The sequence below is a fragment of the Heterocephalus glaber genome, unplaced genomic scaffold, assembly GCF_053883595.1.
Source record: "Heterocephalus glaber isolate CG9 unplaced genomic scaffold, H.glaber_assembly_v1.0 deba00000281, whole genome shotgun sequence".
NCBI classification, from domain to species: domain Eukaryota; kingdom Metazoa; phylum Chordata; class Mammalia; order Rodentia; family Bathyergidae; genus Heterocephalus; species Heterocephalus glaber.
In genome coordinates, this window is record NW_028258139.1 from 21,883,082 (window position 1) to 21,944,029 (window position 60,948).

General features: G+C 45.7%; 1 pseudogene; it reads right to left on the reverse strand.

Moving 5' to 3' along the window:
• Nucleotides 1–52,899: 52,899 nt before the first annotated feature.
• On the reverse strand, nt 52,900–60,578 carry LOC147830246 (histone-binding protein RBBP4 pseudogene; annotated as a pseudogene).
• Nucleotides 60,579–60,948: the final 370 nt, after the last annotated feature.

Consider the following 60,948-nt stretch of genomic DNA (forward strand, 5'->3'; position numbering starts at 1 on the left):
CATCTATTCTTTTGCAATAAACAATTTACAGTGGAGCAGGGGGAACAGCTGTTGAGCCCAGGAGTTGAATGTGTACCATGTGGCTGTTGCTGTGCTGATGATTCCAGCGGTCACATGTTAGTGACAAATGAAGACACGAGGGCACGAGGACTGGAAGACAACCTGCAGTGTCCTTGGGTTGACCTGGACCCAAGTCTTCCAACTGACATTCAAGGTGGGCTTTGTGCACTTGGCTAAAGCTGTAATTGTGTAGAACCCGGTGGCCATGCTCAGGGTGGGTTCTCCTACTACTGCTTTGGGTCTCATGTTTTCATATAAGGATGGGAAAAACCTAAAATATTTTTCAATGATATAAACAAAGAAATAATTTTACAAAACTCTTTTGGTACTAGTAAACACTGACTTTGACCAGCATATTACTGAGCCTGGTTAAAATAATAGTTGAAACTTACTGTGTCCCTATACACAATGCTCCATGTTAAATGCCTCATAGGTGCTACCTACATGCATTATTCTTATTACATTATACAGACAAGGAAAACTGAAGGGTATAGAGTTTAAGAAACTTAACTGCAGCAATATTGGTAGCCAGCAGAATCACCCTAAGTATAAGCCTTGCATAGGGCATTTAAGCTGGGCATCTGTGTACTGTGGTTAGGGTCAATGTGATTGGCTTTGGGACCCACCTGGGACTCTGGTGGAGAGTTCCAGATGTGTCTGAATTTGTTTTAGAGGCATGACCTTGGGGTCTGTATCTGGTCTTCGTCCCTTCCTCTCTAGCACTCTCCCCTTGCTCTGCTTCCCAGCTGCCATGAGCTGAGTAGCTCTACCGCACCACACTGTCCACCATGATGTTTTAGTCTTGGAGTCAGGCAACCCTAGCTCGAATCCCCTTAACTACAAGCCAAATTAAACTTCTCCTCCTTTAAGCTATGTGTCTCAGTGATGACAAAGCTGATTAATAAACCATGGAAAGTGTATGTGTGTAACTTTTCTTTATGTAGAAGAAAAATTTGAAGCAGAGAGAGATTGTGTTACTGTTCCCCCAAAACATAGCAACTGATTTACCATTAAATCCAGGCTCTCCGAATCTTCCCTCCAGCAGAATTCTAATGTATTACACACATGACTTCAGCAGAAAGGGGAACTTAATTCCTGTCCTCCAGATTGGGGGCTAGGCTTAATGACTTGCTCCCAAAGAACGTGGAGTGAAAGCAGAAAACAGCCACTTTATGTTGGATACACCAGACAGAAGGCACCTTGACCAAGCGATCAACTTATGCTGCTTTCATGAAGCTCTAGAATCACGCAAGCAAAAGGACACCTCCCTCATCTGTGACATTTGCCTTAAAAATCCCTAACCAAAATCTAATCAGGCAAGTCCAAATGGAGGGACAGTCTACAAATACCTAATAGTCTTCAAAACTGTAGAGCATCAAAAAGAGAATTAAGGCAGACCCAGACCAGAAGAAAAGAAAGAAACACAACAAATTCTGTGCTGTGAGCTTCGGGATTGGTCCATGAACAGGAGAAAAAAATAAGTGGAAAGGCAGGTGGTGTCCACATGCAGCCTGTTAGCGAAGAGCACTACCCCAGCATTTGTTTGTTAGTCCCGCTACCTGCACCTTGCTTATTACAAGAGATGTCAACTGTAGGGAAAGCTGGATAAAGCCTCTAAAAGAGCTCACTATAGAATCTTTGCAACTTGTGTGTAAATCTAAATATATCCCATACAGAATAAAAATATTCCATTAAAAATCTTAAAGTAATATAAAAATAAAGACAAGCACATCCCTTAAACTCAAACTGCCTGTGTTATTCATTCTATTATAGCTTATAGCCCCCCCACAAAAAAGAAGGTTCCAAAGGAATATCTAGGAGCCACTAAACAACTCATGGCAATTATTCTTAGAGTGTTTTTTCCCTCCCAAGTATCAGTCCCCTACACACACACACACACACACACACACACACACACACACACACACATATGCACACACACTGAGAGCTGCTGACACTGGCTCCAAACACACCCATGTTGCACGTTGTCCTCTCTTCAGACAGACAGCTGTGTTTTCATGTGTCCACTTGTTAGAGGACAACTGTCCCATGTTATTTTAATTATTTAATAAATAATTTATTCATTTATTTATTTACCATTGGAATAGTGAGGCTGAAGTTGAGCTTTGGTGGAAAGAATGAGATTACTTCCATTTAAAAAAAAAAAGCAAGTTAAAAATCTGCATTGTTGTCTACTGCAATTTGGAATAAGTACAGGGATGGTGTCACCAGCTGAGGGAGTGCCACAGCTGCCTGCTAACTGCGAGACACCCTCAGCACCCCGCAGAGGTCCGGATGCAGACTGCTCATTTAGTCTGTCTGATGTCAGCATGGAATCCACAAGGCAGGCGGGGGGCTGCTTCCCTTCCAGCCCAGAGTTGCTGTGCCCTCAGCCAGCCCTCAGCTGGAAGTGGGGACTGTTGTAAGGGCATCACTGTTTCATTCTCCACTGGACATGAGCCTTATATCCACTCAGATGGTCCCACAAAAAGTGGCTCAAAGAAAACCAGTAATAAGCTGATGCTCAAAGAGACCCCAACATAAATGGAAATCTGCATTGGTGGTATAGTGGTTAGCATAGCTGCCTTCCATAAATGGAAATCTAACCATGTGCCAGACAGGAGCAACAAGCACTGGACTTTGTCTTTGATCCTCCAACCTAGCTGTGGGCAGCAGTACAGCCCCCCACAGACAGGACACAGGGCTGTGACACAAAGCCCAAGTTTCACTAGGGAAGCAGCAAGCCTGGACTCTGCTCTCCTGCCTGCCCTGTCACTGCTCCAGAGCCCTGGCACTCTGCTGATATGAGGGTTCACTCATTTACTAATTCATCCCCATCATGCCAAAGAGGAATTATGATGCCTTCTGGAGACTCAATATAACTGGATAGAAATTCAGACACTCTCACTCAAAGAATCAGGTGTGGAGGTGGCTGCTGAAGGCAAATTGCAAGATCCATATGCCCACAAGGAAAACCAAGTAGGAGAGGGGGCGGTGGAAGGTCCCTCCTTAGAGTCTGTTTTATACTTCCATTTTTGAGCCTTCCAATGGGTTATGTTTCCTTTGAGAGCAGTAACCATCTGTTCAGTGGTTTTCTCCATTCTCCGCAGTGTCCCGGACACACTGAATCCCAGGTGGCTCGACCTGCTCACCCAGGAGGGATAATGTCCACTGTAAAGAGTGCTGTGAACTTGGTCAGGCCACGCATATTAGAGGCTGGGCACCTGCCTCTTGCCTCTGAGGGCTGGCAGCGTAGCCAGGGCCTTGATGCGCACTTAACGAAAGCTTATTAACCCCTGCCAAATTGCTAAAGGTGACACAATTAGCAAATGTTATGTGGAAATGAGGCAACAGATTTTAATGCTTCTCACCTGTAGGAGTGGGAGAAGAAGAGAGAAAATGATGTAGGAAGGAGGGAAGGGGAGAGAGAGCAAAGAAAGGAATAAGAGAGAGGAAAGGCGAAGGAGGGGTGGAAAACAGAGGAGAGGGAGAGGAAGAAGAAGAGAAGGTAGAGGGGTGAGCAAGGGCAGGAGAAGGAAGAAAGGGAAATGAGAGGCAGGGGAGGGCAGGGAAGGAAAGGCCAAAGGCAAAGAGATCATTGACCTGGACAGACAAAACCACAGCACCAGAAGATCCAGGAGCAGAGTGGAAGGAGAGAGTTCTGTGTCTTCCATGGCTGCCTCCCTGATACAGCACTCACTCCTCTGTCAGCTGCTCTATCTTCCCATCAAACCTTCCTGAAGACTGGCTGAGCTCCTCTGTGCTGCAGTACATGGTCCCTGGCAGTGGGGAGGGCCAATCCCCAGCTCTTCACTCATTCATGGGCTCAAAACATGTTCATGGGTGTCAAGGTAGGCAAACATATGGGCCCTGTCCTAGTGGGGCTGGGGTCCCTGTGGGGAGCTCAGGCTAATGACTGGACAGTAAGATATGGTGCACAAAGTCTGAGACAAGGAAGCCCAGGCTGGGGGCGGGGGCAGGGGAGTCCCAGAGACAGCAAGGTGTGAAGAGGGCCTGGGGCTCCCTGGGGTTAACCAACAAAGAGCACTGAAAGCAGAACAGGTGAGGGACCAGAATGTCCACATCTCAGAGTCCACAGGACACAGCATGCTCTAGAAACTGAGGCAATGCCCGAAATCCAAGGGCAGGCTGTGCCAGGTGGGTGGGAGGATGTTCAGGAGGGAGGTGAGAGGCTTCGTGGAGAAGTTACAGTCTCCCAAGAGCAACTGCAACTCACTGAGGTCTCCCACATGGGAAAAGGAGGTCCTCTTGTCTTTGTGCTGGCGGGCTGGAGAGGGACTAGGCTGGAACATAGGAAATACTGAGAAGGCTGTGGCAGAGAACAGAGGAGATATGATGGAGTCAGGAACTGTGGAGGAATCTGTGGAATGGGGCCCGGAATGGCATGTTGCCTTCAGAAGAGAAGCAGGGAAAGTCAAAGGTGACTCGAGTTTCTGGTCTGGACAAAAGGAGGTGCTGTCCCTGAGACAGAGGCTCCCAAGTGAGTAGAGAGAAGCCAGGTGGGCCTAGGTGGTTCTGGGTTCCCATGGGAAGGTCAAATAAATATCTTAGAGAAGTCAAATATTTTAGTACAGGGCAGAAGTTGGCAAACCATTTCTGGAAGTGGCCAGAAAGTTAGTATTTTCAGCTTTTTGTGCCACACAGTTTGCGACCACCACTCCCTCTGCTGCTGTAGCTGGAAACAGTTGCAGATAGCACGGAGACCCTTGACATGGTTACACCCAGTGAACTTACCTACAAGGGAGTTGGACTTGACTCCAAAGGCACCGTGTGCTTAACCCTGGTTGAGAACAGCAGCTAAAGAGAATTTGAAATTGTAAATATAGAGGAAAACAAGAAGATCAACCCAGGAGGGTGAGGGAGAAGCCTGTGACAGATAAGGAAAATATAGAGATACATATGTCTATATGGAGATACAGATAGATATAAATTTTAGGACATATATCTATACTTGCCTATATGTAGATGTTACGGTTTAGATATAAAATGTTCTCAAAAAGCCTCAGATGTTCACAAGTGGGCCCTGATTGGAAGTTGGTCACTGGGAGAGACTTGTAAGGGTGTATTCTTATCCCCAGCTCTTCCCCTCTCTCTGCTTCCTGGATGGCATGAAGTGAGCAGCTTTCCTCCATCAGGTGCTTCCATTATACCATTCTGTCTTGGAGCCAACCAACCATGGACTGAACCCACTGAAATTGTAAGCCAAAAGAATCCTCTCCTCCTTTAAATTGTGGCTGTCAGATATTTTGTTGCAGTGATGGGAAAGAAACTAATTTAGTAGATATACATATAAAAACTAATTATTTTAAGGGTTCATGTGTCTCAAAGCTCCTGTAATTGTGGGACCATCTATTCTAAAATCTTCAGGGCAGGTGCAGGTGCAAACTGAGGTAGGAGTGGATGCTGTAGTCTGGAGGCATCATTTCATCCTCCCTTAGAAACCTCAGAGTTTGCTCTTTCAGCTTTCAAGTCATTGGATGAGGCTTACAGTACAAGGGAAATTTGGTTTATTTAAAGTCAGCTAATTGCAGACTTAACCACATTGGTGAAATGCCTGCCCAGGAACAGCTAGATTAGGATTGGATTAAACAAGGGGCAGCTATAACTTTTCCAGCCAGGTTAACACACAGAAGTAACCATCAGGAGGTCACCCTGGAATCCTGCCTTCTCCACCTGTGTCAGCAGCTATATCATGTCAATCACCTACGTGCATCTCTGGTCTACCAAGACTAAAATGTGCCGTTACAGTTGTGGCCTGAAGCCGGGTGCCTCAAGTGCACATGCCAGCATCAATATGAAAAGTTTCATGGGTCTACCCAAGAGAAAAAAAACCCTCCCTGCTCTTTCTCTCCCTGGAGTGGCCTCATTAAATGCTTCCCAGGGGGACAGTCAATCAGGGCATTCCCTTCACTGAGGGCAGGGGTTTGGAGGTTATGAGGAGGACAGCAGGCTATGGCCCTGTCCACATGTGGACCCCAGGCCTGAGCCCTGTGCATCATTAGGCAATTCTTCAGGAAGAGAAAGACACTTCCATAGCTTAGCAATGGGACCATACATATGCATGCATTTTACACAAAGCGTAGTCATCCTAAAAAAAAGTTGTCTCCCACAGATGCCACATTATGAAAAGAAACACACCTCCAAACCCAAACATGCCCCTGTCAGTAGTAACACTCCACACATGTGTCTGAAAGGCTGAGACACATTACATGGGAAAGCATGTGCATGTAAGGGCATCTGGTCATTCTGGGCAAGAGCAGTAGGTACATCACTGAGAAGATCTTCTACTTGGGTCTACCATTCAGATTGTGAGGATCCAGACCATAGCCAGCAGGGCTGTTCAGGAAGGAGGTGATTCTGAGCCCAGGTCAAACAGGAGAAGTTTGGCCTGAACTAACTGAACTACAGGAAAATACTGGGAAAACTGCACCTGAAGAGTCAGTGTGTGTGATGGTTCCACTTGATAGTGTCAACTTGGTGGGCTTTTGGGGATTTTTTGGTTTTTTTCTTAAATTCTTTTATCGGTACATTTTAGTTATACAGTACGTTACATTTATCATTGGGTGCTTGTACCTGTACATGATGTATCTTGGTTCTTATTTTTTCCCCATTCCCTGTCCTCCCTTCAACTCCCCCATGGGCTTTTGGATCCACCCAAGAGAATGGTGGAGCACACTTCTAGGTGTGTCTGGGTGGGTCAAGAAAGCATGGCATTGGGGGTCTCTCTCTGGTCCATGGCCTCTTCCTCTCTGGCACTGTTCCCTGCTCTGATTCCCAGCCACCATGAACTGAGCAACTTTGCTCCACCATATACTTCCTCCATGATGTTCCTGCCTTGGAATGAAGAACCATGGACTGAATCCCCTGAAACCTGTTCTCCTTACATTGTAGGTGTTGGATATGGTGTCAAGCAATAGGAAGGCTCACTAATACAGTATGTTAGTCAGCTTTCCATTACTATAACAAATAGCTGAAATGATCAAATTATAAAGAGAAGAGGTTTATTTGGGATCACAGTCCATGATCAATTGGCACCATTGTTTGGGGCTATTGTGAGACAGCACATTATGGTTGGAATGTGTGACAGAGTAAAACCACTCACCTCATATGCAGGAAGCAAGAGAAAAAGAGGAAGGAGCTGGGTTTGGTCTATCCTCTTCAAAAGCCCTCAGGGACCTAAATATCTCGTATTGGTGCCACCTTCTGAAGGCTCCCTTACCTCTCAGTAGTGCCACCCTGGAACCAAGCTATTAACACCCAAGCCTGTGGGGGACATCTAAACTGTAGCACGTGGCTACACAGCCTGTGTTTCCTCAGTCACAGAAAACATCAGGACCTGTTGGTTCCTGCATGGAAAGCAGTGCACGGTGGACTTGTTGCCTTCTGCAGTTACTCTCACCCACATCTGTGACAGGACATCAGTCAACCTCCTTGTCCAGGAAGACTGTGGTATAGAGAAATTCTGGACACACTTTTTCTGTGGTACTTGAGATTGAACAAAGGGCCTTGCCCTGAACTACATACCCAGTCCTTTAAAAACTTTTGTTTTGGACAGGGCTATGCTAAGTTGCTAAGTTACCCAGGCTGGTTGGACTTTCCATCCACCGCCTCACCCTCCCAGAGTGCTGAGATTACTCCCAGTGCCACCACACCTGGCCACCCTGGGTTTTTTATTGTAAATCACATAGTAGTATTGAATTAGATGCAACAACATGGTAACTTCCATTCTGAGCCTCCCCTTAGATTACAGCTGCCTCTGGAGTGGACATTTTCCAGGAGCTTTGCCTCATTTGGTGCAGGCAGAATCCTACCTGAGGTCTGCATGGCATGTCCAGCTTCCTTCCCCTTGGGTGAGAACCACTCCTGGCTTCTCATGCAAGCCACAAACACACTCTGGGGTACCCTCAGGGAAGGAGGGAGGTGAGAGCCGAAGGCCTCCTGTCTTTCCTTGTCAGCAGTTCCAAGAGTATCCAGTGTGTTTGTCAGATCACCGTGAAGTGAAGGACGAGGACTAGATGCCCACAGCAGGAACCTCAGTAACACACCCTCCCACTCATTGCTCCTTCTCGCCTGTTTCTTCACTCTGGCTGCTTGAGGTCACCTGCTAAATACAAGATCAAGATCAAAGTGCTCAATCTGATCTCTGCCTTCGGGGGCTCCAGCTGAGATACTATCACTGCAACCAAAGGTGCCGTCTCACTCCAGGTTCCCAGTGTTGGCTCAACACTTATTGACCTGTTGGTGCTCCCTATGCCTCTGACAACCAGGGAATGTGGGAAAACTGCATTAACAGACTTGATTCTGGAAAGGCAACAGATGCCTGGGAAATTCACATTGCCAGGAAACAAAGAAACTGTAATAAGACCTTTACAAACTCAAGCTCTCATAGGAGAAATTATACTACATTCACCTTCCCTTCTCACTGGAGGGGAGGGAGATTGGAAAACATAAATTGAACAAACATATGGTAATGAGCCAGCCATGTCAAGTTCAGTGTCCATAAAACAGCATAACAGTACAGTGTATCAGTCAGAACACACTCAGTTATGCTGTAACACTTTACATGCAAAATCTTAGTGGGTGAGGTTCTCCTTCTCTTTACACTGGATGTCCTTGGAGTGCGGACTGGGAACTTGGCTCTGTGCTATCTTCACTCCAGGGCCAGACTCAGGAAGCAGCCACTAACTGACCCATGACCATGACTGGCAAGGCAGAAATTTGTCAAATTGCTCCCTGGACCTTGAAGTTTCTGCTCAGAAATAACATCTGTCACCTTAGCTTACTTTGATCAAAACCAGTCCCTTGGTCACACCTAAAGAACTCAAGAAGTATAATCTTTCCAGAGGGTGGAAAGCTGGGAATTCTTGGTGAAGAGCAATGCTAATTACTCAAAGCATTATTTACAAACATCTCCAGGTATTGGATGAGGGAACTATTAAGGGATTTCCAGAGCACAAAGAATGCTAAATGGGTGTCTCAGTCACTTTCTCGTTGCTACAACAAAATATCCAACACTCACAAGTTAAAGGAAGAAAGTTGGTAGAGGTTTCAGCCCATAGTTGGCTGTCTCCGAGGCAGGACAGCATGGCACAGGAAAAACAGCTCATGGGGTGGCAGGCAAGAGGCAGCAAAACAGCAATCTTTCCTTTCCCTTTTTATTGCATTTAGGCTGCAAGCCTATTGGTTGGTGCCACCCACACCCAGTGAGGGCCTTCTGCTTTCAATAAATCCATTCAGTCACACCCAGATCTATGCTAAACCAATCAGTAGACTAATCCAGCATCACACCCATGATCCACTTACTCCCAAAAAACCTATGGGTACCTGACACTTTTGGGGGTGACCTCTAGATATAAACTGTAACAGTAAGCATCAACTGTATAACTGATTTTTTGTTACTTTCAGTAACATCTCAGGTACTTTCAGTCCATCTTTATCATCTTAATAATATTTTATGAATATATACATGTATGTTTTTAAATGCCTAACAATATTTTAGTGATATGAATGGGTGTATGCTTTAAATTTATTTCTATTATTGAAGTATTTAAGTTAGATTAGATTAGATATAGCAAAACATTCATCTTTTGATTCAAGAATTTCAGTCACCCTCCAGAACTCTGTGTCTGAAATCACACTTTCACCTCTTCTGAGTGACTTTAGGCCCCTTCTTCGGTGTTGGAAAGGAGCACTGTGTCAGCTATCACAGAAAGCCAGTTCCACAGTTCCACATGGAGTGCCACATCTAAAGAGGAAAAATCAGATTGGAAGGGGGAGGGAAGAAAATAAAATTACACAGGTGAGAAGGTCAGAGTCAAGACAGAGCTGGGGGGTGTGGCAGCCAGTGGTGAGGGGTCCATCCGTCCTAACACCCCTTGTGCTATGAGATCGTGGACCACCAAGGTAACCTTGCCAGGTGCAGCTGCTGCATCAAAGTGCCAGGGACAGGCCAAGCAGCCTTGCCACAGGGCCCTGGGCTGCTTGCATCTTGACTTCCAGATGGCAGGCCAGCTTAGGGCTCAGGGCTGCCTTCTGCACACAGTGATACCAAGGCCATAGAGGAGGTAGGCTGGTAGCCAGAGGGCAATGAGCCATTGACCTGGTGACAGGGAGGCTCTCTGTCCAGGACACCTGTAAAACACCCAGAGATACCTCCTCATCCAGGCCAAGCAGCATCATGGCATCCCTGAGCATCTTTCCTGGGATACTTGACCCAGGGACACCCATTCCCCTATGCCATCTACTGTGATTCAGGGCCCGATCCAAGGACTGGAGCAGTGAGGATCTTCGTGGAAGAAGAGCCTTTTTGTTTGTCTGTCTCTTGTTTAATACTTGGATCCACCTCACTAATAACCCAGAACAAGGGGAATCAGGAAAATGGGTTTGTTGATGGGTTCCACCCAGCAAGACACAGCTGTCTCTCTGAATCCAGAATCGGAGGGGAAAGAGCTTTCTAATCCTCCAAACTCTGTGTACTCTGAGAGTGGAGGGGCCCAGGACCCCTCCACACTCTGGTGCTGGGTCTCTGCATGGGCACTTGGCCCCTGTGAGCCATGCTGTGGAAATCAGAGGAGAGGAGGAGCAGAGGGTGGCCAGGAGCCCTCTCTGACACTATTAAGTGGCATGCTGTGCCACGATGGGACCCTAATTCATTCCAGTCCTAGGTACTTTCCAAAATCTAATGCCTTACATCTGCTAGAATCTCCCAAATCTGCTCTCAGGCAGAGGAAGAGTCCTTAAAGTCAGACGCCACATCTTCCCTCTGACCTCTTGCTGTGACTTCCAGGAGCTGGTGGGACAAACCATGACAGGTGCAAGTGCTCTTAACTCTTGTCGACTTCACAGAAGCACAGTGACTCTGGGACAGCTATGTGTGTCCAGCACTGGCTACACGCCAGGCATTGTTTGAAATGGATCACATTTCCTGCACTCCCCTTTATTCAGTCCTCGGAAGCACACAGGGAGCCAAGTGAATCATCATCCCCTGGGACTCAGACTCATGCACTTTACAGCAAGTCCACTGAGGCGCAGCCAGGCGAGTCCTTCCCCTGAGCCCACACCCTCAGGAGGTATGGAAAGGACTTCAAGCTGGTGCCCTGGCTCACAGCCTGACAGGAGCCCCTCACTTCCTCAGCCCTCTGTGCAGTTACCCATCTGGCCTCACGGTTCTAGGTGATTCCTTCTGTGCCTCCTTCTTCTGTGTTCCTATGGCAAATGCTGGTTTCTCTCCTTGGGATTATACAGGTCTATTTCAAGTCAGCTGCTCGCTGAGTGAGAGTAGTCTTTCATTTCCCTCCAAACAGAAGCCTGAGGCTAGGAATGGTAAATGCATCACCTTTTCGGGGGTGGGGGCCAGGTGAGCTCTGAGGCCCAGAAAGGCCAAGGGCTGTGCTGTAGCACAGGTGTGGAGCTGGGTCTCCGTTTTGCCCAGGCAGTAGGACTGCTCCATCACGGAAGCCCCTGCCACTCCGCTTTCTCATCTAGCCTTCTTAGAATTTTCATTTCAGCAAGAAATCTTCTTAAATGTCTCTTGCTCCAAGGGAATTTTCAAAGAAAGAAACGAAAACCATGATCACCAGGGTAGGTGAACAAATGCGTTTCATTTGATTATAGAGATGAGGAAACCCAAGTCACCCTCACCTAAAAAGTGTGCTCCTGTTTCCTCCTGATGCAGCCTTCTGTGTGCCTGAAATCTGGATCAAGGGCAGCAGAAGGTCCCCCAACAATTCCTGGCTGCACTCACCCTATGCCTCATCTCTGCCCCCTTCTCCCCAGAGAAGCCTGGCTCTTGTGGAAAGAGCTCTCTCCACGGCAGCTCCAGTTCCTTATCTGTCAGATGGTGAGGTGGACATCTGATCTGAGGGCGGTCATGACCATGAATCCCTCGTGGTGTTCCAGTGTACCAAAATCCTTGAGCCTGTAGGGCGCCTATGACTGAGAGGTGAATTAAAATAAAAATGGATCTTGAGAACACATATGTTCTCTAAGCCAAGATTGAGTAAATTTTTGCTATCGTGTGGTTTAGATGCTGCCCAGAAAAGGAATCCTTTTCTTCACTGAAAATCTGTACAAATATAAAAAGGCAGACATGCATTTAGCCGGAACTGACACAGACCCAGGGAGGCTTGCCTGGTCACTTCTGACACAGCCAGAGAACTCTTGGTGAGGCTGTTGGATGCCTTGCCTGTAGATAAAGGCTCACGCCAATGGCAAAACACAACAACGTAATCACAGCTCCTATCAACAGAGGGACTCCCATATGCCAGGTACCATACACAACTTACCACTACTCCTCCCGAGAAATATTTTGTGCTTCCCACTGCAGAGAGGTGAGGAAATTGAGCCCATTTGCCCAACAACTGGACAAGTGGTTAAATCCAGTGTCCCACAGGAGCTGAAATGGCTTGTCTGCAGTCTCATGCAACCGGGTGAGCCACAGAACCTGGCCTCCCTGTCAGGTCTTGCTGCCTCCAGAACCCTCTGCACCGGTTCCCTCTCACCAGCAACCACAGCCCATGATGTAGCACTGGGATCCTAACACACAGTGCAGGTGGACCTCCCACCACCCAGCAGCTGAGCGGGGGAAATGTGCCTCCAGAGGTCTGCAGAATGCTGGTGTCCATTCTGAAGCCCTCTCTCCAAGGCTGTAGTGTGGTTTCCTGGTGTTGCTGAAAGAAGAGGGCCCAGCGACAGCCACAGAAGCTGCCCAGGGCAGAGGAGGAGCCAGGCCTGTGAGGTCATGGAGAGGCACAGAGAAAAAATTATAGTGACTTTGAAGCTCCCCACCGTGGCAAGGCCTAGCATAATTTAAAAGTGGGTCCCTGGGGACACTATGGCAGTAGCATAGCAACGTAGCAATTGGGAGAGAGAGACCATGTGGGCAAATGAAGCCTCCATTAGTGAAGATAAATTATGAGCCTCCAAGCTAGCAGTGAAAGTAAGGACAAGAATCTTCTACAGACTCCAAGGTTAATGTTATTGAGATCCCACTGCACACATGGAAACAGTGAGCCTTTCCTAATATTATACAAGGAGTTGATTGCATGCATGAGACTAGTTCATTTTGTCCCATCTCATGCAATGTGATCTGAGTACCTGGTGTATTCCAGGCACAGTTTGTTCCCAGGAATGAGCACAGATATGAGGACTATGAGGCCCCTGGCCCACAGAGATTGGGCATTTCCCAGGCCGCAGGGCCCATTCTGCTGTGAACACATTGAACTGCACAGCTCCCAGCCTCCCCAGGGGAGTAGTTTCCCCAGGCTCCTACACTGGTCTTAGGTCTTCCTCAGGTGTGGATAATTGGAAGCCCCACCCTGGCTGTGGTAGACACCAACCAATAGGCTTGTAGCCTGAATGGAATAAAAGGGAAAGGGAGGCCAGTTGCTTTGCTGCTTCCTGCTTTTTTCTGTACATCTTGCCATGGGCTGTTTCTCCTCTGCTATGCCCCTCTGCCATGCCACCCTGCTTTGGAGCCAGCTGACTCGTGACCTCTATGAAATGTGAGTTAAAATAAATATGCTCACTGGCTGACTGCACACTGGAACTTTGGATCAGAAAGGGAGCTTCCTCCAAGCCTGAGGGGCCTCTTGGAGGAAACTCCACACAGTACATTCACCCCCAATCTATTCAGGATATAAAATCAAAAGTGCCATTTAAAAGGAGAGGCCCCATGCACAGTTGGGCACCATGGGGAGTGATCCTTATGCTGGTCTCTTTTTGTAAAACTCAGACATCTGCACATGAAAAAAAGAAAATGTGTAACAGAGAAAAGCCAGTCCCTTTTCCCTACCGGACTCCTTCATGGGGATCTGCCCTTTCCCTCAGTGACCAAGAGGTAAAACCTGCCCCTGCCACCAAATTGTATGGCCTTGTCCTTTACAGGTCTGATAAATAAAATCCCTGTGGTGTAACGTCACCGTTGGAGAATGTGGAAACAGAATCAGGCAGCAATAAGGGGAGGGTCAATCACAGCCTTAGAGGTCAAAACAGGATGTGAGGAAGACAGAAAACTAAAATAGACTCTCTAACCACAGGGCAGAGGTAGGACACATGCAGGGCAACTACTCTCCAGTCCTCAGTCATCAGGTGACTTTGTACACAGTTTCCAGAAGGAAGTGGAAAACCTGCACCAGCATCCAGGCTAGAGGACCCAGAACTGACTCAGCCCTTTCCTCTGGTTTAATGGCACCTGCCATGAGTCACATGCTTCTGACTTGTCCATGGATGGAGTGGATGGAGTCCACTGCATCACTGTCCAGATGATGGCTCTGTGTGTCCCTCTGCTTCCCATGAAGTTCATTTGGAATCCATAGCAGAAGGCCCAGTAGGATTGGAGCTGGGTTTGCCAGTTGATGACAGTTGCTTATGATAAAGTCATCTCCATCTTAAACCTCCCCATTCTTCAAGCCCTCTCCTCTGTTCTCTTCCAGCACTGAAGCCAACACCTGTTATACTCTAGCCTCCCCTCTGTATCCTAATGGATTATTTCCTGGAACCTCTCTTACCATGAGGATACAAAGATGTTCCAGTGCTCATGTCTCTCAGGTAAAATGGTGCAGGATTTGCATATATCCTTTTGCATACTCTGAATTATCTCTAGAATTCTTACAACAAGTAAAACAATGCAAATGCTGTGTAAATAGTTATTGCACTGCATTGTTTAGGGGATAATGAGAAGAAAAAATCTGCATGTTCAGTACAGATACATGTTTCCAAGTCTTTCAACCCATGCTTGGTTGAATCCACAGACACAGAGTCTGTAGATACAGAGAGCTGACTGGGCCCTTTGCATTACTAACATTACCTGCCGCAACACTGCTGATAACCATGCCTTTCAACGAAGGACAATTTTGTTTGCTAGATGACATTTGGCATTTTGCAGGACAGTTTTTAACAGTAGACAAAGATGTTGCTAACATCCTATAATGCCCAATATACTCCCCATCCCTGAACAAAGAATTCACTGGCCCAAAATGCCAATGATGCCAGGCTGAGAGGTCTCACTCTTGATGGTGTGTACTGCGTACTGATGTAAAACTCAACTACACATTTATATCCCAGACCCCTAACACAAACCCGGGGCAGAGGGGCATCTCCTGCATTTCTGCTGGAGGTAAACAAGCTTGGGAGCGGGTAAATTCTTACCTGCCTGAAACATGTGTGCACCATCACCACACACAGCATGTCCCCAGGCCCAGTGTCCACGGAAATATGCCTGCACATACATGCACCAACATACAGGGATATGCACGCATGCACACACACACACACACACACACACACACACTCCCTACCTGTTACCAGCTTCCACTCGACTCTAGTTACCTGGTCCCAAATTCACCTGACTGTCAGGAACCACTTTGCCTTACTCCAGGTAGACCCACCTCAGCACAAAAGCCCTGACAACCACCCCAGCAATAACAGCAAGTGTTCTCCAAAATTAATTTCACTGACCAGATGCATTTTTCTGTTGTGGCTCCATTAGTAAAGAAGCAGAGGACCACCCCAAAGAAGCTTTTTGCAATTACACACACAGAAAGCAACTCAACCACTCAAACTGAAATGCCAATTTTGACAATGGCCTAACAGCTCTGAAGTGTTGCAGGCAGGCCCTGCCTGATAAATCCAGCTGCGTTAGCGGGTGAGAGTGGAGTAGATGGGGCTGGAGGAAATACAAAGCAGGGACAGATGCCAGCCCTGCAGGCACCATGAGGTGGAGCAGACTCAGGAGGGCATCCAGGGGAAAGAGCTAGGAGGCAAAGGTGCCACCTCTTTCTTCCACTCCATTGTAACTGGCTCACTCTAGTTCTTGGGTCAAAACAGCAAACACCAAGCTTCAGGGAATGACGAAATACGTATTTATGGGCAAGAAAAAAGAAAAGCTCTCTGCTAGTTGGAGAAGGCTGTTCTGTTAGGTGGACACCATGGAAGCTCAGACTCGGGAGTCTTTATCTAGTTTTTGGTACCGGTGTAAGTGACAGAAAGCAGGAATGCTCCAGGTTACAGGTAGGGCTTTCATGTCTGGAGTCCAAACTGCTTTCTTTGTATTTTATATCCTCCAGGATCTCTCCGATTTTTTTAAGGATCTGTTCTTTGTCCTTGGCATTAGGCTCTGATAGTCCTTTGGGTGTGCTGGCTTACTTAGGCCCCAACTTTTAGTTTAGTTTAAATTAACTATTCGGGCCCTGTGCCCTATCTGTTTAACTTACCCCGTCTCCTAGCTTCACCTTCACCTCTACAGAAACAAGAAGGGGGAGCCCACAGGTGAGGTGGCACTGATGGCTTCCATGCCAACTTCCTGGAAAAACTGGAACAGAAAGACACTGCCATTTACCAACTCTTGACCTCAGGAGCCAGATCAACTTACAACCGGTCTCCCCCCTCCCGTACCTCAGACAGCCTCTGAGTCCTTCCTGGTCTTCAGTCCAGCCAGGACCCGGGCCTTCCCTACCGCAGGTTATTCACTACCTCTCAAACATTTTCTGGTCACTCATTCCCTCCTCAGAGGCTGTGTCTTACTCATTTCAGGGCCTAGTAGTCCTGTGACTTTAGTGATCCTGTGATGAATGAATACAAGTGCAAATCAATGAACTACAAGCAGATGCATCTGTCCAGAGTTTCAGGCAGGCAAAGGGCAAAGGCTAGGTGACAAACAATCGCGTTTGTTGTGTTGAGGACATCGGATTCACTCAAGATCACCAGAGTTAACCAGGGCAGAAGCACACCAAATTCAGAGTGATAGAGGCCTGTGTGTAGAAGCCATTCCACAGCGACTGTGAGGTCACAGTCCAGGCCTGCAGGAGGCTGGGAGGGATACGTTCCCAGCACAGAAGGTAGACGAAGGCCTGCAACATTCAATGGTCTCTTTTGAAATAGCTAGTAGGAGGATATTCGAATGTACCCAACACAAAGAGAGGATAAACATTTGAGATAATAGATATTCCAGTTACCCTAATCTGATCAACACATTTTGTACACATATATTGAAATATAATGGTGTACTACACAAATATGCACATTTTATGGGCCAATTAGTCAAACATTTTAAAAGTAAAGATTATCAAAGTCATCACTAACATGTAATTTCTAAATTCTGCTTTGGGTCTCTAGTTTTTCACTGGAAAAACTAATGAACCCTTAATTTCTGAATATTATCTGAAAATAAATCCACTTTGTGTCAACTTCCACCTAAGACTAGAATTGTTCTCTATTAACTATGCCTTAAATTATTACACATATATAAACATATATAAATTACAATTTCAGTCACATAGTTGAACACCGTGTTCAAAACAAATGATAAAGCAATATACTAGATTATTTCACTGGTTGCCTCTGGGAGACAGGGCACGTTGTGTTCCCCACTTTCTTTTTATTCTTTTTGGTTGGGATCGAATACTCTCCATGCCCATTGCGCATGTGTGTAATGGCCAGCCTGTTCTCTCAGATGTTGTTGGGACCCTTTTTCCTCCCGGCCCAGGAACACGGGATGCACCGTGTGTGCACAGAACGACCACACGGTGATGCTGAGGGACAGACACCTGAAACACATGGCAGCAAGCCATAGTCTTTCACTTGAGGTCTTGGAAATGAAACTGAAACTTCTCTCTCCAGGGGGCTGAAACATAAGGATGGGGAATGTGAGCGTTTACAGCAGTGCAACGAGGTTGGGACACAGAAAATAGGAACAGTTTTCCCGAGAGAAGCCTAGAGCTGGGAAGATGCTCACTGCATGTCAGACTCTGGTTCCTGACAGTCCTGAGTTCTGCCTTACTCCTATGTGTGATTCTGGGAACAGCTTCAGTTCTCTCTCTGTTGCTTTTAAACAAGCTGCGGTCAGATTCTTTCCACTTGTGCCACTATTAGTGACCATAATTAATACAATTTGCTTTGCTTTTACAATCAGCCTGAGAGTGTGGATGGATATAATTTGTATTGAGGAACAGATTTGCTTCGTTCACCCCTAAATTCGGGTCACCTCTTTTGTAACTGTGACAAATCAGCAGTCTTGCTGTTGAGAGGCTCCCTCCGAATGAATAGTGGGGAAACTGTGCTTTCTGGGTCTGCGGTAGAGTGGTTCAATCTAGTCTTCCCCACCACCACCTTCTTCCCCACCGTCCAGCCAGGAGCTACCTTTTCAGGGGCAGCCAGAAAGTGACCTGGCAAGGAATCCAGCTCTTCTGTCAGTGGGAAGATGCTGGAGCCAGAGACCTGCTCGTGAGTTACTCCTCTGCTGCTCAGGAACTATGTGAGTGTATAAGTTGCTAACCTCCTGTATTAGTTAGGGCTCTCTAGAGAAACAGAATCAATAGAATGTGTATGTGTAATTATGCAAGGGGATTTATTAGGTGGGCTCACGGGATCAGAGGCCAGAATTTCTGCACTGGAATGCTAAAGAAACTGGAAACTGATGTCTACAGGCAACGAAGATAGGAGCTCTTCCAAAATAGGCATACTTTCTTTTTCTTTCCCCTTTTGCTTCCACCTGACTGCAAAGCTACTGGTTGGTGCCACCCACAACCAGGTGGGCCTTCTCCCCTGTGTGTGGGCCTACCTGTCAGTCATCTATAGACACACCCAGGACTGTTTTACTAACCTTCGAGGCATGTCTTACTCCATTCCAGTTGACACGCCATAATTAATAGTCATACCTCCTTAAGCCTCAATTTCATAAGCTTTAAAATGTTGCTAGTGATGGGTACCTCCCTCCTTGAGGGAGGATCCAAGGAAACAATGGTCATAACCTCACTCAGAAATCTCTGGCACACATGGTGGCTCCCACTGCCAAGACTATGCCTTATCTTCTTGGTTCCTCCTTAGACTGACGGCCTCTTTAACAGGAGGCTCTCTCTTAACATGCTCTACTTTTGCATCTCCAAAACCCCATGTACCCTTGGCCTGCACAATACAGATATTTCCTTATGATGTTTCTGGTCCCCAGCCTTTAGATCATCCAAGGCTACTCACCAGTCAGCACAGAATGGTGGTGCAGGGCAGATGACTTCAAAAACCCTGGCAGACTCCAGTACCCAAAGTTTTTTTCTTATTTGCAATCATATGGTACTATGTGTTTATCCAAGGGCAATATACCCAAGGACTCCAGTGGATGCCTGAAAGTGCAAATAATATCAAATCCTATATCCACTGGTTTCCCTCCACACACACACACCTATGCAAAAGTTTTACTTGTAAATTAGGCACACTAAAAGATGAGCAACAAAAACTCCTAGTAAAACTCCTTTTACAGTCCAGTAAAAAAATTATTTAAAACTTAAGAATATTTTATTTCTGGAATTTTCCATCCAGTATTTTCCAACCATAATTGATTATGGGAAACTGAATCCATGGGCAGGGAAATAATATATCAGGGGAGACTTCTATATTAATCTCAGACTGTAAGTAGGGTACATCTCTGCTCTACACATCTTCATTCCAGGAGCAGAGCTTTCTAGAACAAATTTGACTTATGGTGAAGGGAAAAAATAAAGACCTTAAGACATGGCCAGGGTTAGTGCACATCCTTCCACTTCCATTTGATTGGCCAGAGCAAATTACATGGCCCAACCTTACATTCAGGGAAGTATCTTTTTGCGTGGATGGATTCAATGAAGTATTTTGAACAAAGAATGGTCTTCATTGTAAGGCCCACTATTTGGTTTTAAGGACTCTCTGGCTACACCTACAAGAAAATATGTAACTAGGACATCCAATTCTTCATCCCCTGTGGATGGGGGAGGTGGGGAAGGATGACTTGGTTTCTCCACCTGGTTCCCTTCTCTGACCTCCTTATCTTTGGGCTCCAGTGGCCCCCTTTCACTAGTAACAAATTATGTTTAAAAGTTGGAAGGAAAGAGACCAAAATCTAATTTTCTTTTTTCTCTGGTATGATTCATTTTTCAGTATCTTCTAATTTTCCTAGGATGAGTATATATTTATTGAAGGTGAAGCTTAAAATATTCTATTAAAATAAAAATATTAATCTAGCAGCAAAAAGCAAGATCATCTCCAGTGGACAGAAGCTAGAGACAGAGGATCAGGGAGTAGGAATATGAGGCTGAATCAGGGTAGTAGTTATGGGGATGGAGGAGCAGCCTGGAAAGCCACATTAATCTGTATTAGAGAACTGGTACTCACAAGGTGAGGAGTTGAAGGAAAGGTAGCTTCTTACCATTGCTCTTGGGCCAACATGGAGAAATCAGAGGCAGAAGAGAACAATCCCTAGGAGAAGGCTGCTGGGGTCATCTTTAGGTGCAGAAAAGTCAGAAGTTTCTTTCTACCATGCCACCAGTATTCCACACAGGTTCTGTCCTGGTAAGTGGGTCAATATCTAACCTCCAGACATTGTTTTATTCTTTGTACACTGTCATTTAATGGCCACCATATTTCTTTTAGAGGAAAAAGGCTTGATGGACAACTAATAAGGTCATTTTATCCATTTTCCTTCCATCATGAGTGAAAAGTCCATATTCAAACCCTCCTGATGTTGCAAAGGATCTAAGCCCTCCGCATAGGGGGAGCTGTATTTAAATGATGTGATCTTGGGCAAGTCATTTGGCATCTCTAAGATGCGGATTTTTTGTGTACATGTAGACTATAATACACGCTGCCAAGAGTGTGTCAGGATGGAAAGAGAGCACCTTGGAAAACATTTAGTATTAGCACATTTAATACTGGCACAGTGCTAATTATTTTAATGATAGAGATCGCTAGCACAGCATTTATTCTAATGACAGAAGTACACTGGCACAACATAATGGTGCAAACCTTTTGCAAGGCGCAGATGCTGGCAAGCAGCTGCATCATAACCAAAAGAAAGTGCATGCAGTCTGTTGCATCTCATTCCTCCTCTCCACCACTCAATGGCCAGAGTCCTTCCTTGTATCCCATCTAAATTTCCTCACTTCTGCTGAGCCCATAAACCAACAGCCTGCTGTGTGATGATGACCCTGGCCTGCATTCAGACAGTGTCATGGAAAGAGCATTGCTTTGGGGCCACACAGGTCTGCTTTACATTGGCCTGGCCTGGTAGTATTATTAAAATCTTTTGCACCTCAATGTCCTCCTGTTTGAGATGTGAGTAACAATATTGTCCTTAGAATCTTGTTTTGACAATTATTTTGAGAGCAACATGTGCAAAGCATCTGGCCCATAGATGCTGTGTATTAAGTGTGAGTACCTTTCATTTATGTTACTGGATTTTGCCATTTAAGGCAAACCTTGTTTTTTTACGACTCCAAGCTTTTTTCAGCTCATTATTTTTATCCAGGACTCTGATAGCTACTAAGTGTTTTGGGCTTCTTTGTCTCCGGAGACATTTTATGGTGCCAATTAGAAGTGCAAGTATACCAAGATTAAAAAGTAATGACTAGCGAAATGTGGAGTGGCTTCCCCTCCTGACACCCAGCTTGCTACTCCTGTAGCTCATTTCCAAATATCTAACTTTCCATAGAGCAAACTCTCCATATCCAGAGCCAAGGGACTATCATTAAGATTGGACAGTTCAGAATCATTTGCACACCTTGGGGCGAGGGATGTTCTAGGAAAGCAGGAAAACACATTTACATTAAATTTCTGCACAGATGATATTGGCCTTCCTCATTAGGACAGACATCAGACGACAGGAAAATAATAATGAATCGTACGGAACTGAATGAGTTGGGTCAGGGATGGGCTCAGCCAAGGCTGGGGCAGTTCCACTTACACTGAACTTTCCTATTTAGCCTTTCTACGCACAGAAGGCTGTCTCTCGGTCAGTGTGTAGACCCACCGATGACTCTGCCCCTCCAGGTGGCGTCCTACTAAATTTCCTTTCAGTTCTATTTTTTCTGCTTCTTAGGTCTTTTTTTCCTCTTCTCTTCTCCTTTCCAAAGACCACAGGAATAAGAACGAAATGATCTGCTTTGGATTTGTGACCACAATTAAGTTGCAGATTTTCTCTGAAAACCACATCTCTGCTCTGCAAATGGGATCAGCCTCTTCTTTCCCAAGCTCTCCTGTGGGTATCCACTTCTGAGGCTCAAGCCTGTTCTCCAGTGTATGTGCTCTGACAGGATACTTTTATGACCATCACTCCTTTTGTTCATTCCTCAGTTTTTTGGCCAGCTAAATTTGGTCAGGCATAATTACAACATGGTCCTTTTCAGAGAGTCTGACATCTTCCCTTCCTCATCCCTGAGTAGCACCTCCAGCGGAGGCCATAGGTTGAGGTTACCCTCAGGAATAATAACAAGCCCGAGTAAGGCATAAGCATCCATCCCACCCAAACACCATCTACTGGGCTGCCCTGGGACTTGGGGACAAGCAGCAAGGGAGCACGGACTGGTGAGGTCTGCCTCAGCGAGTCATGCCCCCACTCCCGCTGCTGCTCTGCATCTTCCAGGGCCAGCAGGCGAGGGTGGAGAGGACTGGAAATAGGCAGTGCCGCTGGGTGCTGCTGCTCATCAGGCATCTGCCACTGTCCCTCCAGCCGCCTCTGGAGACTCTCCTGGGGAGCCTTCACAAGCCATGCCCTGATGTGGAGATCCTACCTCCAGCTCCACCCAGAGACCTTCTCTGGGCCCACTGGAAAGCCTCTGTCTGTCCCTCTTGCCTGTACAGCTCACCAAGCACCTGCCTCCTCTCCTTGCAGTCACCTCCTCCACCCTCTCGCTCTGCAGGTGACAAGGACGTGCCTTTACTCCATGTTTGCTCCTGGGATCTGTGTTAGGCTCTCTGGTGTGACCCCCTTCTGCTCCCCCTCACTCCCTCCCCATCTCTGTGGAAATTCTCTGGGTGCCTGACTCTTCCTAGTCCCTCCCCAGACCCTCTTACCCCTTCCGCCATCCTCCTTGGGTCACCAGCCTCCCCTCACATGCTCTAGGGAGGCAACTCTGCCTTCCCTGCCTGGACCTGCCCTCCTCTTCTAATTGTCATGAGTTCTCTACACTGCAGCTTTCTTCCAGATCCTGAGATGGTGGGAAATACTTCTTTTGTTATAAACACACACATGTTACTTGTGGACGGTGTCTGGGGAAAAGCAGGCTGGCTATTTGCTTGGAGGAATGTTGCAGAATGATGTTGTGCTAAGCTGTATGCAGGACCACTGACCGCCGATGATCCAGACAGGTACCTTGGCAGAGGAGAATGTCTGTCATTTAGAACCCATTTGGTAATAAGCAGTAAAAATATTGAGTTGTATTTGTGTACAAACGCCAGTGTACAAATATCCACTTCAAGAGCTACAGAGACTGTCTTTATGAAGCGTGATCAAAAGTTCAGTGAATGCTGTGGCTGAGCACCACCTAACAGAATGATGGGTGCATAAAAAAGCATCATGGCTCATCTTTATCCACCTAATTCGCTGGATCTGGAGCCATGTGACCTCCACCTCTTCCCCAAAGTCCAAATGACCAGGAAAGGTAAATGCTTTGCATCAATTCAGGACATCAAGGCAGCCACAACAATGCAACTAAAGACACAAAGAGAACTTCCACAACTGCTTTAGACGATAGCAAAAACAATGGAATAAGTGTGTTCAAAGAAGGGAGTATTTTGAGGGAAATTAATGGCAATGTGTCTTTTGCTGTAAAAGATTTTTTGAAGACTTAAACATTCACTGCCATTTTCAATCGCATCTCAGAGGTTTGTCCAGATGGCACTGTGAATCCTAGTTTCTCTAGTCCGAAAGAAGAGGAAATAATGACCATTTGCTGAGATTGTATATTGGGCCAGACACAACCCCCCATCCTGTTACTGGCCACTTGGGTTCATACAATCACGTTTATTTGCTTACCACTGAACAAATCAAAGGAGGCCATATATTTTGGTAAAAAAAGAAATGGAATTTTTTGAAAGCTAGCTCTGAGGAGATGGAGGGGCCCATCTGCCTCACATCGCCATCTCCCCCTGTGTACAGGTGGGCGAGGGTCTTTTACAGCAAGGTGGGGCACAGAGAGATAACCCAGGTCTCCCTCCACACTAGTTTATCATTTTCAGCCATCTGAAGCTCTTTCTCCCCTTTCTGCTGGAAAGGACTGGAGCCAGCATCTGCACATTCTGTCACTTCTTTTGGGCAAGGAGAGGAGGGGGCTTGGTTATGTGCTCAGTAGGAGGAAGTTTGGAGAAATTTGTTGAACTCTAAAAGAAAAAAGATAGATTTAAAAGTTCCATTTTGCAGTGCCAGTTACAGTCTGGATAAAATGTCACCTCCACCTGCAACTCCAGAGAGCAGGGCTTCCCAGGAGTTGGAGGAGACCTGCTCCAGCTGTCTGTGCCCAGGGGAGGATAAACCAGGTACAGATTCTACTTGAGAAATGACAGAAACTGAGCAAGTGCTCTAGCAGAGCCCGGACTGCCTTGTGCCATTAGGCACATCTGCCATGGAGGGCAAGGGAAGCCAGTTGCACCCTCTGGCCACCCAGTGATCCTGCCAGGCTGGAGGAGACATCTCAGAACAGCCTGTCCTTCTCAGTGGAGGGTGCGAAAGACCAGGAGCGGAGACCTGCAGGTGATCACCAAGGGGCTACAGAAGGGTGTGCAGGTGGAACGAGATGCAATGGAGATGCATGCCCTGGGGTCAGTTAGCAGGGGCCCTGGGAAGCCCCTGGAGAACACAGGAGAAAGCATGAGCTTTGGCCAATACCCGCACAGCTTCTGACGGAGATGGCTCTAGGGAGCCTTCTTTCTGTCCATTGCTATTTCCTTTCTAGCTTGCATCAGAAATTGGCCATGGAAGTAGCAAAAAGCAGCAGAACCAGAAAGCAAGAAGGGAGAGAAGCTGGCCACATTCTTGTTTGTCTCCATAGGCTCCAACTGGGGCTGACTCATGTTGTGGGAAGAAAGAATTTACCACCAAGGCCAATGAAAGGACCGGGACTGAGTGGGGTTTTTAATTCCAGAGTTAAAGGATGTAGGAAAAGCTGCTCTGTTATTTTGTGAGCAGAAAAACTATAAACTCACTCATGATATCATCCAGGACCAGAGGGCAGCAAGGCCTCAAGAGATACATGGAGTATGTGACCATCAGCCACATAGTTTGCTTATTCAGTTTGCAGAGAGAGAGAGAGGCTGGACTCAACCAGGGATATAGAAATAAGTAAGATCTGAACTCTGCATGCACAAGAACATGTTCTGGAGCAGCCCAATACCTCATAGGAGCCCTCTACAGAAAGAGTGGGGTCAGGAAGGTCTGGCACCAATGTGTTCTCAATCAGAGATTTGATGTGTTATGAAAACCCTGAAGCCAAATATCTCTATTTCTGTTTAATGAGTGCAGAAAGACCTCGAGGCCTGGAGAACAAGGAGTCTGCATTCACATACTCCCTGATTCTCAGTGGCGGGAGGAGCTGAGATGTCCGATCACTGGCTCATGGATGTGCCCCCTCCAAGGTCACTGATGTTCTCACCAAGGACTTCTGGAGACACAATGCCCAGGATCAAAGTCAAGAAACACAGAAGCTCCAGGATTACAGCAGATTCCACCCTCATCTGCACAATGGAAGTGGCAAAGTCTGCTCAGCACTTCCCTGGCCTCCTGCTATGGCCACCTGCCAAGGGCAGCCAGCCCCAGGATGTTCTCCCCTAGGCCAGGCTGAAAGGTGCGCCTCCCTCTGCAGCTTCCCAGATGCCCCACAAAGCCTCTCCCCACTTTCTAGCCCTTAAAAACGTTGATGATTCCAATCCTTGTCCTTTCTTCCCCTCCCCAGTTCCTTTTCCAAGGGCTTAACTTCCCTTGCTCACCAATTGTTACTGAAAGCCATATTTTGAATCTCCTGGTCAACCTGTTCTGTCTGATGAGGTAAGCTTAAAGCAGAGATGAGAGGACTGAGTGAGTTCTTGCCCAATAGCAAAGGAAGAAAGTTTCAGGGAAGGGGTCATTGGATGCAAAGACTCTTGGGCATTCTGGTCCTTTCTAGGAATAGCAAGGAGCACAATTTCTGCAGAAGCATGAAGTAAGTAGAGTACATTTAGAAAAGAGGTGGAAAGGTAGTGAGAGGCTAGGCTAGGCCAGCCCTTACAAGGAAGTAGTTACCTGGCATAGAATTCCAAGTAATTACAGTGACATTGTTGGATTTATTTTTAAAGATATTACATTACAGGCTGAGAGGAGGTGAGAGATGCGTCAGGAAGCTACTGAGGGCATGCTGTGGCTTGTATCTGGATGTCCTCCTGAAGCCTCGTGCTCTCATAGGTGGGGCCTTAGGGAGGTGAATGGACCATGGATGTGTGATGCTGGATCATGGGTGTGTGATAAGGTACTAGATTAGTCCACTGATGGTTTTCCATAGTTCTGAGGATGGATGATGGATTTACTGAAGAGGGAAGACCCACCTGGATGTGTATTGGCACTGACCAATAGGCTTGTAGCCTGGGTGGAATAAAAAGGGAAAGAAAGAGGGCTCCTTGCTTCCTGCCTGCAGCGAACTCTTTCTCCTCTACCATGCCACCATGCCTTGGGACCAGCCAACTATGGACTGAAACCTCTACAAACTGTAAGCCAAGATATATAAACCTCTTCTGTAACTTGCGGGTATCAGGTATTTTGTGCCAGCCATGAGAAAGTAACTAAGACAGGAAGAGACCACTTTGATGCAGTGCCTCGGTTCTTAGCAAGTTCTGGAACACTGATGTTGGTTTTAGTTCCTGTGGGAGCTCAGTGGGAGGGAAAGGCGCAAACAGGAACTCAAAAATGGAACATCCAAGGTCTTACATTATCATTTTGTGCTTACTACGCGCCAAGCATTCTTCTAAACATGACATACTTGGCTGCACTTAATTCTCTCCTCCATTGTGTAAAATGAGTAGGGTTTTATATGGATCAAATCCTCATTTTACAGCCAAAGAAACTGAGCTACAGAAAATTAATTTTAAAAAACTCCCTGGGGAAAAACTATTGTGCCACTGGGAAGAGATCTCTGTCCTTCCAGCTGGCAACCCCAACCCAGCACAAAGACCCCTGCATGTAGAATTCCTTCTGGGGCCAGTAGAGTGTGAGGTCAATGCTCTTCCTAGGCCGTGACAGTGTCACCCATGTGCTACAGTCCCTTTTATCCATCAATGTGGCACTGATAATGGGGATGAAGAAGTTTGAGCCCTGGATCTCCAAGGCTAGGGAGAGGCAGAGCTCATTGCTTGTTCTAAATTAGCAGAAAAGGCCTTTGGAGGATTGTGAAGCTAATTGATATTATGGATAGGTTTAGGGGACGAGCTCATGTGCACAGTCTTGGGACATTCCCATTGGACACATCCTTGCTCTGAGTGGTAATTAGAGCTTCTATACCATATTTTGGAGTTTACCAGAAAATAAATCAACGTACTAGTTTAATGCAGTGGACAAAAGGGACTGCTCCTCCTGAAGTTTCATTCGCTTCCAGGGTTGGGCAGCTGGACAAGGTCAGGGTCAATACCTGGTGATCTCAGAGTACACCTTGCAGGTTGGTCACAATCCTTGTGGTGTCTCTAATTAGCAATGTTTGAGTCTTCTCTTGGCTCCTAGAGTCTTAGGCCAATTGAAGGGCAGGTTGGCAAGGTGAAATCTGTAAAACCAGGCTGGAATTCCTGCTTGGATGCTTGCTAACTTGGGGAAGGTGCATGACTTCTCAGAGGCTCAGGTCTCCATTCCAGAAACAGGAAGAAAAGCAGTGAAATGCTCCCTAGAGTTGAAGTAAAGATCAGAGAATGCAGCAACATCTGAGGACATGGCAGGCCCGGGAAAGCATTCTCTCCCCATGTGTGGTTCTAGAGTGTGTTTCTCCTTGCCTCTGGGCACAAATGATTTGAATGAGCTCTCTTCTTGTTCCAATCTCCAGCTGAAGCCACAGGGGTGGCTTCAGTACCCAGGCCTGGCATTCTGTGCTGGGGAGACCTGAGGATGCTCAGATATACAGGATCTTCTCCATTGGTAGGTGAGTCTCTAAAGAAAAAAAAGATGCCAGTGGGAATGGCTGAGCCAGCAGAAAGGCAACCCCAAGTGTACATGGCACTTGGCGGAATCCAGCAAAGGCAGCAGTGATGAGAAAACCCTGCTTCTAAATGGTTTCAGGGTCTACAGAAGGCTGTCACCTGTTGGGACTGTGGCAGCCACTGTCAGGGCCCTGCCATATGCCCTAGGAAGAGTCTTCCATTTCAAGGTGTGCTGGTTTCTGTGTATCAGAGTCTCAAAAGCACCTGACCTCTCCATCACTTCATTGGAAGGCTGCTCCAGGTAGCTGGCACACTCTCCACTTGCGTGCAGAAAGCAGAGTGCATGGGAACAGCCTTAATTTGGTGGACACAGGAGTATAAGTACTCCAGCGCCCTTGGACCCTGGCTAGGACAACTCTAAGAGCTGCCCTATGGATTGAGCCAAAGTCACCTTTGGTGGGATTTTGCTAGACAATACCATGCTACTAGGCCTCCTCCCTGACCCCAGCTCACTTCTTCCCAAACACCCATGTTTTCACGGGAGCTCTTCCTAAGACACCACTTCCCATGAGTCATTTTCTGGTCTGCTTCTGGAGAGTCCAGCCTAAGACAGAGTCAAGCTCACATGACAAGTATTTAGCATAGACCATGCACCATGCATCATGTATTGAGTTAGGAGGCTTTTCTTTTTAAAAATACATTACCTTATTTAATTCTCATAATTAACATTTGGGGACTTTCAGAGGTAAGGAAACTAAGATCAGAGATCTAGCAACTTGCTCCAGACCACACAGCTGGCAAGTGATGAGTGTCTCAGCCAGGAGCTCAGCACTTACATCTCCCTCTTTCTCAAGGACGATGGGGTAGTGAGGGGGTTGAGAAGGCGGAGAAAGCCACCAGGTCCGCTGCAAACAGAGCCAAGCTTCCACGTCTTCTGTACACTGAGCTATCCCCAGGATATTTCATTTTAAAAATCTGTTTAAAAAGAGAAAGTTGAAAACCACTGCATTCCATCTTCTCCATGGGCTAACGATGAAGATTAAATGAAATAACAGCTATAAAGTGCTTAGCCCAGAGCTTGGCACACAGAAAATGGGTGTAAATGTTAGTAAGTGGGATTATGTATTTATAACATGTACTCACAATTTATATATGCTTGTGATAAATATTCCATCTATAATTTAAGGAAACAAATAATTTATATATTTCTAGTACATACAAATACTTCCAATGTCTAGTTAGTAGAAATAAATTATAGAAATATACATATATGCATTATTTCTGTATATATATTTGGAGAACGAAAATACAAATGATCTCATCCCATTATGGTTTAGATCTAAAACGTCCCCCCAAAGACCAGTGTTTTCAGAGCAGGGCTTTTGGAAGGCAATTGGATCACTGGGGTGCTACACTTATCAGTGGATTAAGCTACTGCTGAGTTCATGGCCAAATGTACTCCTCAGATGTGGGTCTGGTCGGAGGAGGCAAATCACCAGGACTGTAACCTGGAACAGTGTGTTCCTGACACCCTTGTCCCCAGCTTCTCTCGCAACCCACTTCCTGGCTGCCATGGGCTGAGCAGTTTTTCTTCCCCAAGCTCTTCCATCTTGCTGTCCCTGCTTTAGAGCCAGCTGGATGTGGATTAAGCCGTAAGCCAAAATAAGCCTCTCCTCCTTTAAATTCCAGGTATATAGTACTGATGTCAGGGACCGGAAAGTAACTAATAGAAACCAAACTGTGTGAAGGTGTGGCTGCTCAGAGTCATTGAGAGGCTTCTGGAATGCATCTCCTTAAGAAAGGTGAAAACTAGCTTCCACCCCTACACACCACGCCCCGAATCCACCCCACTCCCACTTCCACCCTCACTGTCACTGCCCTCGTCAGGAAGTGGAGGGGACCTCGTTCGCCTTACCAGTGCCATCCATCCCTTTGGAGCTCGGCATCCACAGAGAAGACCTATGGCCAAACCTCTGGTGCCAGTGGCCTGTGCTCCAAACCCAGAGCTCCACTTCCTATCTATTCATGGAGTAAAAGTACTTGCGAGACCTACTGTGTACCAGATACTGTGATAAAAGCCTGGAGAGACACAGTAGAGAAACAACAATTAAACAGAGATTACCCTCATTAATCAACCAACTGTAAAAAATAAAGGTATATACCCAACTGGGATAACTACAAATGCTATGAAAAAATCTGTCATAAGGAACATTTGAGATGACAAGATGAACAGGTATTAGTGAACAAAACCAGGAAATGGAGAAAGCCACAGAAGCTAGGACTCTAAGGTGGAAATGAGCAGGGAATGTTCACAAACTTGAAAGAAGACAAATGACTAGAGAACAGAGGGGAGAATTGTCAAGATAAGGCTGGAGAGTGTTCAGGGCCACCAAAGGCACATTAAACACATCAGCTGCATTGCTTGATAGAGCAGGGAGGGACCTGAGTGGTGAAGTTTGGGATTTGCACTAAGCACTCAGATAAATATTGGAAAATGGAGTGGAGAGGACCCAGTTAGCAGGCTGCTTCACCAGAAAATGCTGGTGACTTGATGTTGGGTAGTAGAATAGAATTGCAGAGGGCGCATCAATTAAGAAATATGTAGGAGATCAAACTATGATGGCCTAAAGTGGATTGTATGATGGCCACCTTTATGCGGGTTGAATAAATTATCAAAGATGATTCCTATGCTGCTGGCTTAGGAAACTGGAAGAATGGACGGATGGCATGGTGGAGAGAAAGAGGGACAGGTCAGTTGGTAGATGGGTTCATGAATGGATGGATATGCCACTTGGTGTACCTGGAAATTCTAGAAGAGGATCACAGTATTTTAAGGATACAGAAGAAGGTCTTGAGCTAGTATGGAAGACAATAAATTTGGAGGAGCTTTGAGACATTCAAGAAAAAACAGGAGACTGACATATGGACCTTCAAGAAACACTAGACATCAGACTGGAGGTGTAGGTTTTGGATCATAAGAAGACTTCTAGCTTTTCCAGAGTGTCTGCTTCCAGCCCCAGATGAGAGAGGATTGGCCATAATGAAGCAAATGTCTTCCCCAAGCCCTGGAACCCACAGCAGCAAAGCTGATGCCATGGGGCATTTCCCCCATTGTCAGTGCTTAGTGGAAACCATATTGGTCAGTTTAATCCAGTAAATTTCTCAAAAGTTTCCTCTTGTTCTAACCACAGAGAGGGGAAAGAGAAGGGCAGAAACCTAGAAGACAAGACCTTGATCTGGGAATCAAAGCTGACATGCCCAGAATGAGTGATGATGAACAGTATGTGTCCCCAGTAGGACACATGAGAAGGGCACTTCATGTCTGTGGTCTCCTCCCCAAACCCATATCCTCAGCCTTAACCAGAGCAAACAGCAGGATAATCTAAGATGAGGAATGGACTGGAAAATACTGGACTAGTGCTCTTCAAATCTCCGGAGGTCAAGGAAAGCATGAGAAACCTTCGGTGATCAGAGCTGACTAATGAGACATGATGACTAGGTTAAGGTAAGCATGAGAAACCTTCAGTGATCAGAGCTGACTAATGAGACATGATGACTAAATGCAATGGGGACCCTGGCTTGGCCCCTGGAAAGAGGAGATGTGAAAAGCAGTTCTACACCAGCCATGACTCCTGGGATTTGGCCAAGGCACTGTGGTCAGGGGGGCCATCAGCACTGGGGGAGCAGGGCCAAGGGCATAGGCAGCAGCACTCTGCACTGCCTCAGTGAGATGTCGCTCAATTGAAAATCATTTCTGAATTTTAAAAAGTTAAAACAATAGGGGCCGGGGATTTAGCTCAGTGGTTTCACCGCCTGCTGCACAAGCGCAAGGACCCGAGTTCGAACCCCGGTACCAAAAAAAAAAAGGTAAAACAATAGAAATATAAAATAAATATTCCCTGGAGTTCTCAGGCTGCTCCATGTCTCTTAAGCAACTTCTTGTTAAAGGCCTGAGAGCCTGTGTGTTCACGTGGCAGCCGAGTGCTGGAGTGCTGAGAAGATCCCTCACGCCTGACCCCAGGAGCTTGCAGCCAGGTAGGAACCATTCGCAGCAAGGTAGTCTCAGAGATCGCTGCTCCCACTGATTCAGGGCTTTCTTCTGCCAAAGCCCTGGTCATACTGTACTGCCACTTGTACTCCATTCACTTGTCTTGCAGTAGGGACTACTGATTTTGAATATATCTCAATCTCCACGTCAAGCTCTTTTCAATAAATGTCAGGGAGACTAAGATTACTTCGGAAATTAAAGTTGGATATGATCAATGTGCCCAGAGTGATCAGAAAGGGGAGCCTTAAAAAAGGAATATTTGAGCTGGATGGGTAAGAGTCCACTGAGTAGAGAAGAAGAGAAAGAGTGTTCTTAGCCAAGGTACCAAGATGTTGAAGTACAGAGACTCAAACAAATAGGACATATCCAGGAAAGTGTTGTAGAAGGTGTGACCAGAATTGCAGCAGAGCTGAAGGCAGGTGGCATCCTGCCATGGAAAGCCGTGGCAAGTCAGGTATGAAATCTGGGACTTTAAAAGATTTGAAGCTGGGTACGGAAGGATGCCAGCGAGCTAATAGCTTAGTAGATCCAGAAGCAACTGAGGACGTCTGGCTGCAATCTATGGGGTGAGGACACACCCACACCAGAAGTTGAACAGTGACAGGCATTCTCAGACACAGGTTGGATCACCCAGCTCTTCACACTATGGAGTTATCTGAGTCAGGACCAGTTATCTCTCCATACAGGGGACAGATAAAAGCCCTCCTTTTGCCATGGTGAGCTATGAGAGAGAATCCCACAGGAGCTGATAATATCAGCACTGAGAGGGCTCAGAGATTTCCTCCCAGCTCAGCATTCTACCTGACCAGCATGAAAACGTCTCAGGGCCCTCCAAGGAACACACAAGGCCCAGAGCCAAGATCAGAATCTGTCTGCAGAATCCCAGAGCAGAGACCTGAGTTCTTGCCAGCATCCTCTGTCCCAGCCATGAGAACTGAATGCCTTAAAAACAGTACCCTGGGATTTGTAGATGATACCACGGATGAATGTTCCTACTCTGAGAGAAAGAAAATCGCCATGAAGAGACATGGGCTGGTGTCTGTCGTCTCTTCCGCTTGCCCCCCAGGAATAACCAGCATGAAGGGAAGATGCCTACAATCTGTGGTCAGCAAGACACTCAGAGACGCCAGGCTGGGCTGGGCACTGGGATTCCCTGGACTGGGTTGGGGCCACCATCACATCAAGTTGTGGTGGGGCGAGGGGGCCGAGAGATTCCACATGACTGTGACCCCTCCCACTGCACTGACCGCCCACTGTCATTCACTCATGGACACTTGGCCATGTGGACAAATATGAATAAATTATTTCCACATTCCCAGTCTTGCTTTCATCTCACTTTGAAAACTCAAATCAAATTCAGAATACGGAACAGCTTATTGAAACAATAAACTCACTCTTGGATTAGATGTGTGTGAAATAAATGGTTTTTTTTTTAATCAAAAGGAATTTCTAATTCACTGCAGGGCTCGGCCTGCTGAACTTAATGTTTGAAACGCCTCTTCCTTAAAGGACATGGGTTGGTGTGTGATAGAGAAACAAATGCCCACCGTGGCTGCTCTGGGTCAGCACTGGGAAGGCCACACGCACTGGGAGACGCTTACTGCAGCCCACTGCCGAGGTGTGTTCAGGCCGGATGTGTTTGAAAATGGATGAACCCCTAATGAAACTTCCCCTGGGAAATGAAACAGGCCGAATTTATTCAAGCAGCTGTTTATAGGAATCACACAGGCCAATCATTCATCACAACTCAAGGATGGGGGCCTTCCAGGAGAGGCTTTCAAGGTTTAGCCAAGGAGAGAAGGAAGGGGGGGATGTGGTATTCTGGGAGCAGAGGGGCACCTCCCCAGGTAGGAAGCATTTTTACTGAAAGTACTGAAGTCTTTCGGTTGTCAGTGTCTCATCTCAACTCAAATGGTCTAAAATTTTGAAAAGGGGGAGATTTTAATCACCTGAGTGAACATAATTCCAGAGGTAGAGACTCGGGTAGAGAGTGGCCCAGGAAATTAGCAGCAGGAAAGGACAATGCAAAGGTCCTGAGGCAGGTTTCCCTCCAAACCTGTCTTGGCTTTGTTCTTACAAAGCTTCAGCCTTGGGTATATTTGCCCAATAGTGATGATAAGAAGACATTTTACTCCTTAGAGCCAACATCCTACCAGTTCAGCAACTCAAGAGAGGGAAAGGAGCTTCTTTCTCAGTAGCACCAAGAAGAGTCCTAGGTCAACTGTCAGTAGCCTGGCTTGGGTCTGCATCCCCCTAGGCCCGGCTGCCTGGGGGTAGAAGAAGGTGGCTGAACAGGGTTGGGCCACACATCTTCCCTGTTGTCAGAGGATGCAGTGAGAGTCACATCAGCATTTCCAAGCTGTATTTAACCCAGCATGCCCTGGAGAATTTGGTGAGGGGACAGTGGGGTCAGGACAGAAGGGACAGGCGAGCATGCAGATGAGGAGCATGCACGGTGAGGCAGGGCCTGGAAATGTGAGCTCTTAGGGAAACAGGCCCAGGCCTGGGGACATGGTGCTGGGAGAGGGACAGGGTGGTTGGGAGAACTCTCTGGGGAGGAAACAGATGGCATCACGCAGAGGCTGGGATCCCGGGTCTGAACCCAGAGACTGCAATCACGGGCACTCAAGACCTGTTTGAGGAGCAGTGAGATGTTTCCAGCTTGAGTCCAGCGAGTGCTGGGGAGAAGAGCACTCAGAAGAGGTGGACATTGAGGCAGAGTGGTGCACCTTGGAAAGAGAGCATCACAAGGGCTTTGCTTTCATGCAGAGAGCAGTGGGGCTTTGGGGCAGAGCCTATGGGAGCAGGGCTGGCATCAAGGACAATCAGGACACTCTGGTCAGAGACTCAAGGGTGGATGCTGGGGAGACAGGGTGAGAAGTCCTGCTCAGAGTCCATGAGGGCCTAGAATGGAGAGGGGAATTGTGCGGGGGAGAGGGTGCCTAGCATCATGAATGGCAAGGAATGGGGCCCAGCTGCTGCAAAGAAGGCAGGAATGGGCTGAGCACGAGCCTGACTTTGGGCAGGCACCACATGAGGAGGGCACAGGAGAGGGCCAGTGTGTGCCAGGCTGTGCCCAGACCCATCTCCAAATGGAGCTGATGTCCAGGATCTGCAGAGGCCCAGGAGGGCTCACGGCATCAATTGCTGCTCTAATCTCCCTGCCTCGGAAACTTCCAAATATTAAAATGACCACTCAAGGGGAACATGGTTTGATTTCAGGTTTAATTGAAGGACATTGTGCAAATGGGAAAATTTAGAGAGAGAAAAAAAAATTCCTGGAGATGGTTTAATTTCCATTTTTTTAAAAAACATGGCAAGCTGCATATTTCAAATGCTAGAGGCAGGATATTGCAAACAGATAACCAGTTCTTTTCCCTTGGAGGAAAAGGTAGATGGCATTTGGAATTCCTTGTGCAGGTAATAATATTAATGAACATATGCAAGGCACTAAAGTCTGCAAAGCATTATCCAAGTGGGCACATGGTAAGCAGAAGCAGCAGCAGCTGACAGGGCCTGGAGCTCCAGACAGCAGAGGACAAGGCTTGGGAGACCACATCTGCCCTGCAAACTCTCAGTAGCCCCCACCAATGTGCTACATATGGGTCTAGTTGCTGAGAGTGACTGGGCTTCTGATATGTGCCAGGGTAGTTTCAGAAGCAGGAAAAACAAATCCAGCCCTCCAGCCAACAAAGACAACCATAAAAACGATCACAGACTTCAGCTCTGACCTTACCTTTGCATGTGAAGACCATTTTACATTTGAGGAAGTGGCTCCTCCTACATTAATCCTAGGATTGTGCAACAGGAATCGAGCCAGGCTACAGAACTCTGGTGCTTTGCTCAATAGGACCTGGCCCCTGTCTTAAAAATCTGGACTGCCACACCCAGCACTTCCATTCAACTGCTTTCTACCTTCCATTCTTAGGCTACTAGCTGTGTTCTACATCGATTTATCTCAAGATCACCACCTCGTCTTAAAATCAGCATATTGAGGCTTAGATTAAATGGGCTGCTTCAAGCTCACTGACTGGATTGGACCCCATGCCCCTGACTCAGGAACCGCCCCCCTTTCAGGTACAGTGCACTTGGCTGTGCCGTGAATGTCAGTTCCCATCTCCTCCTCGCCTGGTGCCTGAGGCCCTAGAGTTGAATGTGAATGTCACGTTCAGTAGAGGCTTTATGGTTAACCTTCACACCATCCCTGAAAGCTTGCTGTCAGTAGCCTCACTCTCAGGTGTGGAAATTGACACTACCTTAATACAGCGGTGTCCACACTGGAGACGAGAGAAGAGGGATCCTAACCCAGCTGAGCCCAGAACCTTTGTGCCTCACAGAAAGGGCTCACCAGGCTCCACTGTGACTTCACTTTCTGCTCTTCTCCCAGAGAAAGCCCAGTGGTGTAGCTGAAGGGAGGAGGGTGGAGGAGACAGTCTGCCCCAGGTGGCACAAGTTTTTACCACCCTGTGCAGCACAAATGCTAGCTACAGCACTGAGAAAACCATCAGTGCATCCAGGGAATTTCCAGTTGGATATGATGCAAATTGCTGCCATCGACTTCCGAGACATCCTCCCCCGAAGCTGAAAGGCTCCTGGGAGGAATCAGCTCATCAGTATTTCTGTGCCCACCGGCACAAATAGTCTGTCCACAGCTCCCCTACATGGAGACAGAGCCAGTTAAGCGGCCACAGAGGAAGTGTGCTGGTGAACAGGGTGGCTGAGTGGCAAACTCAGCGGGGCTTGATGACCTGGCCCATTCCAGTTGGGTACGGGGAAAAGGGCAGTGGCCATGCTGGAGAGCCCAGGCTTCCTACCCTAACCCAACTGCACGTGTTTGCCCAACTCCGCACTCGGCTTCCAATGTGCAAAATAGTGCTCTCCACCCCTGCGGTGGGACACGGGACAAGGACAAGATGAAGAAGTGGCCTACACTCCATCAGCTCAGAGCAGGGGCACGGGGAACACTAGTAAACTGTGCTGATGGAACACGAATGGAACCACTTGTGTCTGCCGGCTGATAGAGGAAGACTGGAGTAGTTTACTGCATAGACAATACAAACAGCTAAGCCTATTTTTCTTGTGTGGACAGGCCATGTAGAAGGGCCTTGAACCCTCCTCCTGGCCAAGCTGATTGTGTCTGGTTTTGCTTTCACACACTGTGCTACAAATCCACAAAGAGACACAAATGCAGACATCTTGGAGCCCCCTGGGGATAATCCCCTTCTTGGTGCACCTCTTTGGAGCTCTTTAGACCTTTCTGTTTGGAAGAAGAAAACTGCTGAGGAGACCCAGGGAGTCCCAACTTGAGGAGTGAAAACTCAAGACTGGGAGCAGGACGAAGGGTGATTGCAACCTCCTTCTTCCACTAAGTGGCTGTTTGGTGTGGAAATCCACTCACATTCTCCTGGGTATTTCAGTAGCTGGAAAGCATAGGTCACAAATCTAATATTCACCACCACAATTAATTAGAAGAAGAAATATTTTCTGAGCTCAGAGAGGCTGACCGTGTCATTAAAACACATACGACAGTCCTACAGATTGGGGAAAGAAATTCCACTTTTCAGATGGTGACAGGGGAGAGGCGGTTAGATAGCAAGCCCACAGCACAGGAGATGGAACTGCAGAGACAGCTTCAGGGGAGGAACTGTCTGCTCCCATGTCCAGACATGCGTGCCCCTCCCGGGGTTCTCTCTGCAGTTGCTTTGACGTGTTAGGAGCCCACATTTCCAGAAGAAACCTGAACCACAGCCTCTGTACTGTTCATTGCAAGCCTTCCAGGCTTTGATTTTGGTGTATCCATCAGAGTCAAGAGGGCTTAGTGGCCGAGCAGGGCACACCACCACCTACCTCCTCTCTCTCTCCAGGAATGGCTCCATGTTCCCATTACCCAAAGACGGACATCGAATGAATCACCCACTCTCACAGCCCCGAAGCCCCCTTTCACTGCCCTGTGAGCTCCCGCTCCTTTTCTCTGCTCCCACCTGGCTCTCGCCAGTGCTCCCTCAGCAAAATCCACATCAGATATTATCACTCTCCTGCTAACACCGACCAGTGCATGGCAACAGCCACAGAAAGGAGCAGCGAGCTCCCAACAGGGCTTCTGAGATCCCCATAGCCTGGTGCCCTTCCAGCCCACCCTGTTTGCAGCACGAACCTTACCCAAAACAGCACTGAGCAGTCCAACTCGGCGGGCCCTAGGCTTCCTGCCTCTAGACTGGTTCATCCTCCTCCCAGAACACTTTGCCCAGCCTTGCCACCTGCCCAGGCCTCTTTGCCTGCCAGCTTCTCCCTGCCCTTCAAGACACAGTGTGGGTGCTACCCAATGGAAGGATACTTTGGCCCCCAGAGGTCCTGATGTAGGTGCCACTCTACAGGTTGGCAGTGGCCCCCGATTCCAGTCAAAGCACTTGACCTATGGTGATGCTCCTGTGCCTTCCCATCCCAACCATGAGATATCAAACTTCTGGAGCAGTGACCTCCCATCCACCATTGCTTTTCAAAGGTTCTTACCCTTGCCACTTGGCTGTGGAGTGGGGTGCCAGAGTGTGAGCTTGGGCAGGTGGTCTGTATCATCTCTGATATTTGAAAAGTGTGGTCCTAACATAGGTTAGGTTAGGCCAGGGTTTGGCTCCAAGCGGGTTCTCAGTGATGGGTCATGAACCTGACTAAAGTCTCTTTCAGAGTCCTCTGAATCTTCTGTGCTTGGCTGTACCCTTTTTTGCTATTTAGAAGGGAAAAGTAAGTGGCCATGCTCTCCTCATGCCAGTTTTATCCCTGCACAATGTCTCCTTCCCCAGTTGAAGGGGAAGAGGGACCCAGGAGCATGTCTGCCACTTGCTCCTGGTCCTTCTTTTGTACCGAGGTGCTCCAGGTGCCCACACATCTCCCCTGATCAAGGCAAGAGGCAAAGACTGAAACATGCAGAGACATTTTACTCTATGACCACAAACACCGATGAAGGTGGAAAGATCTGCCTCCAATAAAATGACTGAGGTACATGGAGGAAGGCGGTAAGCACTGTTCAGAGTCGTGTTACCAAAGGGCTGTCCTGTGCCAGCCGTGGGCTCTGCGCATGGCACACGCTGTTTCACATTGTCTTCTCCACGAGCGCCCATCTCACAGGTGAGGAAGGTGAGCCTCAGAGAAGCTAATAGGTTACCGAGGCAATGTGACCAGCAGGGTAGGAGAAAGGCTAGAGGTTCACAGCTCTGCTTTCCAGCCCTCTGCACCGCCAGTCCCAGCTCGGACTGGAGCACCACCTGCAGTGTGGCGCTAAGGTGAAGGGGCCTCGGTGGGCCTTGGCTTCCCTTCTTGGCTGTTGTGTTGTAGGATTTCCTGGGTGCTTTCATAGAAAGGCCAACCTGGGAGGCTCAGGCAGGAGGATCACAAGTTCAAGTCTAGCCTGGGGAGCTTGGAGAGGATGTAGGGAGATCTTGTCTCATAATAAAAAATAAAAAGGGGTGGGGATATAGCTCAGTGTGAAGGCCCTGAATTCAGTTCTCAATACTACAAAAGAAAAGGTCTCATTCTAGGGCCCAAGAGGCCCCAGAGACTGGGTTTTCCATCAGCTAGGCTTTGGCCTGACTCCGTGACTATGGGAGAATCACACTCCTCCTGTGTATTCTGCTCTCTGCTTTCAAGGTCACATTTCTAGCCATTCTCCTTGCAAATCCTACAGCCTCACAGAGATTACCACAAGGGCCTGAGGCCAATGACCAAGCAGGATATTCCAAGTTCCCAACTTCCACCACCATGACACTTCCTTGATTCATATGTGGAGTTTCTGTGTAGGGTACCTTATAAAGGAGTCTATGAGAGAGAGAGAGAGAGAGAGAGAGAGAGAGAGAGAGAGAGAGAGAGAGAGAGAGAAAGAGAAAAGATACAAAGCCTAGCCTAATGGTGATGGAGGCTCCCAGGTCCCTCTCTTTCAGGTCTAGTAGCTGGGGTTTCGTTGAACAGTGGTGAGCTCTATGCATGGTGTATTGTCAGGATAGCACTGTCATTTCCCAGGGGCATGTGGAGCCACACTGCAGATGCACATTACTGGTTACTTTGCTGGCCCACACTGGTCATTCACAGGGTCTTCCCCACTGCAAAACTCCTTCACACAGGGTTCTGTGATGTTGTGTGACAACTACACAAGATCAGGACTTCAGGGCTTGGGAAGGTCCCTCTTAATAACTGCATCATCTCTGCTCATGCCCTTTGAGGCCCAGCAAATTGTCATTTGCCCATAAAGGCCAATTCAAATGCCACCTACCCTGGGAAGCCCCTACTGTCCCCTGGACTTCCCTCCTCTGGAGCCCCTCATCACTGTAACCCCAGGGCAGCATTTTCCAAGTCCTGTGGCAGTTTAGTTATCCCTCATGTCCCTCCCTGCTGGGCAATGAGCAGTCCCAGAGCAATGACTCAGTGAAGCCTTGAGGGAGGGAAAGGCTGATGGCCCACTGGATGAGTAAGTGCATGCACACCTTGTTGTTCCTTAGCTAAGCATATGCATCATAATATCCCACATTGGCTTAACTCCGGCCTCCCTGCTTCTCTGAGCAAAGCCAGCCCATCCTTGTGCTCATCATGCAGCATATGTTGAGAGCCCACATGTTTCTGGGTCTGAACAAGGAACAAGGGACACAGAAGAAAGCAGGAGAGGTGAGCCCTTTCCTCATGGAGTTTCTGCCTGGATGTGGGCCAAGGTACCACTCACACACAGTGGCAGCTTCTGTTTGATGTTTGATGCTCAAAATCCCCATGAGGAGCAGGACCATGGCTCACTCATCATCATACCCACCCCAGCTCAGTGCACAGTGAATGCCAGGTACTCTACATAATGGGTGGGTAGGCGGGTATATTAGTCAGCTTTGCATTGCTGGAACAAGATGCTTGAAATACACAATTAAAGGCAGAAGCACTTCTTTTGGGTCTCAGTTTCCAAGGTTTCACTCCATAGTTGGCTCGTTTGAAGACATTGGCAGGGGCCCATGGCAGGGGGGCATGGCAGAAGAAAGCTGCACACTTTAAGGTGGCCAGAAGCAGAGAGAGAGAGGGGGGCGATGGGCTGAGGACAGGGTACACCCTCTGGGTTACACACCCCATGACCTACTTCTTCTAACCTAGCCCAATCTCCTAACAGCATGTTCAGCTATGATCTCATCAATGGGCTAATCCACTGATGAGGTTTGTGGGCCCATGATCTAGTCCCCCTCCAAAGCCCCACCTCTGAACACATGTGTCTCTTAAGGGACATTATTAGCTAAAACTTAACAGAGGCTGGGCAGACAGACACACATCACAAGTCAGGTTCCTCTCCTTGCCTCTATTTCTGGGTCATATCCAGGACCTAAGACTAACCTGGAAACATATTTCCTAGCATTCCAAGAATCTCAGGCAGCACCCTGAGCAATGAACAGCTGTATTCTTCAGTGATTTGACTATTTATGCTCAAGGCAGAGGCATTTATAAAGCCCTTTCTACATGTGCATGACTCTGTGTGTGTGTGTGTGTGTGTGTGTGTGCGCACGCGCGCACCTCCATACCCTCATCCACTCGAAATTGTCACCAGTTTATTTGCAAAATGTAGAAAAGTGTCCTGTGGTCAAGAATTGCTCAAGTGAAGATTTAGAAATCAAAATAAAGAATAGTAACTGTATTAGACATGCTGGGGCCATTTCAACAAAGCTGTCTGTCTGTATAACGGAGGCACAAATACACACACCCATAGCCAGTTTGGAAGTAGTTCTCACCTTAAAGGTCAAGACAAACATTGGTTCGTGCCAAGGAGATAAACCAGAAATCTGTCTTTCTCTTTTCTCAGTACTGCCCTGGAGGACATAGAGAAAGCCAGGGAGGGTGGTAAAGGGTTTTACAGGCCTGGAGTCTGCTTGGCTCCCACTATTTGCATGAACTCAGGAAAAATCCCTGCACCTCCCTGACCTTCAGTCTCTTTGTCTGCAAATCAGTAAAGGAATAGAATAAGAAACCACATTCCACCCCCATTCCTTCACTGGTGCATGTGTATATGTGTGGGGTGTGTGTGTGTGTGTACACAAAAGAGTAAGTCCTGGAGACAAAAAGAACAGGCATTATGGTAAACCAGAAGAGAAGAGAGGAATGAGCCTCCAGTGTGGGCATGGGAGTTGCGAAAATAATCTAACCCAGACCCTGACACCTATGAGTTAAGTGGCCATAATCAAATTATTTGAGCTTACTGAGCCCCACTTTACATAAAATGGAAATAATATGACTATATCTGATGTAAGGATCTGTAGCTGTTAGATGCCTCTCTTCTTGCTCCTGGTTTCAGGTCAGCAATGGCCTAGAGCTCAGTGGTTTCCAGGGCAATAAGGTATGAATACTAAGCTCAAAACTGGGGCAGCACCCTCCTAACTGAAAAAAATGTAAAGACAAACTTACCTCTGCATTGAGGGGTGGAGCAGCTGGAGCTATTAGTTACTGCAGGTGGAAATCTCAGCCACTTTTCAACTGGCTGCAACCCCCATAAAGTCTGAACATGTGCAACAACCTTGACCTGGCAATTTCATGCCTACATATATTTGCCCAAGGAATATGCTAGAAAACTCTTGGCACCACTCGTCATCACTTGAAATCCCCAAATGCCAGTCCACTGTAGAATGAGCAAGTGGATTAACGTGGAATTCTCACATCACAGAGCATCACAAGCACTGAGCACACAACCTCTACTACCACACAGCATCAAGTTCATGAATTAGCCTCCATAAAAAATATGCTGAGCTAAAGGAGCCAAGCACTAGAATCTGTGTGATTCCATTCAAATGAAGTGCAAAAAAGAAGGAAAAACTAATCTACCCTAATAGTGTTGAAAGCAGGTGTTAGGGCTGGTTGGGGTAGTTAAGGGAAGTGAGGTAACAGGGAAGCTGCTGAGAGTCCAGTTACCATTTACATCTGGGGATGTGGCCACACATCTGGCTTCATGGTGCATTATGTTCCTGAAATTCATCAAGCTACACCTACACTTAAGTTGGGTGCACTTTTCTGTATGTTTGTTATACTTTATTTTTTACTTAAGGAAGAAAAGAAAGAAAGAAAATGAAGAGAGGGAGGGAGGAATAAAGGAGGGAGAGAGGAGAAAAGGAAGGAAGGGAGGGAGGAAGGGAGAGAACCCCTTCAAAGGAACAGCAATAAGACTGATAGCTTACTTCTTAACAGAAACAATGTGAGCCAGAAGAAAATGGAATGACATCCTTAAATTGCAGAGAGAAAATAATGGAAAACTAGAATTCTGTATAAGCAATAAAGATATCTTCATAAATGAAGGTGAGGGGAAAATGTTTGCAGGAAAACAAAAACAGGAAGGATCACACCATAAAGAATATTCTTTAGCCAAGAGTAAAATAATCCCAGGAAGAAGTATGGAAATGACAGAGTGAAAGAAGAATACTGGAGAGGATCAATATGAATGAAAACTGACTGTGTAGAGTGGTCATTATAATTTGTAGCTTTAAAAACGTCAGACCAAAATGCAAAACAAAGAAACCAAAGAAATGAGCAAGAAGAGTGTTATAGGGCCAGGGATGTAGCTCAGGTGTAGAGCACTTGCTTAGTATCCACGAGGCCCTGGGTTCCAACTCTAACATTCCAAAGGAAAAGAAAACAGAACATTGATGGTGTGACAGAGTTGCCTGTTTCCTCTCTTGTATGCAGAAAAGAAACATGTGTTCCTAAGAATCACCATGACAAACAGCAGTCTTCTCTGATGAAATGTGGTACTGGATGCCTGACAGGTCCTGCCAAGCTACTAGGTTTGGTGCTAGGGCTGCACAGGCAGGCTGCATTTTTAGACTTCTTGAGTACCTGGAAATCAGGATGCTCACAGTCCAGAAAACTGCAAACCAACTTTCATGGCTGAGACTTCCATCATCATCCCTTCCACTCCCAAGACTTTGCTTCCAACCACTTCATTACAGGAGCATATGTTCATGATGGAAAGCTGATGTCAGTCTGCCATGCTGGGATTGGTCCACACATTCTGTGCTTAATATGAATTTCAATATCGCTGGGTGTGTAAGTGCAATGGTCCCACTTACAATGTCTCCACTAATTTAGCAGTGTTATTGTCCATTAATTGGGTGAGGAAACTGAGACCCAGAATGTTTCACACTTGCCAAAGATCAGAAAGCCAGGATGGGGTAGGGTTGGATTGGGACAATGCCAATGACTCCTTTCTTTTCTCTTAGCAAATGCAATAGTACCACAAAGCCCACATTCTAACTCTGCTTCCCAGGATGGACTGAAACCTATTTTCTAGGCCTATTTCTCCATTGATAATATGGATGATTTCTAACTCTTGCTTCACAACAAAAGCAGTGGCAGTAAATTGGGCAGATTTCTAGCCACTTTGTACTTCCCAACGTAGAGCACCATGCCAAGGACTTTTGCACGTCTGTGAGGTAGGAAACAGAAGTAAGAGTGGAAGATAAGTGGGATTGTATATTTATTTCTTTAATTTTTTTGTATTAAATTCTTTTATTGGTACATTGTAGGTATACAACACAATTACATTTCTCATTGGGAATTGTACCTTTACATAATGCATCTTGGTTCTTATTTTTTTCCCCATTCCTAGCCCTCCCTTCACCCCCTCCACCCTTCCCTATTTACAAAGACTTTATTTCCATTTATTCCATTTCTCATCATTTTTCCTTTCCCTTCTTTCCTTTCCCCTGCCCCTCCCACTACCCCTAACACTTTGGACCTTTTCTTCCTATTTTACATTATCGATTATTCATTCTAATCATTGGTACATTTTAGGTAAACAATAGAATGACATTCATCATTGGAAATTTGCACCTTTACATAGTCTCTCTTGGTTCTTATTTTACACCCTTGCCCAGCCCTCCCTTCAACCACTCCAGTCCTCCCTATTTACAAAGATTTTGTTCCTATTTTTCCATTTTCTCATATTAACCCCATTCCCTTTTATCTTTTCCCCTAGCCCTCCCACTTCATTTCCCTTTGCCCCTTTTCTTCCTATTTCACATTACCTATTATACATTTAGTCCTTATTTATACTTTCAGTTCCTCACAGCAGAGAAACTATTCGGTACTTACACATGTGTGTCCTATTTATTTCACTTAAGAGTATTGCCTCAATGTGCATCCACTTAGCTATAAATGTCTCTAATTTCTCATTTGTTATGGCTGAGTAGTACTCCATTTTATAAAAAAAAACACACTTTCTTTATCTGGTCTCCAGTTGATGGTCATTTGGGCTGTTTCCAAGTTTTATTACAAACTGTGCTATTACAAACTGTGCTGCTATGAACATGGGTGCACATATATCACTGTGGTATGATTCTTTTAATTCTTTGGGGAAGATCCCCAGCAGTGGAATAGCGAGGTCAAATGGGACTTCCAGTCCTAGTTCTTTGAGGTATCTCCACACTGATTTCCACAGTGCTTGCACCAGTCTACACTCCCACCAGCAGTGGAGCAGGGTTCCTCTTTCCCCACAGCCCAGCCAGCATTCATTATTGGTTGATTTCATGATAGCAGCCATTCTTTCTGGAGTGAAGTGGAATCTCAGCATTATTTTCATTTGCATCTCTCGAATGACCAGTGATGTTGAACATTTTTTCGTGTATTTACTTGCTATTTCTACTTCTTTGCCTGAGAAAGGTCTATTCATTTCAGCTGCCCATTTTTGGATTGAGTCTTTAAATTTGGGAGGTCTCATCTTTTCAAGTTCTTTATAGATTCGAGATAGTAGACCTTTGTCTGAGGAAGAGCAGGTGAAGATTTTTTCCCACATTGTGGGTTGTCTCTTCACACTGCTGGTGGTTTTTCTTGCTGTGCAGAAGCCTTTCAATAAGAAGAGATCCCATTTGTTGATTGTTTGTGCTAGTTCATGGGCAACTGAGATTTTGTTCATAAAATCTTTTTCTACACCAGTGTCTTCAAGAGTTCTACCTAAGCTCTGTTCCAGCCGATTCAGTGTTTCTATTTTAATATTTACAGCTGTAATCCATTTTGATTTTAGTTTAGTGCATGGTGAGAGATACAGGTCTAGTTTTAATCTTTGGCAAGTTGAAGCCCAATTTTTCCAGCACCATTTATTAAAGAGGCTATCTTTCCTCCAGTGAGGGTGTTTGGCTCCTTTGTCAAAGACGAGATGGCTGAGTGTGTTTGGTGTTGTTTCTGCATCTTCTAATCTGTTCCACTGGTCCTGAGGTCTGTTTCTTTGCCAGTACCATACTGTTTTAATCACAGTAGCTTTGTAGTAGAGTTGCAGGTTGGGGATTGTGATACCCCCTGCCATGTCTCTGTTACCTAGAATTGCTTTGGCTATTCTGGGTCTCTGCTTGTTCCAAATGAATTTGTGGATTGTTTTCTCAAGGTCTATGAAGTATGCGGCTGGGATCTCAATTGGAATTGCATTAAATCTATATAGCAGTTTTGGAAGTATGGCCATTTTCACTATATTAAACCTTCCTACCCAGGAGCAGGGGATATCTGTCCATTTTCTGATATCATCTTCAATCTCTCTTTTCAGAGTGCCATAGTTTTCAGAGAAGAGGTCTTTGATTTCTTTTGTTAGGATGATTCCTAGGTATTTCAGGTATTTGGATGCTATTGTGAAAGGAATTATTTGCCCTATTTCTCTCTCAGTGAGTCTGTCATTGGTGTAGAAGAAAGCTATCGATTTTTGTGTGTTGACCTTGTAACCAGCTACTTGAGTGAATTTGGTTATTAAGTCTAGAAGACTTTTGGTGGAGTTCTTGGGGTCTTCTATATAGAGTATCATGTCATCTGCAAATAACGACAATTTAACTTCTTCATTACCTATCTTTATTCCTTTTATTTCTTTCTCTTGTCTAATTGCCATGGCTAATGTTTCCAGAACTATATTGAACAAGAGTGGTGATAGTGGACATCCTTGTCTTGTTCCTGATTTTAGTGTGAAGGATTTCAGTTTTTGACCATTTAGTATGATATTGGCTGTTGGTTTTTCGTAGATGGCTCCTATCAGTTTGAAGCAGAGACCATCTATTCCAACCTTTTGTAGGGTTTTTATCATAAATGCATGTTGGATTTGGTCAAATGCTTTTTCTGTGTCTATGGAGATAATCACATGGTTTTTATCTTTGGCTCTATTGATATAGTGTATTACATTGATTGATTTTCATATATTGAACCATCCCTGCATCCCTGGGATGAATCCCATTTGATCAGGGTGTATGATCTTCTTGATGATCTTCTACATCCTGTTTGCCATTATCTGATTAAGGATTTTTGCATCTGTGTTCATTAGTGAGATTGGCCTATAGTTCTCTTTTTCAGTTGGGTCTTTCTCTGCTTTGGGGATCAAGGTGATGCTTGCTTCCAGGAATGAATTTGGGAGGATTGCTTCCCTTTTAATTTCACTGAAGAGTTTAAACAGTAGTGGCAGCAGTTCCTCTCTAAATGTCTTGTAGAATTCAGCAGTGAAGCCATCAGGGCCCAGGCTTTTCTTAGTTGATAAGTTTTTAATTACATTTTCAATTTCATTGGTTGATATTGGGTTGTTCAGAATTTTTAGGTCTTCTTCATTCAACTTTGGTAATTCCTGTGTATCTAGGAATCTGTCCATTTCTTCTGTGTTGTCCATCTTATTGGCGTATAGGTTCTGGAAGTAGATATTGATGATCCTCTGGATTTCTGCTGGGTCTGTTGTCATTTCACCCTTTTCATTCCTAATTGCATGGATTTGGGCCTTTTCTTTCCTTTTTCTGACAAGGTTGGCTAAGGGTTTGTCAATTTTGTTGATTCTTTCGAGGGACCAACTCTCTTGGCTTCATTGATTTTTTGTATCATTCTCTTAGCCTCCATTGCATTGATTTCTCCTCTGATCTTTATAATTTCCTCCCTTGTATGAGCTCTGGGGTTGTCCTGTTGTTCTTTTTCTAGAAGCTTGAGGTTCAGCATCAGGTTGTTTAATTGGGCTCCTTCTGTTTTCTTGATGTGAGTATTCAGTGCTATGAATTTCACTTGTAAGAGTGCTTTCATTGTGTCCCATAGATTCGCATATGTTGTATTGTCATTGTCGTTTAATTTAAGGAACTGTCTGATTTCTTCTTTAATTTCCTCTGTGACCCATTGGTCATTCAGAAGTGTGTTGTTCAATTTCCATGTGTTTATGAAATTTTTTGAGTTTCTTTTGCTATGGATCTCCAACTTCATCACACTATGGTCTGATAATGTACAGGGGATAACTTCAATTCCTTTGCACTTACTTAAACATGTTCTGTGTGTGAGTATGTAGTCTATTTTGTAGAATGACCCATGTGCAGCTGAGAAGAATGTGTATTCTGATTTTGTGGGGTGGAAGACTCTGTAAACATCTATTAAGTTCATTTGTTCAAGAGTTCAATTGAGTTCTAGTATTTCATTACTTATTTTTAGTCTAGTTGATCTATCTATTTGTGACCATGGGGTGTTGAGGTCCCCCACTACAATTGTATTAGTGCGTATGTGACTTTTCATGTCCGTTAGTATTTGTTTGATATAGTTGGGTGCACTAGTGTTTGGTGCATAGATATTTATGATTGTCATCTCTTCCTCTTGGATTCTTCCCTTTACAAGGATGTAGTGTCCTTCTTCATCTCTCTTAATCAGTGTTGGTTTGAAATCTACTTGATCTGCAAAGAGGATAGCTACTCCTGCTTTTTTATGGGTTCCTGTCGCATGGAGCATTGTTTTCCACCCTTTAACTTTCAGTCTATGAGTTTCCTTTTGAATTAAATGTGTTTCTTGTATGCAGCATATTGTTGGATTTTGCTTCTTGACCCATTCTGCCAGTCTATTTCTTTTGATTGGGGAATTGAGACCATTAACATTGATGGTTATAACTGAAACGTATTGACTTGTCATTGCCATGACTTTTTCTTTTTGTTGGATTCTCCCCCTTTACATTTAATTTCTTGTCATGCCAGATGGGTTCATTCTGCTTTGCTTCCTGGGGTTGTGATCCTCGATATCTGTTCCTAGGATATTGTGTAAAATTCTTTGGAGTGCTGGTTTGGTATTCACGAAGTTCCTAAGGTGCTCTTTGTCATGAAAGTATCTTATTTCTCCATCCATTTTGAAAGATAGCTTTGCAGGGTACATCAATCTGGGTTGGAGGCTGTTTTCTTTTAGGGCTTGGAATATGTCACTCCAATCTCTTCTTGCCTTGATGGTTTGTGTTGAGAAGTCTGCTGTGATTCTGATGGGCTTTCCTTTGTATGTGATTTGTTTCTTTTCTCTGACTGCTTGGAGAACTTTGTTCTTCTTTTGTGTTTCTGGAATCTTAACAATTATATACCTATATGTAGATTTTTTTTGATCAAGGCTATTTGGAGTCCTATATGCCTCACCTATCTGTATGTCAAGCTCTTTTCCCCTGCTTGGGAAGTTTTCTGCCATTATTTCTGTGAAGAGATTTTTTTTTATGTCATCTCCACTCTCTCCTGTTTCTTCATTGAGCCCAATCAGTCTTATGTTATTCTTCTTTGCGTCATCTAGCAGCTGCTGGATTGATTTCTCATGTTCCCTTATAATTTTGAAGCAGTTTTTCTTTTCCTGGTCATTAATTGCAATCTTATCTTCTATATCTGAAATTCTGTCCTCACATTGGCTCATTCTGCTGTGTAGACTTTCAATGGAGTTTTTCATGTCCTGGAAATCTATTTGCATCTGTTTTATAGATTCCATTTTTTTCTTATGTTGGGATTCCATCATGTTCCTGAGCTCCTCTCTAGATTTATTAATCATGTCTTGCCCTAGGGGCACAATTTCTCCTGTTAGCTGAGAAATTATTTCTGATTTCATTTTTTCCAGATCCTCTTTTGTTGCCAGTTCAGTGGGTCCAGGTGGTTCAGTATGAGAGTGTTCCATCTCATTTCCCTTTGGGGTTGCTGTAGGTGATCTGGAAGTCTGGTTTTGAGACTTATTTACATGTTTTCTCATTTCAACTGTAGCAGGGAGCTGTTAGCACCTGCATGGATTACCTCCTCTGAGCTGGGTGAGGTGGGACAGGGGCCGGGAGCAGCGGTAGGGATGGTGACCCAAAAGCCTTTCCTGTGGGCTGGGAGCAGTGGGAGGGATGATGGCCAGGAAGCCCCTTCCTCTGGACCAGGAGCAGTGGGATGTTGGCTCAGAAGCCCCTACCTCTGGGCTGGGAACAGCAGGACTCAGTACCTTGGTCTGGTGGTCTGGTGTCCTCTGAGACTTTGTAGTATGGAACCAGGTGGCTGCTTGTCTGCAGTGGCATGATTCGGTGTCTTCTGTGCGACCAATAATAATGTATTTTTAAACATATACTGACACATTTACCTTTGTATTTGTTTATTCATATAAAAATGACAAGATTCTGGGAGAATTCTTTTTCTTTATTAACACAAACTTTATTTGTCTGCTTGTTATTCCATATTGCTCCCATGTGGCTCCTATGCCGCCTGTTCATCCTGGGTGTCCCTCTGCCTCCATGCCTCTGTGAGTTCGTGCCATACCACCTCATGCAACTGACAGTGATCATCAGTGCTGAAGCCCCAGCTCCTACCCTGTCCTTCCTGGAAATAGTCCTTGGCTTCTCCCACCATCTTCCTCCACTGCCATGCCACCTCATAGGTGGACCCAAGTTAGCACCTCATCACTTTTGACCTCCTTGGAAGCAAAGTCCATGTCTTTGCCTCATTCTATGCCCACTGCCACCCTGGTGACTGACACAGAGACCATGTCTGGCCCTGAGTACTTACCAAACTCCGTACACTGTCCCTGAGCCTGGCAGGTGGGGTGCTGCCCCTGTAGGAATGGTTGTAGGTATAAGTATCTGTTTAGCTCCTCTTCTGAAACCGATGCTCCATGAGGGAACAGGCTGTTTTCCTTTTTTTAACTGATGAGCATCAGTGCCAACAAGAGGCCCTTATAAAGATGCTTAAGCACAATTTAAATAGGGTAACAACTTCATTCATTCTTGTATGACGTATCTCTTGGAGTGCAAGACCATCATGACCTTAAAGGAAAGGGTGACCTCTGCCGCATGGAGAGACTGCCATGCTCTGCTGCCCCAGCACAAGGGCCCATGTGAGCTGTCTGCTCAAACAGAATGATGGTGTTGGGATCTGGAGATACCAGGGCTTGGTGTCAAGATGAAATGATTTGGATATCAATTCCCATGGGCAGTGTCTAGCCCTGTGATGCCGAGGTGAAAAGAAAACATGCCAATGTCACTCTGTGGGGATAGCATGGTAATGTTGAAACAGCCCACAGCAAATGCCACTAGGTTGGACCGAAGGAAGGAACTCTGCAGAAACAAGACCTGAGGCGGGGAGACAGAGGGTGGGCACATGGCTCTCTTCCCCAGCCCCTCTCCCCCATCCCTTGACCTCTCTTGCTCTGCCTCTCCCAAATCTACTGAGGAAATTCCAAGGCTCTGAATTTCTTTCTTTACTATTGTTCCATGAGGACGACAAACCACATATTGTTTATTTTATGCAATTGTTTCTTTAATAAAATATGAAGTTTCATGATAACATAGAGATAGCATATTGAAAAAAATAAATTAAAACCTTACAGAAGCACTTACGTATTCAGAATTGTTTGAAAAGCTGCAGTGGCCACATGGAGCCTGTGCTGGGCACCCACCATGTGCCACACTTACTGTCCACTTGGAGAGATGAACAAGCACCTGTGACTTCTAATCCACATGGTGATTTCCCTCCTGAGCCTGTGCTTCACTCCTTATGCAGACACTGTGTCAGCACACATACCAACCCATTTCATCGCATGCCTTCGCCCCCAACAGTATGATGATTGTCACCCTTTAATTATGATCCATTAAGCACGCACACAGGGTACCCACTCAATAACCTTAAAATTGCCCTGAAAACACATTTTTGTCACCAAAGCTTAGCCCTCTGCAGGGGTACTTTGTCCACAGGCTCTAAGCCAAGACTAACGCTGGGCAGGGCTTTCGCTGCAGCCAGACTCAACTTCGTATTTCCTCTTTACAGCTCACTCCACACCCATGAGCATGTTAATCTCTCTCAGCCTTCTCTTTCTCATCTGTACCAAGCAGCAGAACTCTTCCTGGCCCCACGGAGCCCTTGTAAGACTAATTATGAAAGTATTGGTATAAGTATATAATTTTCTATATGTGGTGCTGGGGATTGAACCCAGACCCTTTACACTGAGCTGTATCCCCAGCCCCTTTTGAATTTTTTTTTTTTTTTTTTTTTTTTTTTTTTGAGACAGGATCTCACTAAGTTGCTAAATTGCCCAAGCTGGGCTCAAACTTTTGTTCCTCCTGCCTTGGGATCTCAGCTTGCTGGGATCAGGGGCCTGTAACACAATGCCTGATTCATCTGTACAAATTTTAAGCCCATTCCTGAGGCACAGGGTGTTGAATTCATGCTTGTGCCTGGATTTTCTTAGAAAACCAGATCCCGGAAGATTGTCATTCAAATTTTTCATTTTACATGAAAATAAACAGTGGGAGTCGTGGATTTTCAGTGTAAATTTATTAATGTGGGCACTCATGTGTTGGTTTGCTGCTGAACACACACACAGAAATGCTTATGATCTGCTTTAGGCATTTTACAAATATTAGCACAATTTAATATACTTTGAAACCTCATGACAGTGGGGGTTAATATCAGCCACATTGGACAGATGAGAAGTGGGAGAGTAAGCAAATGCCCAGCTGCTGGTGTGGAATTACACAGAGACAGAGAGGCAAGCCTAAGTGGCTGGCTAAGAGCCTTCCCTAACCTCTGCCTTGGTCTAAATTCCTATAGCCCTCCACTTGGTACTGTCTCCCTCCCTCCCTCCTCCTTTCTCCCTTCCTTCCTCCCTTTAGTCATCACAAGGGATGATGAAGAGAGTAGGAATTTCACCCAGGATCCTCCCTTCGCTGCCTGGGTTCCTGGAAGTCACAGTGGAGGAAACTTTAAGAGCAGTTGTCACTTCACCAGGGACAATGTCCCAGAGAAGCTGCCTGAGAGAGACAACAAGAGGAAGGTGGGGAAGGATGGGAACAAACTGGGGTCACATCACTGACCTGGCCACTGAAGGCTCTCTGTTGTGGGACTGTTTTCCGGGACACTTGGGAGCCCCTGTCCCTGCCCCTGGGAAGGCTTGCTGGATAGGGGACAAGGGACTGGGAAGGACGTGTCTACATGTTCTGCTTCCTCTGCCCCAAGGCTCCCCAAGAGCACTAACTCCCCACCATGCTCAGGCTCTTGCTGTCTAGCATGGCTGGACTGTGGAGGGGCTCAGACCTCTGCAGAGGGACAGCCATCAAGAAGGACAGTGGCCTGGTGTAAAGACAGAGTCTGTGAGGAGCATGGGCTCCTGGGGCGGAAGGCATTGCTGTCCTACCACACAGGTTTGAGGCCCTCTCCACTTCCAGCTCTGGATAGCAGGTCCCAATCTAAGGTTTCTTCTCATTTCTGCTATATCCTTAGGCAGTCTGTGACAGGAGATGAGTCTCTTTATCTCTATCTCTCTCCCATTTATTCACTGAGATAATGTGAATATCAAATAAGAAAATAATCAGGAAAGGGGTGTTTCTGAGTTTACACAGTGTGGTCATGGTGGAGCTCAAAGGAAAACCTAGCTTTTCCTTCAACATCAAGATGTTTTCCAAGAAGCACTGGAGGAAGAAACATCTTACATCCCCAGCCAGACACAAAGAGAAGCTTCCTGAGGGACTTCACCTTCCCATTCTTCAAATCTCTGTCATGTACAAATAAGTGCAGACTCTTGGTGAGTCTTGAAAGAGAGGGCTCCTCCCTCCTGATGTCTGCATCGACAGGAAAAGTTTTGTTCTCAATTAATGTCCCTGGTTTAGATGGCATCTGTCAAGTGTCCCCCAAAGATGTATTGAGGCTTATCCCCAGTGTAACGATGTTCCTAAGTGGGGCCTACAGAAGTGATCGGGTGATGGGGGCACTAACTGTATCACTGGGGTGATCTACTAATGAGTTCAAAGCTGAATGTGCCCTTAGGAAGTGGGGCCTGGTTGGTTGGCAGAAGTAGGTCACTCAGGGTGTGACTTCAGGGGAGTTATCTTCTCTTTACCCTTGCTTTCTCTCTCTGCTTCCTGGCTGCCATGAGGTGAGCAGCTTTTCTCCGCCACATCCTTCCACCACGATGTTTCTGCCTTGGAGCCAGCTAAATATGGACTGAACCCTCTGAAATTGTGAGTCAGTATAACTTGTTTCTGTCATTCTTTTTTTTTTTTTTTAATTTGTGTACGTCAGTATTTTGTCCTAGCAATAGAAAGGTGATGAATACAACCTAATTAAATGATAAATACACACCCATTCTTGTTGTGAAATAGGTTAACTAGGCCTTCAAAGTATTTGGAAATGTTTGATAAAATGTGGTACTATAAGAATGTTTGTTAATCATCAAGTACTTCTTAGGTATCTAAGGCTGTGTGCTAGTGGCTGCAATATCCATCCAAATGGTTAAGCTTCTTGTATTCCAGGCATACGTATCCATTGTGAAACAACATGAACAACTTCTTCAACCTCAAAACCCCTGGGACAGAAATGCCTTTATGAAAGTGTCTATTTTATGGGTGAAGAAAATGAGGCTCAGATGTTCAGCAACTTGTCTAATAAAACTAGTATGAGGTGAAACAGTGATTATGGAAGAGTTCACTCTCTAGACTTGTGCTTGCTGCTCTTTAAGACTCACAAAAGCCATTAATCTCAATAGCCAATATGCAGTAATAAAAATATGGGAAAATTTTAAATATATGAAATAGAAAAGAAAAAATATTTTACATTGAAATTAAAAAATTTGTTGTGCAAATGCTATCATCAGGAAAGTAAAGACAAGCTGCAGGAGGTACAAAATATTTACAAATCATGTATCTGAGGTATCCAGAATATACAAAGAACCTTACAACTTGATAAAAAGACAAATCAATTTAAAATGGATAAAATCTAATGAGATATATCTTCAAATAAGGTATGTAAATGGCCAAAACTCAAAAAGATGTCCAATATCTTTAGCCATCACAGAAATACAAATCAAAATCACAATGAGAAACCATTTTTATACCTACTAGGATGGCTTGAATCAGAAAGACAGGTGATACTAGGTGTCTGTGGGAAACTGGAACCCTCATTATTGCTGGGGATATAAAATAGTGCAACAGCTTTGGAAAACAGTATGACAGTTCTACAAAGTGTTCAATAGAGTTGTCCAGCAATTCTACTACTAGGTGTGCAGCTAAAGGAAATTAAAACTTATATCCACATAAAAACTTGTACATGAATGTTCATAGCAGCATGATTCCTAATAGTCAAACAATGGAAACAACCATGAGCTAATGAATGGATAAACAAAATTTGGTGCATCTGTGCAGTGAGATATCATTCATAATAAAAAGAAATAATACATTGATATATGTTACCACATGGACAAAACTTGAAAACATGCTAAATGAAAGAAGCCAGTCACAAAAGACTACATTTATCACATATCCAAAATAGGCAAAGCTGTAGAGACATAACACAGATTGGTGGCTGGCTGTGTCTAGGTATTAGTAACAATGGGAAGAGATTGCTAAATAGGTATGGAATATTTTTTATGGCAACAAAATATTCTAACATTAGATCATGATGGTAGGTGTCCGATGTGCAAATATACTAAAACTGATGAATTAATATTATATTTTATATTGATGAAATTTATGGCAGTGAATTGTATCCCAATAAAAACATTTGTCAGATGGCAATTTTTACAAAAGACTCACCACAACCCCAGTGTAGCTCCTGAGCTACCAAGCTGCAGTCTTCCAAATTCTTTGCAGGACATACCATCTGACTAGGTTCCCAACCCCACCAGTCCCCTTCTACTCTGTGTTCTGTTGTCTATGCCAGGAAGACTACAGTTCAAACCATGAATTTGCTACATTCTACTCCATTGACCTTGAACTTGTCATCTTCACCTCTTGGAGCTTTCATGTCCTTATCTTCAAAGGGAGGGAAAACTCTACCTTTAAAAGGGCTTAGAGAGTACTAACAGTGTGGAGATAGTATCCAGCTGGATGCCAGGAACCCAGTGGCATTTGGCCAATGCCTACTTTTTTCTCCTTCCTCTTCTCAACTTCTGAACTTGCACTTAAATGAGTTTGCAGCTTAGCTGGCTGTCTTCCAAATGCCCCAGCCATAATGAGTTCTCACATTTTGCACATGCCTTAGCAATGAGCATACCGTATCATGTTTGTCATGTTCTCTATCTGCTCTATTGCAGTTATTTGAGGGCCTGGCTTCTGATCTCATCCCTCACTAACTGTCCGAGAGCCAAGCACAGTTCCCAATATATATAGGAACTTAATAGATACAGGGTTTGAATTAAGAAGGGAGCAATGAGGGCAATATTTTCTGACCCATAATAGGAGTTCAATAACTAGTTGGTTACTTGGGATTTGACTTGGTCAGGCCTATGTGTGCCTGGATTGATTTCTACTACATAGCAGAAAGGGGCTGTTTTTAAGCTTTTCCCTGCTCAGTTCAGTTCAACAAACATCTCATTAAACACCCTGATAAACCTGAAGTGGGTTAGGGCGGGGGCCAATGCTAATGGATAATACATGGCCCTGCCCTAATTTCTGGCCTCGTTGAGCCAGTTCTTCCAAATCCTGCAGATTACCCACTTGAGGAACTTTTTTTTTTTGGTAGAAAAGCAATTTATTCCATTATAAGCACTTACATAGTCATGGAGAACAACAGGCCTGCTGGTGAAACAGGTCACCTAAAATGGAGATGGTATTAAACCAGTGGTTAAGGACTAAGTTCTTTTTTTTTTAAAAAAGCAACTCTTATCAGGGATTAATTTAATTTTAAAAACAAATATAAGCTATCAAATCACCCTTCTCAACTTGACAGTCTACCTGAGGGACAACTATCAGGTAAAAACATACATCTTTACAACTTGCTGGTCCCAAGATAAAACAACAACAAAAAGCAACAGAAACCATTTCACAGAAAGGAAAGGAATAATATGAAAACAGTTCAAGAAATACACTAACAAGCAAAAATATATAGGGAAGGAGGAACATGTAGCTTTGACTTAACTGAATAAACCAAGAGGAGACTGGTCTACATAGGAAAAATGTGCATCCTGGAAAGTCAGGTATGAAGATTTACAGCAGGAATCTATGACTTGATTCTCCCCTAATTTCTGAATAAAAATGACATCTTGAGGTACTTATACTTCATGGCTCAGACACCTAACCTCACTTGGCTCTATTCCTTACTCACTTTAGCCTTTACTGAAACAAGTCTGAAAAATTTGGGGATTTATCTTAAGAAGAAAAATAATCACACATTATATTCCCCTTTCTATAGCTACTTTAGACCTGGGTTTGTTAATAGAAAATTCCTGAAGAAAATTTAAAGATAAGTCTGTGGCTCTGCTGAATCAAGTAACCCAGTTAATATTTAGAAAACACCCACTTTTGGGGCCAATAGTATTATTGGTGGTACCTATTGTGGAGGGATAGCTAAACAAAGTCTGTATGTCTCAAAACCAGTGTTAAATCAATCTCAGGGTTGAGAGGAAAAAGGGGGGGTCTAAAATCATGAGTGCAGATGTATCTAGAATCCTTGTCCTTCTGGATCCACACTTCCGTCAGGGTCTTCATCATTATAAATGTTTTCTGCCATCTGCCACACTTGCATGATACTGTCTTCTGATACAGAACAAATCACTCAAGGTTCATTGGGATTCCAGGAAAAATCAGGTACCTTGGCAGTGTGACCACCATGAATAAACAACAACTCAGGTGGGCCATCTTCTGCATCTTCTGGAGATTGCTCTTCTCCAATTTTACTTAAATCCTAGGCTTTCAGTCAGCGATCAGTACCACTGGAAGCCAGAATAGTCTCATTGTGAGGTGACCACTGAACCTGGAATATTTCATCCTTCTGTGATTCAAAGGAATGCAATTTAAGTTTCAGATTTCTTAGATCCCACAAAGCAACAGTCTTGTCAGCTGATCCTGTGGCAAGAATGAATTCACTATAAGGATTGAAAGAGAGGCAGTTCACTTCAGCAGTGTGAGCATCAACTGAGTGGCTTGGTTTGGAAGTGTTGTTTGACCAAGTATCCCAAATCATAAGTTTCTGGTCATCAGCAACTGACCCAAACAGAGACTCATGGAGCAGATGCTAGGAAACATCTACTACTGGTGTAGGTGGTCTTCACATCCACCACCTTCCCTTCCTTTGGAACGGCACTGATGTCCCATAGGCAGATGGTATGGTCATCTGAAGCATTAAGTCATTGCCCACTGAGATTTGGGTTCCAAGAAAGCCCTTAGCCTTCCTTCTGATGTCCACAGAGACACAAGTCTGGGTTGCACTCTCCAGAGGGGTCTGGTTTAGAAGGATGCTTTGTGTAGTCAAAAACAAGAACATCACTGGATGGAGTCTTTGTTGCAATGACGCAAGGGTTCTGGGGCATATAACAGGCCCTGTTTACTTCTCCTTCATGGTTGATCTTGATCTCTGTTCAATTTTCCCACTAACGGAGCCAAAACCTCCAAATTCTCCTTTCTCACTGTCACAGTGTGATGCATCAAACTGGGCATCATCGTTAGGGAGCTGTACACTGGCTGTCACAAGGTGGTTTTGTTCATCCGATGTGTGTGTCCCCAGGACAAGTCGATGAATGCTGAAATCTTTCCCTTCTGGTCTGGTTACATCTGGAAGCCACTGTGAAGTTAGGCTGGGCCACTCTAGAGCATGTGTCATCACCAAATCTTAAAAAAAAGGCGTGTTCTTTTTCCATATTTTATACTCCTCTTTGATCACACGTTCTTCCACTGCGTAGTCAAAAGCTGCTACCTTGTCAGTCATGGTGGCAGGAGAGCCAGGAGGACCCTGGGGGCTGAACGACGTGGGAGGGGCTGGGAGGCTGCGTGAGGAACATTTTTAATGGATACATGGTTGTCTATGTCCCTTGCTCAGACTAACAGCTCAGCAGAAAAAGCAAGAAGGCAAGCTCTGAGGTAAAAGGGACTTAGGATGTTTTCCTGCTCTCTCTCTCTCTCTCTCTCTCTCTCTCTCTCTCTCTCTCTCCTCCTGCTGGAGTTTTCACACAGTTTTATTCTGCTTAATCCAGGTTTTCCATGAACCATTTCCCACCAAATAGAAAGAATGAGCCCCACATCCTTGTCTCAGAGCTGAAGCTACTTTGGGGCAGAAGCAGCAGCCAGTGAGAAGCAGCAGCCAGGGAGAAGCACCCCTGGGTGCCCTATGCATGGAGCTCTCTGCAACTCCACAGCCAGCCTGTGGCGGAGATCACTGCAGACAGAGGTGTCTACCCAAGTAGCATGATGAGCAGGCTCAAGGGGTGGGGAAGGGGAAGGAAGGAAGGCCAAGGAGGCAGATGTGTCCCACCTGCACATGACCATGGCTGACAGAGGATTCCATGCACTCTTGGACCGTGAGTCACTTTCAGGTGAAAAGGTGGAGTTTCTGGGAGACTGACTGAACTTGTGTGGACAAGCAGCAAGGCTGGCCTCCTTGTCTATGAACTATAAATCATTCTGCACAGGAATGGTAAGAGGATGAAAACAGATAAGGCATGATGGGGTCAGACTGGTCATGAAAAGGGCCTGTGGTAGGTAGAAAGACACATTGCAGTGGCCCCTCTTCTCTCTGTGTCTTGTTTTATCTGGTGTGATACACATGGCATGCAAAGGCAAATGCATTTTTACATGTGCATACATCTGGGTACAGGGATGCCACATTGATCACATGAGACACAAGTACCAGCAGCAAACCCTGCCTTTTTAGGGGTTTTTGATGTGTCTTTTTCTTCCTTTTGCTTCTTCTCTAAATATACAATCCCCATGCCTTACCGAGGTCCTGAGTCGAAGAGAACATGCTGAATCAGCCCACTGCAGACAGGCAGGTCTGTGCACACCCTACCAAGGTCCTGAGTTGTGCGGAAAACACTGAATCACCCCGCTGCAGACAGGCAGCTACCTGGTTCCACACTACAAAGGCTCAGAGGACATCAGACCACCAGACCAAGGTACTGAGTCCCGCTGTTCCCAGCCAAGAAGTAGGGGCTTCTGAGCCATCATCCCAGTGCTCCTGGTCCAGAAGACAGGGCTTCCTGGTCACCATCCCTCCCGCTGCTCCCAGCCCAGAGGAAAGGGCTTTTGGGGCACCTTCTGTTCCGCTTCTCCTGGACCACAGGAAGGGGCTTCCAGGCCACCATCCCTCCCACCACTCCCGGCCCAGAGGGAGGGGCTTCTGAGCTGCCATCCCACTGCTCCTGGTCCAGAGGAAGGGGCTTCCCGGCCACCATCCCTCCTGCTGTTCCCAGCCCACAGGAAAGGGCTTTTGGATCACCATCCATACTGCTGCTCCCGGCCCCTGTGCCACCTCACCAAGCTCAGAGGAGGTAATCCGTGCAGGTGCTAACAGCCCCCTGGCCCAGTCAAAATGAGAAAACATGTAAATAAGTCTCAAAACCAGACTTGCAGATCACCTACAGCAACCCCAAAGGGAAATGAGATGGAACACTCTCATACTCAACCACCTGGACCCACTGAACTGGCAACAAAAGGGGATCTGGAAAAAATGAAATCAGAAATAATTTCTCAGCTAACAGGAGAAATTGTGCCCCTAGGGCAAGACATGATTAATAAATCTAGAGTGGAGCTCAGGAACATAATGGAATTCCAACATAGGGAACAAATGGAATCCATAAAACAGATGCAAATAGATTTCCAGGACATGAAAAACTCCATTGAAAGTCTACACAGCAGAAAGAGTCAATGTGAGGACAGAATTTCAGATACAGAAGATAAGATTGCAATTAATGACCAGGAAAAGAAAAATTGCTTCAAAATCATAAGGGAACATGAGAAATCAATCCAGCAGCTGCTAGATGATGCAAAGAAGAAT